The following is a 72,089-nucleotide window of genomic DNA, read 5'->3' on the forward strand; positions in this document are numbered from 1 at the left end:
CCCTCCCCCAGAAGATCAACAAGAAATCCATCCGAGACCAAGTTCACCTACCAAGGAGTGCGGTTTCAATACCAAGGAGAGCAGCAGAATTCCAGAGGAGGAGAAAGCCAAGCACGGAACTCATGGCTTTTTCCCTGTGATTTTTTTTTTAGTCTTGCAGTTAATTTAATTTTTTTCTTTTTCATTTTTTTTTTTTTTCTCGCCTTCGGGTAAAATTTTTTTTTTTTTAACTGTTACCTTTTTCTTTTTTAACAATTTTTTACTAGTTTATCTAATATATATATTTTTTCTTTTTTACATTTTTCTTAGGTGTTTTCCTTTTTTTTAATTCTTTTCTTTTCTTTTTTCTTTTTTTTTTTTTCTTTTTTTTTCTTTCTTCCTTTTTGAACCTCTTTTTATCCCCTTTCTCCCCCCTCAGGATTTTGGATCTCTTCTAATTTGGTTAAAGCTTTTTTTCCTGGGGTTGTTGCCACCCTTTTAGTATTTTACTTGCCCCTTCATATACTCTTATCTGGACAAAATGACAAGACGGAAAAATTCAACACAAAAAAAAGAACAAGAGGCAGTACCGAAGGCTAGGGACCTAATCAATACAGACATTGGTAATATGTCAGATCTAGAGTTCAGAATGACAATTCTCAAGGTTCTAGCCGGGCTCGAAAAAGGCATGGAAGATATTAGAGAAACCCTCTCGAGAGATATAAAAGCCCTTTCTGGAGAAATAAAAGAACTAAAATCTAACCAAGTGGAAATAAAAAAAGCTATTAATGAAGTGCAATCAAAAATTGAGGCTCTCACTGCTAGGATAAATGAGGCAGAAGAAAGAATTAGTGATATAGAAGACCAAATGACAGAGAATAAAGAAGCTGAGCAAAAGAGGGACAAACAGCTACTGGACCACGAGGGGAGAATTCGAGAGATAAGTGACACCATAAGACGAAACAACATTAGAATAATTGGGATTCCAGAAGAAGAAGAAAGAGAGAGGGGAGCAGAAGGTATACTGGAGAGAATTATTGGGGAGAATTTCCCCAATATGGCAAAGGGAACGAGCATCAAAATTCAGGAGGTTCAGAGAATGCCCCTCAAAATCAACAGGAATAGGCCCACACCCCGTCACCTAATAGTAAAATTTACAAGTCTCAGTGACAAAGAGAAAATCCTGAAAGCAGCCCGGGAAAAGAAGTCTGTAACATACAATGGTAAAAATATTAGATTGGCAGCTGACTTATCCACAGAGACCTGGCAGGCTAGAAAGAGCTGGCATGATATTTTCAGAGCACTAAACGAGAAAAACATGCAGCCAAGAATACTATATCCAGCTAGGCTATCATTGAAAATAGAAGGAGAGATTAAAAGCTTCCAGGACAAACAAAAACTGAAAGAATTTGCAAATACCAAACCAGCTCTACAGGAAATATTGAAAGGGGTCCTCTAAGCAAAGAGAGAGCCTACAAGTGGTAGATCAGAAAGGAACAGAGACCATATACAGTAACAGTCAACTTACAGGCAATACAATGGCACTAAATTCATATCTCTCAATAGTTACCCTGAATGTTAATGGGCTAAATGCCCCTGTCAAAAGACACAGGGTATCAGAATGGATAAAAAAACAAAACCCATCTATATGTTGCGTCCAAGAAACTCATTTTAAGCCCGAAGACACCTCCAGATTTAAAGTGAGGGGGTGGAAAAGAATTTACCATGCTAATGGACATCAGAAGAAAGCAGGAGTGGCAATCCTTATATCAGATCAATTAGATTTTAAGCCAAAGACTATAATAAGAGATGAGGAAGGACACTATATCATACTCAAAGGGTCTGTCCAACAAGAAGATTTAACAATTTTAAATATCTATGCCCCCAACGTGGGAGCAGCCAACTATATAAACCAATTAATAACAAAATCAAAGAAACACATCAACAATAATACAATAATAGTAGGGGACTTTAACACGCCCCTCACTGAAATGGACAGATCATCCAAGCAAAAGATCAGCAAGGAAATAAAGGCCTTAAACGACACACTGGACCAGATGGACATCACAGATATATTCAGAATATTTCATCCCAAAGCAACAGAATACACATTCTTCTCTAGTGCACACGGAACATTCTCCAGAATAGATCACATCCTCGGTCCTAAATCAGGACTCAACCGGTATCAAAAGATTGGGATCATTCCCTGCATATTTTCAGACCACAATGCTCTAAAGCTAGAACTCAACCACAAAAGGAACTTTGGAAAGAACCCAAATACATGGAGACTAAACAGCATCCTTCTAAAGAATGAATGGGTCAACCAGGAAATTAAAGAAGAATTGAAAAAAATCATGGAAACAAATGATAATGAAAATACAACGGTTCAAAATCTGTGGGACACAACAAAGGCAATCCTGAGAGGAAAATATATAGCGGTACAAGCCTTTCTCAAGAAACAAGAAAGGTCTCAGGTACACAACCTAACCCTACACCTAAAGGAGCTGGAGAAAGAACAAGAAAGAAACCCTAAGCCCAGCAGGAGAAGAGAAATCATAAAGATCAGAGCAGAAATCAATGAAATAGAAACCAAAAAAACAATAGAACAAATCAACGAAACTAGGAGCTGGTTCTTTGAAAGAATTAATAAAATTGATAAACCCCTGGCCCGACTTATCAAAAAGAAAAGAGAAAGGACCCAAATAAATAAAATCATGAATGAAAGAGGAGAGATCACAACTAACACCAAAGAAATACAAACTATTATAAGAACATACTATGAGCAACTCTACGCCAACAAATTTGACAATCTGGAAGAAATGGATGCATTCCTAGAAACATATAAACTACCACAACTGAACCAGGAAGAAATAGAAAGCCTGAACAGACCCATAACCAGTAAGGAGATTGAAACAGTCATTAAAAATCTCCAAACAAACAAAAGCCCAGGGCCAGACGGCTTCCCGGGGGAATTCTACCAAACATTTAAAGAAGAACTAATTCCTATTCTCCTGAAACTGTTCCAAAAAATAGAAATGGAAGGAAAACTTCCAAACTCATTTTATGAGGCCAGCATCACCTTGATCCTAAAACCAGACAAGGATCCCACCAAAAAAGAGAGCTATAGACCGATATCCTTGATGAACACAGATGCGAAAATACTCAACAAAATACTAGCCAATAGGATTCAACAGTACATTAAAAAGATTATTCACCACGACCAAGTGGGATTTATTCCAGGGCTGCAAGGTTGGTTCAACATCCGCAAATCAGTCAATGTGATACAACACATCAATAAAAGAAAGAACAAGAACCATATGATACTCTCAATAGATGCTGAAAAAGCATTTGACAAAGTACAGCATCCCATCCTGATCAAAACTCTTCAAAGTGTAGGGATAGAGGGCACATACCTCAATATCATCAAAGCCATCTATGAAAAACCCACCGCAAATATCATTCTCAATGGAGAAAAACTGAAAGCTTTTCCGCTAAGGTCAGGAACACGGCAGGGATGTCCATTATCACCACTGCTATTCAACATAGTACTAGAGGTCCTAGCCTCAGCAATCAGACAACAAAAGGAAATTAAAGGCATCCAAATCGGCAAAGAAGAAGTCAAATTATCACTCTTCGCAGATGATATGATACTATATGTGGAAAACCCAAAAGACTCCACTCCAAAACTGCTAGAACTTATACAGGAATTCAGTAAAGTGTCAGGATATAAAATCAATGCACAGAAATCAGTTGCATTTCTCTACACCAATAGCAAGACAGAAGAAAGAGAAATTAAGGAGTCAATCCCATTTACAGTTGCACCCAAAACCATAAGATACCTAGGAATAAACCTAACCAAAGAGACACAGAATCTATACTCAGAAAACTATAAAGTACTCATGAAAGAAATTGAGGAAGACACAAAGAAATGGAAAAATGTTCCATGCTCCTGGATTGGAAGAATAAATATTGTGAAAATGTCTATGCTACCTAAAGCAATCTACACATTTAATGCAATTCCTATCAAAGTACCATCCATCTTTTTCAAAGAAATGGAACAAATAATGCTAAAATTTATATGGAACCAGAAAAGACCTCGAATAGCCAAAGGGATATTGAAAAAGAAAGCCAACGTTGGTGGCATCACAATTCCGGACTTCAAGCTCTATTACAAAGCTGTCGTCATCAAGACAGCATGGTACTGGCACAAAAACAGACACATAGATCAATGGAACAGAATAGAGAGCCCAGAAATAGACCCTCAACTCTATGGTCAACTAATCTTCGACAAAGCAGGAAGGAATGTCCAATGGCAAAAAGACAGCCTCTTCAATAAATGGTGCTGGGAAAATTGGACAGCCACATGCAGAAAAATGAAATTGGACATTTCCTTACACCACACACAAAAATAGACTCAAAATGGATGAAGGACCTCAATGTGCGAAAGGAATCCATCAAAATCCTTGAGGAGAACACAGGCAGCAACCTCTTTGACCTCAACCGCAGCAACATCTTCCTAGGAACAACACAAAAGGCAAGGGAAGCAAGGGCAAAAATGAACTATTGGGATTTCATCAAGATCAAAAGCTTTTGCACAGCAAAGGAAACAGTTAACAAAATCAAAAGACAACTGACAGAATGGGAGAAGATATTTGCAAATGACATATCAGATAAAGGACTAGTATCCAGAATCTATAAAGAACTTAGCAAACTCAACACCCAAAGAACAAATAATCCAATCAAGAAATGGGCAGAGGACATGAACAGACATTTCTGCAAAGAAGACATCCAGATGGCTAACAGACACATGAAAAAGTGCTCCATATCACTCGGCATCAGGGAAATACAAATCAAAACCACAATGAGATATCACCTCACACCAGTCAGAATGGCTAAAATAAACAAGTCAGGAAATGACAGATGCTGGCGAGGATGCGGAGAAAGGGGAACCCTCCTACACTGTTGGTGGGAATGCAAGCTGGTGCAGCCACTCTGGAAAACAGCATGGAGGTTCCTCAAAATGTTGAAAATAGAACTGCCCTATGACCCAGCAATTGCACTATTGGGTATTTACCCTAAGGATACAAACGTAGTGATCCAAAGGGGCACATGCACCCGAATGTTTATAGCAGCAATGTCCACAATAGCCAAACTATGGAAAGAACCTAGATGTCCATCAACAGATGAATGGATCAAGAAGATGTGGTATATATACACAATGGAATACTATGCAGCCATCAAAAGAAATGAAATCTTGCCATTTGCGACAACATGGATGGAACTAGAGCGTATCATGCTTAGCGAAATAAGTCAAGCAGAGAAAGACAACTATCATATGATCTCCCTGATATGAGGAAGTGGTGATGCAACATGGGGGCTTAAGTGGGTAGGAGAAGAATAAATGAAACAAGATGGGATTGGGAGGGAGACAAACCATAAGTGACTTTTAATCTCACAAAACAAACTGAGGGTTGCTGGGGGGAGGGGGTTTGGGAGAAGGGGGTGGGATTATGGACATTGGGGAGGGTATGTGCTTTGGTGAGTGCTGTGAAGTGTGTAAACCTGGTGATTCACAGACCTGTACCCCTGGGGATAGAGTATTATGCCTCCATCAGAAAGGATGAATACCCAACTTTTGTAGCAACATGGACGGGACTGGAAGAGATTATGCTGAGTGAAATAAGTCAAGCAGAGAGAGTCAATTATCATATGGTTTCACTTATTTGTGGAGCATAACAAATAGCATGGAGGACATGGGGACTTAGAGTGGAGAAGGGAGTTGGGGGGAATTGGAAGGGGAGGTGAACCATGAGAGACTATGGACTCTGAAAAACAATCTGAGGGTTTTGAAGGGACGGGGGGTGGGAGGTTGGGGTACCAGGTGGTGGGTATTATAGAGGGCACGGATTGCGTGGAGCACGGGGTGTGGTGCAAAAATAATGAATACTGTTATGCTGGAAATAAAAAAAAATAAATAAATTTAAATTTTTAAAAAAAAAACATAGAAAGAATGTTGAGTTTGGTCACAATGAAAACAAACAAGGAATTCAAGAATAATCTCTTGGGTTTCACAATATCATGCTCACAACTTCACAGCAAATGTCTGAGATTAAATTGTGACATTTCCAGACTGAGAATCCAGAGCCCTGAACACTCCTCCTGTTTTATTTCCATAATGTTTGAAGAATGCTGGTGGTCTTGTAAGAGAACCTGAATAAGGAGAGGAAATAGCCAACATTGGGGAATGGTGGAGGAAAAGAAAAGCACAGCTACCCTCCTTCTACAAGAAAATACAGCTGCTCAGCCAAGAGTAGTCTTTTCCTGTGCCAGAGCATTTACTGGGGTGCAAAAAGAGAATAGTAAAATGTTATTTTTATTTCATTAAAAATGATATCTTCTGTGTATATCTGATATATTATTACAGTAGCATATGTACATAATTCATAAATGTGTAAATATATGTTTATTGTGGTTAACTAAAATTTTGTGTATATTTACACACAAAGTATAAGATTTGTATTTATTTTTAAGTTTTTTTGAAATACCTTTTTCATGATAGGAGCACACAAGCAAAACATTCGGCGATCACTGATAATTTTCCCTCAAAATCACTTCTTTGCTGGAGGCTTGGGAGAGATTTTAAGTGGTAGAGAATCATATCACTGACAAATGTGTCGTTTAAGATTGAATGTCTTTTTTTTTTTTTTAAGATTTATTTGAGGGAGAGAGAGAGCAAGAAGGCAGAGGAGGGGCAAAGGGCGAGAGAGAGAGAGAATCTCAAGCACACACACACCCCCGCCCCCAGTGCAGAGCCGACCGGGGACTTGATCTCACGAACCTGAGAGCATGACCTGAGCTGAAATCAAAGGTCAGACACTCAACCGACTAAGCCACCCAGGTGCTCCCATATAGATGTGTTTGATGACTGAACGGATCTGGCTGAGGAAGAGGACCTTCTTCCTTAACACCTTCCCTGTGCTAATTAAGATCAGTGCATTTATTCGCCCAGCATTTACCGCGATGCACTCTGTAGAGCACTGGGCTGAGCAGTGAAGGAGGGGAGGACACGGGTCAGACCGAAGTCTGTCACTCACAGAGAATGAGACTGTGGAGCAAGGATGAGTGAGGCTCTGGGGAGGGGTTCTTCGATCAGACCTGGGGCGTCGGGGAGATGGCTCCGACGGGGAGACTTTCATAGGTTGGGGAGCACGGGGCTGTCCTGGATTAGCAATCAAACAGCCACACTGAATGGAAAGCATTTGGTGTGCTGGAGAAAGCAGTTAGTTCCAAGAGGCCAGATCCCAGGGTCTTCAGCGTACGACTGGAAAGGAGATCATAAATGTTCTTAGATATTATGCAAAAGGGTCTGCGCAACAGCCGGCAAAACCATCACCGCCATCCCCATTTCTAGATATGAAGAGACTGAGCCCCAGAAAACTCAGTAAGAATGTGGACATAGCATAGAGCTGGCTTCTAAGCCAACCTTCTTTATACCTTTCAACCTGTAACTCTTAGAAGTATAAAACCAAAAATGCAGCATAAAACGCTTGCCGGCATTATTGGTTAAATGTCATGCGGGCTTGCCAAAGGTAAGTTGAGGCTCCTAATAAGACTTAGAATTGTATTATCGCTTTTTTTAAATCAGTAGGTTTGAGAACTTAGAGTGCTCACAACTGTGGTCACGAGAGCCGAGTGGCAGACCGAAATCTATGTGGCTCTGTATCTCCAGTGTCTGAATAGCGCCTAAGTCATAGCAGGTGCGCCATAAATGCAAAGGGGGAAGAAAAGATTTATTTTCTTTCTAGAACAAAATAAGTCCATTAAATTTGAATTCAGTCCAGGAAGTTGATTAGAGAAGCATGCACGCAAACACTTTTGAAATAAACTTATGTCCCTTAACGATGGATTTGGCATTTTATTTATGAAAAGGGGCATCTTTGAAGTTCTGGTTGACAACTACCGAATGCTAATATTGAACAGAGCATGGTCATGGAAAGGACGCAGAAGTTAGGAGTTCAGACAAATGTAGATTGGTTCTACTCTTTATCTGACCATGGATAAGACCTTATGGAACCTTGGGTAACTTCTAGGAGTTTCAGTTTCCTCATCTGTAACATGGGAATATTAATACTCCTTTGCTAGCATTGTTGGAAGGGCTAGAAATATAAATGACATGTAAAGTCCCTGTCACGTAGTAGGTGTACAGTAAATCACAGTTTTTGTTTTCTGTTTTCATGTTTTGAAAACTGTGGTGCACTTCCCCAACAAATGGTGATTTTTGTTGGATGGGATTCTGAGCTCATACGATCTGTGAACATGTTCTATAGCTGTATAACTTTCTCAACATTTGTACGGTACAATTAAACACAGAATAATCCTATAGGAACAGATAACTAGCTCAGGGGTTTCGTATCTGTGAAAATATCATTCGTCTAATAACTAAAGTCAGAATAGGGTTAAAGCAACACAGAGAACAGTAGTGAAATTGGTTTAAACAAATCTGTCTGTTTATATTAATTCCCTCCACTTTCTATAGAATGAATAGTTTTATTAGAAAATAATCTGTGTGGGGATCTCTTTTTTTCTACACGTTCTATCCACTTTCCCTACGTAGACTCTCTTACTCTCAGTGCTTCTTGTTGAGTTGGGTTCTTCACAGATAACAGTGAATTTTAAGCATAGTATTTACAGCATTCTTCATTCTGTGGGGAAATTGATTTGATGGGAACAGTAGATTTGGAGTTCTAGCCTGGGGCCCTGTGGAGAGTTTATAGAAAAAAACAGATAACTGGGCAAAGTAAACAATATCTATACAGAACTTATCATCTCCCCTCCAGAGAAGGCCAGCGGAGTCATTCATTTGCTGGGTATCTTATTTTGTTAGAAACATATATCTCAGTTATAAAATCAGTTGCAGACTCCACTACATGACTTTATAAAACACACGCTTGTAAGCCTCACGAAGGTTCCGCGCACTCGAAGCATCCTCCTCATCCCCTCGAGAATCTTCCATTAGAGGCTTGGGACATAGGAGTTAATAGGGTTCGTGATCCCCATTCTGTTTTCTTCCAAGCAGATTTCCTAAGAGTATTAATTTACACATTCTATTCCAATAGAGACTTTAATGCTAAAAATGTCAAATTATTACCCACATAATTTTTGTCACTTATTAAAGTCTCAGTTGTCAGAAGTCCCCCTTCACCTGAGATATTTGCACGAGAGGCACTCCAGCCTCTTTGCTGTTACCCCTGCTTTAGTCCAGCACTCTGGAAATTCTGTGTGCAAATCTCCATCTTTAGGGGAACAGGACCCTTTGACCTCCAACTCTTCTTCAGTAAAGACAGGGTTCATCCTGCTTAGTAGTAGACGCTAGTCAAGTTCTAACAGTCCAGTCTTCTTTGCCTTTGCATCAGCCGCACATTGTCCCCATGTTGTTTGCTCTTCTAGTGGCAAGGAATTTTAAGAAAAGGAAATATCCCATATTGTAATGGGCTCTTGTTTTGTGGCAAGAGTTGGAAGGTCTCAACAGAGGGCCCTTGACAGTTTGCTGGGCACTAGTTAGTCTCTGTGGTTAAAAAGCAGAATGAGAGGACGAGGGGTCCTCCCGTAGACCTCCTGCCTTCTTTCTGGCTGCAGTGGAGCTGGCAGCCCAAGGTCAAGGTGTGGGCCCTATAGAGCTCTACCTTAGAACCCTGGAGAATAAATCCATTGATTTACAAGAGGTTCTCCCTGATCTCAAAGGGTGATGGAAAGTAGGTTCAGAAAGTAGAATGGTGCCTGCCAGGGGCTGGCTGGAGGGGAGATGGGGAACGCTTCTCTAGCGGGTATGGAGTTCTAGTGTTAGGAGATGAGAAGAATTCGGGGGATGGATGGTGATGATAGCTGAGCTGTGTTCTTGAGCCTGGTGACTTAGTGGCTTCAAGTTCCCACTGCTTCTCCTTGGGCTCTTGTTGACTAGATCAGCTTGATTCCTCTCCACCTGTTAACACCATTTGGAAACTGCTTTATCTTTGGGGAAATCTGATTTTAGAAGACTCTGCTGTACCATGACTTTGTCCTAATGAGCCTCTCCTTGGAAAGATTCCCGTGAAATATGTAGCTCTGGTACAAAGTGCAAATTCTCTCCTTCCCAATAAGAAAGTCTTCCCCAGATTAAATCGTTCACTCCCCTGCTCCACACTTTCTCAAGGTTTCACATCTTGGTAAAATGCATAGTGATCAATATGGCCGCAGGTCTCTGTGTGATCTGGTCTTTGTCCCCTCTTAAACCTCATGCTTTCTCCATCTTTCTTACTCTATTCCAGCCCCTGTGGCCTCTTTCCTGTCCCTCTAAGCCGGCACAAATGCTCCCCCGTCAAGTGCTTTGTCCTTGTTCTTGTCATAGCCTTCTCAGATGCCAGCTACGGTTTTTCAGCCTGACGTCAGTGAGTCAAGATGAGTAATAATATTAAAAATGTGCGTGGTCTGGGAAACCTTGGGGGGCTCAGTCCGTTGAGCATCCGCTCTTGGTTTCATCTCAGGTCATGATCTCAGGGTCGTGGGATCAAGCCCTGTGTTGGGCCCCACACTCAGCCAGGGTCTGCTTGAAGATTCTCCCTCCCTCTGCCCCTCCCCACAACTTGCACATGCACGCGCACGTCCGCTCTCTAAGTCAGTCTTTAAAGAAGAAGTGCATTCATCATGGTGAGCCCCGAGTAATGCATAGAATTGTTGAATCGCTGTATTGTTCACTTGAAACTGACACGGTTAAATATACTGGAACTGAGATTAAATAAATTCCTACCTTCTCCCCCTCACCCTTCTCGGCTTCATTCTCATCCTTACAACTCATCACTGTCTCGTGTACTGTTTAGTTTGAAAATGTATCCTATCATCTGCTTTTAGAAGCATGAGCCACCCGATGGCAAGATCTTCCATTCATGGTGCTCATTCCTGTATCTCCAGCCCCTACAATAGTGCATGGTACATACTAGGTGCTCAACGAACATTTGTTGAATAAATGAATGCGTGAATGAAGGACAGACTGAAGGATGGGCTCAGGGCCACTTACTGCCATTCCTGATGGTCCTTGCCCAAGAGCAGCCAGCTCATCCTCCCCCAGCTCAGAGATGCTCTATACACTCTGATTGTGCTCCCGAAAGCCTAATGTCTGATGGATCCTTTTTTCATCCGTCATTGACCTAGCGGGGGGTAGGCGGGTGGATGCAGTAGGTATTCTGCGGCTCTTTGCATACACAAACTGATTCTCTCCAGCCTCACCCTCCTGTGGATACAAATGAGATTGTATTTAACTGAAACTTACATCGTAGGGGCTCTCAGCTTTTACCCCTGTAACTGCAGGACCTCAACCCATCTCCCCCAGTTTATTTCTTCCATGTTCTTCCGTGCCAACTTTGCCAAGGCACCTGCCCATATCTCTGCTGCCAGCGCCCTCTCCAGAAAGATCGCCAGCATGCCTGGCACCTGAACTACTTAAGGGTCTTCTCTACTCGGTGGTGGGGCTTCTCTGTGGGCTCTGGAGGGGTGAGGGGAGGAAGGCAAGCATCTCTGTTTCCACTCAAGACTTCAGTGACCACAGCTGCCTTGAGGCGGCCTGGGTCTATACGTTCCAGCGACACAGTTATGGAGAAACACTCAGGCTAGCGGGAAGCAGAGAACTCGCGTCCTCTCCTTGATCCCCGCCTCCCCCTCCCCTTCCAGGTGCTCATGTGAAGTAACACCCCGTCCCTCCTGCCCGCGACACATGACAGAGAGGTCTCTGTGCAAGCTGGAGGCTGGGCTTCTGAAGTTGTCACCCGTGGGCTAGACGTTTCCAGTCTCCGACGGAACAGGCTGTCAAAGAACTCATCGGCATCCAATGCAGAGAGTCCCTCTGTGCAGCCCTCTTCCTGTGACCCTCCAGGTCACTCAGAGGGGACCCGGAGGCAACATTTACTCCTGCTGGGAGCACAGTGCCCGTTCTCTCAGGCTTCTGGCCAATCTACAGCCTTCTCTGCACAAACCCGCTTCTTTCCTTCTTTATACATAATCGCGGAGGAAAAAGCAGAGCCCAGCATAGCTCTGATGGACCTACGGCCGCTTGCCCTGAACTCAAAAATTCATATTCTCACTCAGGACAATGAAGAGATGTCTAGAGAAAAAAATACCACCCTAAGGTGTCATCTTCCCATAGTGTCTTCCTTTACTTTTGAGATCCAAGACGATGCCCTTTCCATACTCCTCCTGGGAATTTAGACCCCTCTCTCCCAACCCTTCGAAGCCTCGGTCATTTTGTGATACCCTGCAGAGCCTCAGGCATGGAAAAATATTGGATCTTAACAAAATAGTGCAAATACTTCCAAAGGGAATCAGCTTTTTGTTCCTGCCTCTTTTAATGATTTGGCAGTAGCGGAAAGAGGCCGGTGTGATACAAACAGTAGAGCTGGGAGATGTGGCTGTCCAAAGCAGTCAGTGCTTGGTGCGACCTCTGAACTGTGAAAGACAGCAGCCCTGGAGTTAGGAGTCCGCAGCAGTGAGCTCCTGAGCCCGTGCGGGGGACCCCAGTTCCATCTGCCCATGTCACCATGTCACCCCGCGCTGTGTCCGCTGACTCTCCCGTTCCTCTGCTCTGCACGTACCCTCCTTTGCCGTCACGTTAGGACAGCCAAAGCTCCCCATGTGTGCTCCTCTTGGAAGAAGGATCAAAACTGAGAAAACAATGGGAAGCCACTGTCCTCAGAAGAAGAGATGTAGGACTTGTCACTGTCCGGGAAAGTGGCCTGCGACGTGCACCCGGAATCCTACACGAGCTCTCCTCTTCTGAAGGTGGTTTAGTGAACACGCGCGCAGCAAACAGATTGGCTGCCCCAGTGGGTCCCCAGAAGCTTCCAAATGTCATAGAGAGGGACCTGCAGGCCACCGGCCAGCTCCCGTGGGAGCTCGGTGGGAGGCGGTGGCCTGCTCTGCTGTCTCTCAGGCACCAGTGTTTCTCGTGGAAAGGGTGTTTGAAAGTTGCTGCTTGGAGAGCAGCAACTTTTTTTTTTTTTCCAGAAAAGGGAAACTGTTTTTCTTATCAAATGTCTTGTAGCCTTGTGACCTGAAACAAAGTATCATGAAGGTTTGAATGCCCTAAACTTCAAAAAACAAAACGATCCCTGCGTGCTCCAGCCTTCAAATAAGAATAAGGCTCCAACTCTCCGTGGCCTAAGTGGCGCACACGGGTTCTACTCAGAATCACTGCTGATCTATTTCTCCTGGAATAAATGCAATGCCATTATGTGTTGGTGACAACAGAAATAAGCTTTGGCCAGGTCTGTGCATAGTTTGGGGATGAAGAAAATAAGTTCTGAAAGGCAATGGGTAGTGCTGATTATAGATTTTTATTAGGAACAGATGTGGGGCTACGGCTGTTCGTGGTGGACAAACTTATCGAAACAAGCAGCTAAGAACCACATTACCTTCTTTTTTCAGGAAAGAGAAATAGTAACAAGTTGAGTTTGTCACCTTTTTCTTCCAGGGACGGCCCGATCATGAAAAACACACTCTGAAAACATTTCTCTGTGCCTCTGTCGAAGAGGGCACAAACGCGGCACTGTGTGTGTTAACATGTCTGCAGGCAGAAGCAGAGGTTTGGAAAGTAATTCTAACAACTTCTTTTACCCCTGTGCTAAAGCTTCAGATCTCTGCACTTTAAGTTTATTTATGGCCGCTGCCTTCTAACTGGTGTGATCCTCTTGGAGTGCCGAGGTGTCGACCCTGCGTTATATTCTGTTAGGATGCTTTGCGAGAATATTCCAGGGATGTTTTGCTCTTCCTACAAGGACAGCCTCACCGTTCTGGATCCCTTCCTGCCCAGTCTGGGGCTAGGTCGGCGAAGGGGCAGGCTTTAGACATCACAGACCATCGCCGTCTCTCTCTGCCATCCTTTTTGGTCACCATGCATGGCGAGTCCTTCACTTAAGGACACTCCCCAGAAATTTCAAAGGACATTTCCAATCATAGACCATTGGCCAGAACTTACTCATACGGCCATGCCTTGCTTCCAAGGAGTCAGGAAAGGGAAAGTTAATCTGAGCGTCCAGGTAACTCGTTACAATCAGGAGTCAACTCTGTGGTTGAATGGGAAACGCATAGCGAGACTGACCATAGGCTTGTACCAACCTACCCTCCTATCAGCAAATGAGAGCTCTGTGTTCTCCATGTTTTCAAAAAGACCTGGTTATTGTCAGACACTTTGATTTTTGTCCATCTGATAGATACTCCTCTATTTTTTCAAAAAACCAATTTATAGCCCTGAGTGACTCCATTCCATCCCCCACAATAGATAGACAACCAATCTAATGTATTTGATATAGATCCGTGTTTTCTATGAGGCATAGTGGGTATTATTTGGTGTTTATATATTTATAAAATATTTATATAATATCTATAAATATATTTATATTACATACATTGATGAAATATATAAATATATTTTATTTCTTTGATTCATAAAATAGTTGCTGCCCAGGTCTTTTTTCACGAGGCACTGTATTTCTAAGGACCGTTAGCGTCACTGTGTACTCGCCTGTTCTGTTCCTTCAGACGGCTGCGCAATACTCTGTGATTCCCACCGACCCTTCTTATTTGTCCATCTTTCCATCAGTGGACACTCAGGCCGCCTCTGATTCCCTGATGTCACCTAATGCCTGACGAGGAGTCTGTGTGATGAGTATTATCATTCCGACTTTACAGATAAGACCATGGAGGTTCAGAGAAGTGAAAAGAGTTTGCCCCAAGTCCTCTAGCTAATGTACTCTCCTGCCTGAGGATAACAGCCTGTAGAAGGAAGAACGCCTGTGAAAACCCACTTGTGGGTACGAAAAGGGAAGGGTCTCTCTGGTGTGATTTCAGGGGTTCCAGGAAAGCTTTCCTGCTCTCAAACATCTCCCCCATTCAGCTCCAACGCAGCCTCCAAGTTGAAAGCAGAGATACTTTTCTTTGCATTGATGATTCCTCTTTGATCAGAGTGCACATTGACTGCCAGCCCCATTGGTTTCTATGCCTGGTGGTTTAGTGAGTTTTCAGCCCCTTTCTGGAGGGGAGGGATCAGGCGAGCTATTGTGGCTACTGAGGGGTCAGAGGTCAGTGCATCAGCTGGGACTGAATTCTGCTACGAATACAAGAAGCCAGAGGCTTCAACAGAGGGCAGCTCAGTCCTCTAGTGGTTCTCTAGCCTGGGCTCCAACCAGTAGAATCAGCTTTAGCTGGGAACCTATTTCAGGCCTCACCCCAGACCTTCTGAATCAGACGCTCTGGAGGAAGTTCCCAGAAGCCCATGCTTTTAGGAGCCCTCCAGGTGATTCAGAGGCCCACTGGAGTTCAGGAGCCACAGGGCCATCCTTCGTATCAGGAAGGCCAGAGTGGGCAGCCGGGGCTTGTACAGTGGCACAGCCATGCCACTGAGACCGCAGGCTCCTTTTCTCTCCCTGCCCTGACACCTTCCATCTATGGCTCCCATCTCTGCGGGAGGAGGGTGTCGTGCGGACGCCACACCTGCGTTCCAGGTAGGAAGAAGGGGCAAATTCAGAATGGGGGGGGAGCCGGTATGGGGAAAACAAACGTCTTTCACCAACATCTTCTGCTCCCGTCTCCATGACCCCAGATGTCACACAGCCAGGCCCGGACGCTGCAGAGTCTGGCTCCCAGGAGGTCAGTCATATGGGCTGCACCTGCTTCATAATTGTTCTGGAGGCTGGCCTGGGATGGAGAGGAGATATCACTCCTCGCAAGCCCAGGCACCTGACAGAGGGTGCCCTTTTCACTGACCTCGGAGAGCCAGAGGCGTTCCCTCCTTCACAGTTGACAGAATCCGAAACACTAGCCTCCCCGAGAAGGTAACCCATCCTGCAAAACCCACCACTGTCCTGCGATTAGCAGCAGGACAGAGATTAAGAAAGGCTTGTTGGGATGAGCCTGTTTACACGAGCTCCCCACAGCCCCGGGAGAAAGGATCATCATTTATTTTTGCCTCTTGGCCTTGAGCCTGTTTTGATCCCTGAGTATCTCTGCCTGTTGACTTACTTGCCTGCTCTGGGGGTTTTTCACGGACTCTCCAGGTGAACTCGGGGATGGGCTCCGGATGGAAAGACTGTCCAGAGCTTTATCTTGGTCCTCCAAAGACTACTGTTTTGTTTTGTTTTGTTTTAAAGAGTTTATTTATTTATTTGATGGAGAGACAGCGAGAGAGGGAACAGAGGTGGGGGAGTGGGAGAAGGAGAAGCAGGCTTCCCGCTGAGCAGGGACCCCCATGCGGGGCTCGATCCCAGGGCTCTGGGATCACGACCTAAGCCCTGCCAGGTGCCCCCAAAGGCTGCCTGTTGAGAAAGAAAAGCCAGACCTGCCCTGACTTAAGCATTTGGAGGTTATGGAGCATGAGGGAGATCCTGCCTTTGCCTGGCCGCTCCCCGGCAGCCTTGCTCCCTGCCTTCCTCCCGGGCCGGGCGGGGTGCGGTAGCTACGGGAGACCTTTCATGTTTCCCCGCTCCTCGGAGTGGGTTGTGCCCCTCAACACGACAGGTGGGTCCGAAGCAAGTGCCAAACAGGCAGCTGCACAGCCCAGGGACTTTGAGCTGTTCGCAGCCCTCCTCTCTTTGTACCCCTGCCAACTCACACACACCTGGGATTTCACCAGCTGCCTGCCCACCGCAGCCCCCTTCCCACCATGTGACCTAATCCGCATTACACCTGCTTCTCTTCGGGGCGGCCAGCCCCATCCCCACCTCCCCGAAATACGGCCCGGGGAGGTTTGAACAGGACCCACGCTATTCATGCCTCAAAGAGCCAACTCCCACTAATTTCATGGCAAATTACGGGGGATTAAGGTTTCCTTCGAAGAAAGGCTGGAGCTGACAATTAATCAGCTTGGTCATTTGGGGATCAAATTAAATTGGACCTGAGACCTCGGCTCCAAAATGGAATCCGATTCTCTCTTTGGCATGGTGTGTGTATTGGACTGAGACTACAAACACAGACTGTCCCCATCTTGCTTCTTTGCATATAGATGTTGGTGGGTAATTTTGAAACGCAGCAAGGGGCAAAGTAAGTGAATGCAGGGCGTCTGTTGAATTCAGCAAAGACTTCTTTTGTCCTGCTTCTATCTGAGGAGCCTCTCCGTTTAGGTGCCGGGACGATCAGGCAAGAGCTGAATAATTCCAGAGCCGTGTCTTCAGGGAGATCAAAAATCCCATGATTTCTGGAAATGATATTAACATGAATTTGACCATCTAGCACGAGAAAGTATAATAAAAGCTCTAGAAATGACGAATTGCGATCGGGGATTAGCAATGATTTTGCAGGGGACGTGACATTGGGGCTGAGTTTTGAAAGCTGAGTTGTAGTTCCGTGCCTTCTGTCTTTGGGCGGACACCGGAGGTCCCCTGCCGTCAGGATCTTTTCTTTGGTTGTGCCTGACCTTGTTCTGCACAATTATTGTTCCTAACCTTCTGTGCACGGCTATAGTCCAAGGCTAAAAGCGGTAATCACCTTTGGAAACTGCCAACAAACATGAATAACTGTTCTGGGGCCAGCTTTTCTCAAGGAAGTAATAAACGTCCTCTCGTGGCTGATGGCAGCAGGCGTGGAAGCCCGCTACTCCCTCCCTCCCTGCCTTGTGACTTTGGACGTGAAACGTATCAATTCATCGCCTTTGGAAGCGTGGTTTCTTCCCGATGGCGATCACGAGCAGACGAGTTGTAAGCTCTTACTGTGCACTTGGTACTGTCTATCGCCACTTCTCTGCGTCACAAAAGTGCAGAAAAGATGAAAAACAGGGAACAGAAAGCACACTAATAGCAACTTAAAAACAGCCTTGTTATTTTAAAACAGTACCATTTTCAGAAATGACTGGAATGGCCACGGTGGGGGAGGGGGATTTTTTAAAGTGCTTTGCAAAGTTTAGAATTCAAAGGGCTTTTCTGGTTACTTGGAGAAGGCACACAGACCCGCGCCCGCCCCGCCGTGCCCCTGCGCTGCCCTGTCTGCTCACTGTGGACCGGCCTATCTCCAGTTCTCATTCGGGGACCACAGCGGATGGCATTTCTTACAGTTCCTTGAGTTCGGGCATGGCCACGTGTCTTGTTTTTGCCAGTGAACAGTGAGTGTCAGTGGCTTCATACCTGAGCCAAGGCGTCTGGTCACCCGCCGTGAGCCACACCGTCCTCACACCTCAGGAGCGATTTCCATAGGAAGGGTCTTGCCAGGCCGTCTGGAGGAGGGTAGTTTCCCTCCAGAGTCACACAGGCTTGCAGTGGCCTCTGCTTAAGGAAAACAAAGCAAACAAACAAACAAAAAAACCTTTTGAGAGTCTTCAAAAAGCCCTGAGAATTAGGGACAGCTTGTTAGCACGGTATAACCCAGTCTGGCCTGACTAACGCAACAGCTGATTAGATGTCATTGAGTGTGTCCCGTGTAAGAGATTGGACGTGATTAGAACACATACACCTGGGGCGCCTGCGTGGCTCAGCCTCTGCCTTCAGCTCAGGTCATGATCTCAGGGTCCTGGGATCAAGCCCTGCATCAGGCTCCCTGCTCAGTGGGAAACCTGTTTCCACCTCTCTCTCTCTGCCTGCCTCGATCTCTTTCTATCAAATAAATAAATAAAATCTTAAGAAAAGAAAAAAGAACCCATACACCTGAGGTAGGACTGACACACAGGGCTCATCTCAAGGTAGGTCCGTGCATGCTCAGGCCTGTTATGTACATGATCTTATCTGAATTCTCACAGGAGCACCATCTGATAGGTGAAGTCCCACCTACATTCCACAGATGAGAGAATCCCAGAATTTAAGTAACCTGCCCACGATCACACCAACGTGGCCGGTGTGGTGCCAAAGGCCACATTCTTTCCTCGCTGCCTCCCAGAACACTTACCTGGAGTGTTCCCTCCTGATCATTTTATGTCAGACACCTTCCCATCAATCCAAAATCCCCATGGGGCAGGTAATTAGCTTCCCTTTTTTTCCAAAGGTCGCTCACCTCCATCTCACCTGATTTCTGAATCTAGCGTCTGATGGGTGTCAATGTTAAGGAAACCCAGTGGGTGGGGTGCCTGGCTGACTCAGTGGAACGTGTGACTGTTGATCTCAGGGTTGTGTGCTTGAGACCCATGTTGGGTGTGGAGATTAGTTTCAAAAAAATCTTTAAGAGGGGAAAAAAAAACGGGCACCTGGCTGGCGTAGTTGGTGAAGCATCTGCTTTTGGCTCAGGTCATGATCCTGGGGACCCGGGAACGAGCCCCATGTCAGGCTCTGTGCTCAGCGGGGAGTCTGGTGCTCCCCCTGCTTGTGCTCTCTCTCTCTGTCTCAAATAAATAAATAAAATCTTTAAAAAATAAAAAAAATATTTAGAAAAGAAGGAAAGAAAGAAACCAACCTGGTGGGAGGATGTGGAAGGCAGGAGGCAAATGTATCCCAACTTCTAGAAAAAGCAAACCAGATAATTGGCTAACGGAGTTCTCATTCTGTATGAAAACCAAGCAAGATTTCCAGGGACTAGGTAGATCAAACAAAAACAAAGAAGTTGTCTATTCTCTGTTTTTCTAGAAAACATGGTTGCAGCCCAGCCAAGGTCAGTGTTGCTCAGGCACGTCCTTCAGTGAGGTCCAGGACGGTTTTCATCATTTCAGGTAGTCCTTCGTTTTGCTCGTACCCCTGCCTGTGGATAAACACCCAAGTTCCCCCATCTCTGCATGTGACCCTCCAGTCCAGCATCAGGCTATTCACAGGACAAGGTGAAGCTCTCGGGGGGCACGAACCGTGACCGGTTTGTGAATTCGTGGATCTCTATGCCTAGTTTGAAGTCTGGAAGGCAGGAAGCTTCTCAGCATATCGGTTAGACGGTGAAGTTAAAGAACCCATGACCACTGATCAAAGTAGCAAAATAAGGACACCTGGGTGGCTCAGTGGTCTAGGCCTCTGCCTTCGGCTCAGGTTGTGATCCCAGGGTCCCAGGATGGAGCCCCGCATTGGGCTCTCTGCTCAGTGGGGAGCCCGCTTCCACCTCCCCCTCTGCTGCTGTACCTGCTGCTGCTCTCTTGTGCTCTCTCCAATAAATCTTTTTAGAAAAATAACAAACACAGAAACAAGAGTGTAGTTTTACCAAAATGAAAGGAAGACCTGGTTGAGCCGATCACATGAAGGTTTATCCCCCCAAGATCCGGCTGTACAACCTCTACAAAGTGGCATAGAGCTAGCCCAGGTCTAAATGCAAAATAGTGCTTCCCTGTATATTTAAGCTGAAAACATCAGGTTTTCCTTTTCCGCGCACACTGTTTTAACATCAGCAAGAATCTCATTACCGCTCCTAATACGACCTTTTGGTGAAGGAAGAAATTTAAATTGGGGGGCTTTGGAGACTTTTGTTTGGGGAGATGCCAGCATCTGGACTTGGGTTTACAAGTGGAAACCAAAGCAGGCAGCGAGCGGTGGACATGAACTTCAAAGGCCGCTGCCTAAGGAACCAGAGGCGCGTGTTCCTCTTTGAGGTGTAATCACCCACCCGGCATCGGGACTTGTAAGAAGCATTCATTGCTTCGAAAAATAAATAGTTCCTTATTCGGCAAGGTTAATTTCAACACGTGTGTCATCGATTCCACAGCGAAGACGAGAGAAAAAAGTCACGGGACAGATTTCATCAAGTGTAGATACGGACGTGTGCGGTGGCGCTGCGCTGACGGGAGCTGCACCCCACGTAGACCAGTGCCTGCCTTGAGGGTCCATCACGAAGAATCCACAATTTGCTAGGATTTTGCACTGCTTTCCTTTGTGTTGTTACGTCTGGGCTCTTAGCTCCGTTTCCTCTCCTTTCTGCAGTTAGTTGTTGACACGTGTGTCGTTTCGGGGGGAGGTTTAAGTAAACGTTTGATTAGCTAGACTCACACAGGACGGAATTGCGGTCAGGGGCGTGCGCTGGTAATTAGCTGGTTTAAGCTCCTTGCAGGCAGAGGGCACACTGGACTGGATTTTTTAAAAACCCTTGTAGCCTTTAGCTTTGCATTAAACAGGTGTCTCGTAAGTGCCTGTCAGGTAGGCTAAGTAGAGACTTGGGTTTGCACCAAGTGTATATGGTGCAAACTCTACAACAAATAAGTTGCTTTCTACGTTTTTTTTAATTAAAGACATTTTTTTTTTTGCAGATTTATGTTTTTTTAATTTTTTTTTATTTTTTATAAACATATATTTTTATCCCCAGGGGTACAGGTCTGTGAATCGCCAGGTTTACACACTTCACAGCACTTACCATAGCACATACCCTCCCCAATGTCCATAACCCCACCCCCCTTCGCCCAACCCCCCTCCCCCCAGCAACCCTCAGTTTGTTTTGTGAGATTAAGAGTCACTTATGGTTTGTCTCCCTCCCAATCCCATCTTGTTTCATTCATTCTTCTCCTACCCCCTTAACCCCCCCATTGCATCACCACTTCCTCATATCAGGGGAATCATATGATAGTTGTCTTTCTCTGCTTGACTTATTTCGCTAAGCATGATACGCTCTAGTTCCATCCACGTTGTCGCAAATGGCAAGATTTCATTTCTTTTGATGGCTGCATAGTATTCCATTGTGTATATATACCACATCTTCTTGATCCATTCATCTGTTGATGGACATCTAGGTTCTTTCCACAGTTTGGCTATTGTGGACATTGCTGCTATAAACATTCGGGTGCACGTGCCCCTTTGGATCACAACATTTGTATCTTTAGGGTAAATACCCAGTAGTGCAATTGCTGGGTCGTAGGGTAGTTCTATTTTCAACATTTTGAGGAACCTCCATGCTGTTTTCCAGAGTGGTTTCACCAGCTTGCTTTCCCACCAACAGTGTGGAGGGTTCCCTTTTCTCCGCATCCTCACCAGCATCTGTCATTTCCTGACTTGTTAATTTTAGCCATTCTGACTGGTGTGAGGTGATATCTCATGGTGGTTTTGATTTGTATTTCCCTGATGCCGAGTGATATGGAGCACTTTTTCATGTGTCTGTTGGCCATCTGGATGTCTTCTTTGCAGAAATGTCTGTTCATGTCTTCTGCCCGTTTCTTGATTGGATTATTTGTTCTTTGGGTGTTGAGTTTGCTAAATTCTTTATAGATTTTGGATACTAGCCCTTTATCTGATATGTCGTTTGCAAATATCTTCTCCCATTCTGTCAGTTGTCTTTTGGTTTTGTTAACTGTCTCCTTTGCTGTGCAAAAGTTTCTGATCTTGATAAAATCCCAATAGTTCATTTTTGCCCTTGCTTCTCTTGCCTTTGGCAATGTTCCTAGGAAGATGTTGCTGCGGCTGAGGTCGAAGAGGTTGCTGCCTGTGTTCTCCTCAAGGATTTTGATGGATTCCTTTCTCACATTGAGATCCTTCATCCATTTTGAGTCTATTTTCGTGTGTGGTGTAAGGAAATGTCCAATTTCATTTTTCTGCATGTGGCTGTCCAATTTTCCCAACACCTTTTATTGAAGAGGCTGTCTTTTTTCCATTGGACTTTCTTTCCTGCTTTGTCGAAGATTAGTTGACCATAGAGTTGAGGGTCTATTTCTGGGCTTTCTATTCTGTTCTATTGATCTATGTGTCTGTTTTTGTGCCAGTACCACACTGTCTTGATGATGACAGCTTTGTAATAGAGCTTGAAGTCCGGAATTGTGATGCCACCAACTTTGGCTTTCTTTTTCAATATTCCTTTGGCTATTCGAGGTCTTTTCTGGTTCCATAGAAATTTTAGGATTATTTGTTCCATTTCTTTGAAAAAGATGGATGGTACTTTGATAGGAATTGCATTTAATGTGTATATTGCTTTAGGTAGCATAGACATTTTCACAATATTTGTTCTTCCAATCCAGAAGCATGGAACATTTTTCCATTTCTTTGTGTCTTCCTCAATTTCTTTCATGAGTACTTTATAGTTTTCTGAGTATAGAATCTTTGCCCCTTTGGTTAGGTTTATTCCTAGGTATGTTATGGTTTTAGGTGCAATTATAAAAGGGATTGACTCCTTAATTTCTCTTTCTCTGTCTTGTTGTTGGTGTAGAGAAATGCAACTGATTTCTGTGCATTGATTTTATATCCTGACACTTTACTGAATTTCGGTACAAGTTGTAGCAGTTTTGGAGTGGCGTCTTTTGGGTTTTCCACATATAGTATCATATCATCTGCAAAGAGTGATAGTTTGACTTCTTCTTTGCTGATTTGGATGCCTTTAATTTCCTTTTGTTGTCTGATTGCTGAGGCTAGGACTTCTAGTACTATGTTGAATAGCAGTGGTGATAATGGATATCCCTGCCGTGTTCCTGACCTTAGTGGAAAAACTTTCAATTTTTCTCCATTGAGAATGATAATTGTGGTGGGTTTTTCATAGATGGCTTTGATAATATTGAGGTATGTGCCCTCTATCCCTAGACTTTGAAGAGTTTGATCAGGAAGGGATGCTGTACTTTGTCAAATGCTTTTTCAGCATCTATTGAGAGTATCATATGGTTGTTGTTCTTTCTTTTATTAACGTATTGTGTCACATTGATTGATTTGTGGATGTTGAACCAAACTTGCAGCCCTGGAATAAATCCCACTTGGTCGTGGTGAATAATCCTTTTAATGTACTGTTGGATCCTATTGGCTAGTATTTTGGTGAGAATTTTCGCATCTGTGTTCATCAAGGATATGGGTCTGTGGTTCTCATTTTTGATGGGATCCTTGTCTGGTTTTGGGATCAAGGTGATGCTGGCCTCATAAAATGAGTTTGGAAGTTTTCCTTCCATTTTTATTTTTTTGAACAGTTTCAGGAGAATAGGAATTAGTTCTTCTTTAAATGTTTGGTAGAATTCCCCCGTAAATTAAAGACATTTTTAAAGATTTTATATATTTATTAGAGCTTGAGCAGAGGCAGAAGCAGACTCCGGGCAAATCGGGGACCCTGATATGGGGCTCGATCCCAGGACCTTTAACTGACTGAGCCACCCAGGCAGTCTCCTAGACTTTTTTAGAGCATTGCTAGCCTCATTGCAACATTGAGAAGAAAGCACAGAGATTTCCTGTAGCCTTCTTGCCCCCGACACATGCATGGTCTCCCCCAGTGTTAACAGCCCCCACCAGGGTGATGCATTGGTCACAGCTGATGAGCCGATGTGGACGAGCTGTAATCACCCCACATCCATAATTTACGTTAGCATTCCCTCTGGGTGTGGTACCTTCTAGGGGTTCCGGCTGGCAGCTTTTTGATAATGAGACCTCAACTCATTTAAACTCATTAACTCCTACATCTGACTTTTAAGATGTATTGGGTTTCATTTTAGACTCCTAAAAACCTTCATTTTTTTAAATTTCAAAATCACAAATTTACAGAAGAATCGCAGCTACAGCACAAGACTCCTTTCCTGTGCCATTTGAGGGTAAGTGCACCCTGATGCCCCATCACCCCAAATACATTAGTGTGGCTTTTTTCCTAGATCATAGACATTCTCCTACAGGAGAATGTACAACACAACCATCACAATCAGGAAGTTAACAATGATACACCACCCCCTCTCATCTTGAGGGTCTATACAAGAAAATCCAGTTGTGGTTTTCGGTCCTCTCTGCCCCCAGCATGGGGCTTGAACTCATGACCCTAAGATCAAGAGTAGCACACTCTACTGACCGAGCCAGCCAGGTGCCCCTCCAGTTGTTTTCACATCTCAACTCTACAGCACAAGGATCCAGTCCAGAATCGCATTTCTTCTATCAGAAGCAGTCCCTCGATCTTTGGTTTTTGTGAGCCTGACCTACTTCGGAAGCATGCAGGACTGTTCTAGAGCACATCTCAATTTGGATGTATGGGTTGCTCGCCCAGAAGTGGTGCTCTGTTCTCTCTGTGTCCCATTTGGTGGCGGGATTTCACTTTGCCCCTTACAGGTGCTTTTCAGCTCAGCTGCTTAAGATAAACTTCTCCAGGCATCTTCACCTGCCAACCTACTCCTTTCTCCCCTTTCTGATGAATTCAGGTTGTTGTAGGTAGTCTTTTGAAACCGTGAAAATATTCCATGTGTCATCAAATGTTTATTTAGTAAGATGCGAGTGTTCCTAGTTTGCTATTTTATTGGAGGGGTGAAGTCTGCTTTGGTTCAAATTATCCTACATTTGGTCAGTAGGAGTCCCTTCAAGGTAGCTTCTGTGCTTTTCTACATCACCCTGTCATTCCTTGAGCATGTCCTTTGTTTCTGGCACAAAATTACCGTATTTCGCTTGCACCTACCCTAGAATTAGCCATTTTGTCAAGGAGCTCCGGTTCCATTTAGGCGAGAGGCCAAGACCGGAACCCTAAGGATACTCCTTCTGCTGGCGGTACTGCTTCCGTCAGTGGACAGAGCTAAGGAAAATATATGCAGATACACGTGTTCACACATATATTTGTGTCTGTATTTCTGTATCTGCCACTCCCAAGAAAACAGAGGGGCTCCTGGGTTGCCCGGTCGGTGAAATGTCTGCCCTCAGCTCAGGTCATGATCCTCGGGTTCTGGGATCGAGCCCCACATCAGGCTCCTTGCTCAGTGGGGAGTCTACTTCTCCCTTTCCCCATGCCCTTCCCCCTGTTTGTGCTCTCTCAAAAAAAAAATAAAATAAAATTTAAAAAATACAGACAGAAAACTATAAGTTTGTAGCAGTTTGGAGCCCTTCACTCCGACAGGTTTATTCTAGTTTTCACTAGTATTTGTAATTCATACCTCCCTTCTCTGGTAGTGAAAAACATGGTGTTAGGGACTGGACTGTGTCCCTTCCCTGCCCCCACACCCCCACCGACCAAATTCCTATGTTTAAGCCCTAACACCCAATGTGATGGTATTTGGAGATGGGGCCTTTGGGAAGTAATTAGATTTAGATGGAGTCATGATGGTGATACCTTCATGATTGATCTAGTGGCCTTACAAGAAAAGGAAGAGACAGCAAAGCTATCTGTCGTGTAAGGAAAAGGCAAAAAGGCAGGAGTATGAGCACTGCACAGAGCTCCCGACCATGCTGGCACCCGACCTCAGAATTCCAGCATCTGGAAGTGTAAGAAAATAGCATTCTGTTGGTTAAGCCACTCGGAGTATCGTACTCGTTAGGGCAGCCCAAGCAGATTAATATACATGGTTCCCGTTACTCTTAATATATTTACTGACTTGATCAGTGTCTGTCACGGGGACCTCCGGACCCCACATTAGGCTACTTCTTCACAGGGATGCCGTCCTCAACCTCCCTGGGCTCTGATTTCCCATTCTGGGCTGTCATGTCCACCTCATTTCTCCACTGTTAACTTCTACTCTCCTCTGCTTCATCTAATGGTTTTGGCGCTGACCTCTTCAGGAGGAGAAGGAAATGGATTTTGCTTAGTTTCCTAAAATATCATTTGATCATTCGGGGGAGATGTGTTTTATCAAGCAAACGTCTTAAAAGTTCATTATAATAATAAATTGGAAGCCAGAAGGAGCCTTAAATATCATCTATGATCATCTTATTTTATTTTGTAACTATTTGATTCCTAGGGATCATTTTTCTTGCTTTATTTGTTAAAAAATTGTCTTTATTTCCTTTGAAGATTTTATTTATTTGACAGTGAGAGGCAGAGCACAAGCAGGTAGAGGCAGAGGGAGAAGCAAACTCCCTGCCGAGCAAGGAGCCCAACGTGGGGCTCGATCCCCAGACCCTGGGATCACGACCTGAGCCGAAGGCAGATGCCCAACCAACTGAGCCACTCAGGCACTGCGGAAATTTGTCTTACTTATAAAAGAAATTGAGTCTCATAAAAACTATCATGCATGAACAGAGCAGTCAGTATAAAGAAACTTCTGGAGTTAGAAGCACTGCTGTACAGAAGCTACTTGTTGACAGAAGCTCTGTGGTTACAGGCACGCTAGGAGAAGTAGCGCTAGCATTGTCTGCGTCACACGGCCCCCCACAGAGTCGTTCATCCCGCTCTATGTGCTTCTCCTGCCCGTGCTTTGTGCTTCCAGCAGACGGACTTGGCGACGCAGATGGACTGGACCGTAGCTAGAAAATTTGTCTTGTGAAAAAGCTAACCTGGGAAGGTGCCGTGACCTTCGTCTTCCAACTGTTATATTGAACTAAGAGAAACTGTGTTATGGTCTTCCCGCCACACACACACACACACACCCCCCACTGGTTTCACAAGTATGAAGACATTTACAGAGACAGTGTTACCACAGCTGAGACTGCAGAGGAAAGGGTAGACAGCAGCAACAGTAAGTGTCTTGCTAGGAAATGATGTAGGGCTCAGTCTGTAGGAAAGACTACGGACAAGGATGTGCCTTTAGAGATGCAGATTTAGGGATGAGGAGCAGAGAGGGAAGTAGGCCCAGGATCAACAGAGAAAAGCAACCAAGGAACCAGTGCCTTCCTGCATCTGATTGGACTGGGGAAGGAGGGCACTCACAGAAGCAATGCGAGAACAGAGAAGTGGGATGAACCCATGTCTGTCGGGCCATAGGAAGTCTTTTTTAGGTGAAGCATTTCAGATAGGACTGAGATCAACTGAAAATAATAGAAAACCCAATCAAAGTGGCTTAAAGGAACCAGGATGGATTTATCTATTTTTTTCTTTTTCTTTTATTTGAGTATTTAAATTCTAGGTGGTTGACATATATTCAGTGTTGGTTTCAGAAGAAGAGTTCAGTGGTTTTGCACTGACATATAACACCCAGTGCTCATCATAACAAGTGCCCTCCTTAATGTCCATCGCCCAGTCATCCCGTCTCGCACCCCTCTCCCCCCCATCAACCTTCACACTTTTTCTCTGTCACTGAGTCTCTTATGGTTTGGTTCCCTCTCTCTTTTTTTCCCCTTCCCGTATGTTCATCTGTTTTGTTTCCTAAATTCTACATATGAGTAAGATCACATGGTGTTTGTTTTTCTTGGACTTACAGCTCCATCCATGTCATTGCAAAGGGTAGGATTTCATTCTTTTTGATGGCTGAGTAATATTCCATCACACACACACACACACACACACACACACACACACACATTTCTTTATCCATTCATCAGTTGATGGGCATTTGGGCTTTTCCCATAGTTTGGCTATTATTGATAACGCTGCTGTAAGTATCAGATAAACACACCTTTGAGTGTGTAGTTTTGTATCCTTTGGGCAAACACCTAGTAGTGTTTAATCCAAACACTATGTTGGTTCATAGGGTGATTCTACTTTTAGCTTTTTGAGGAACCTCCATACTGTTCTCCAGAGTGGCCGCACCAGCTTGCATTCCCACGGACAGTGCAAGAGGGTTCCCCTTTCTCCACATATCGCCAACACTGTTGTTTCCTGAGTGACTGATTTTTAGCCTTTTTTTTTTTTTTTTTTTTTAGCCATTCTGACAGGTGTGAGTTAGTATCTCCTCAGAGTTTTGATTTGTCTTTCAAAGAGGGTTGGATTTATCCTAGTAGAAATCTGAAGGTTAGTGGTTGCTGGCAATGGTTCAATAGCTCAAAAATGTAGGGCAGTTATCCATGCGATTCTCCTGGCCTTTCCCTCATGGCCCCAAGATGGCAGTTTTAATTGCAGGTGCCATATATGCATGTAAGAGAGGGAAAACAAAGCTTATCCAGAGCCTTACTCCATCACCACCCCCAACAGATACTCATCCCCTGAACATTAGCCTGCATTTTCACATCATCACCTCTACCTCCAAAGAAAGCTAGAAAAGTGAGTAGTTAACTTCCCCAGCTTTTATAATGGAGACAAGAAGGAAAAAAGTGATTAGGAATGGGTATTTGGCCTACCGATCTATTTGTCTGACACAAGAAGACTGATGCATTATTTTCCATTTATCATTTAGGAAATGCAATAGGTTTCAGTTGGACATAGGAAAAATGTTTTTAACTCTCTGGTTAAAAGTCTACTGAGACAGACAGCAATCCCTCTATCCTTGGAGATCTTCACATTGAGAAATCACTATTATGTGTCTTAGAAGATTTAGACATTCAGTTGCCTAAAGCCTGGAAACTGGACCAGATGATTTCATGAGGTCTATGATTATTTGACTCACTGTTTCCAAGCTACACGTTCCTACCTCTCAAAGCCACTGTGAAATACCAAAAAATACAAGATGGCCACCCCTCCTCGTCAATCCCCCGACCCCCATCTACTTCACTGGAAAATTTCCAACAGCACTTTGCTATTACAGCCTCTAAGGCTAATGCTGTTTCTCTTAATCAAAACTAGTTTCAGATATGCCAAGAAAAAAAAAAAGAATTTGATAAATGAGGTCTAAGTAAAAGATCAAAACATCAAGATTTATTGAGTATACTGAGATGCATTTAGATAAAACTGAGAATTAGTCTAAGATCCTATTAGGTAGATGTGAAGCAATTACTTGAATTTTATAGTAGCTTCACAAAACTTCCCCAGATATAATATTATATCAGATGATGTGTTATGCTTACTTTGTAAGTAAACACATTTGTAAATCACTTGGCAAATGTGTTGAGAGCCCATGGTTTATTTCTGCTTCACGTTACACTGGAGTCTTGGCTACACCAGGCTCCCTAATGGCAAAAACAAACCTTTTCCAGACAACCCTTCACACCCTGGGGCAGAGAAGACAATGCCCCATTGTGAACTTACACAAGATTTGCAGACATGGCGCAATTTTGGTGTACCAATGGCCTGAACTTCACAAACCCACCAAAGATTCCAGCTAGCCTGTACTTGTCAGCCAGAAAGCATGAGGAAGACTAGGGTAAAGTCCCTCTTTCTTTAATGTGTTTAAATACCATCTAAAAACCATATTCTTCCCCTTGTCTTTTAAATGGCCAGAGCGAGAATTGGGATTGGTTTCACAATAATCCAACAAATCATCTCTTTCATACACATTTATTTTGATTCCATTGCTGGACTAGTTTAAGGAAACACTAGGCCCCCAAGGCTTCCACAAGTTTTGCCGGCTGAAAGTTCATTTCCCCCCACGTACCAGGCTCCAAGCGATGAGCCACATATGTTACCTCAGCCTCATTTCATCTGCTCAGCAGATTTTTACTGAGCACCTACTGTGCTCACCTAGTATAGCCTTCCTGCTCTTGACTGGCCTTGTCAGGATGGGCCATCATCAGAAATGTACGACCTCTTTCTCTTTGAGACTACAGCTCATGAACATTTATAGTTCTTCTGCTCAAAGGGTTCATGCTCATGAGAATTAAAAGGGGGGTCTGCCTCTGTTGACCCTGGTATAAAAGTCCACTCCTTTTCTTTCCAAACTGCTCATCTCCAAAATTTGATTTCAGAAGGCTTTTGCTGTCAGGCATGCCAACCAGTCCTCCTGGCGGCCAGCTCAGATTGGGAGTTATGTGAGTCCTGGTTAGGGTATCCTCAGAGGAGCGAGGAAAGAGCCCTGAATCTGCCATCAGGAGCCCCCAAGTTTCTAATCTACTTGCTCCCCTTCTGGACAACTTCCTGTTGCTTCCAATTCTGTATGTTTCAACTTCAGGGTTGTGAGAAACAAGTGAGGGGACATTCGGCAGGGCCATGAAGAATTGGAGCAATCATCTGTCAAGAATGGTCACCCTCCTGGCTTGCCCCCAGAAGGGGCTGACCGCCAGGGGCGGCCTGACACAACACTTCAGCTCAACGTTACACAACTTCGAATAAAATATCATTTAATCAGGAGACTCCGAGGAGGGTCATGAGATCACATGCTCTCACGGCCCCTGGCGTCCTGGTGCCTGGGGAAGGAGATTCTGAAAAGGAAGAGCCTTCCAACTTCTTGGACACAAATGCAGTGGTTCGAGGGCGGACCTGTCCTGCCCCAGAGATCTTCTCAAGCCCCGTCTGATGGTTTAGCAGAGGCAGAGAACTAGTGGGGTCTCGATCACAGCTTGAGTGGAAAGTTCACAGCGTGTCAGAGGAGCACAGAAGGCACGAGGCTATTTCCATGTGGTTCGTGAAGCAGAATCACCTCCGTGTGGCCTTGGGCAGGACTCAGAGAGGCAGGTTTGAAGGGTCCTGAGGCCTAACAGGGAAGGCAGGGAGGAGAGAAGACCCGCATGGTTTTGTGGGCCCAGCACCCTCTGTGGAAGTGGTAACAGGGCCCTCCCTTCCACCTCTCCAACCCAGAGGCAGGGCCTGTCGCCCAGCCCATTGCTTCCCCTTCCCAAAGCACCTCCCCAAACGGGCGCCTTCTGCATTCCTTTCCTCCATCGGCCCACTCCGCGTCTCCAGCCAGCTCCTTTGTCTCCAGGACTTACGCCACCCTTCCCAACTTTCTTCTAACTCGTCCTTGGAGAGTTCAGCCCTTGGTCGGAAGCATATTCTGTGTCTTCTAGAGAAAGCTTTAGTGGGGCAGGGCCATGGAATGCCCAGAACATGCTGCCAGGAGGGGTAAAGAGCAACCAGGCTCCCGTTCCAGTGCCCAGGGCCTCAGTTTCCACATCAGTAAAGGCGGGGGTTATCTCTGCTTGTTTGTTCCATGCAAATCAAACAAGACGTCTGTGGAACTCTTCAAAAACACTGTAAGTATAAAGCAGCCCCGTTTTCCCTGCAGTGACCCTATGACAAGTGCAGTCATCTAGCCAGTGACTACTGAGTGTCGGTGATGGGCCACACTGGGCTGGGCCCTGAAGCTATGACAATAAATATTGCATGTCCCCTGGGTGCACGGGGCTCAGCGGAGGGTGGGGTACAGCAGGGCAACAGGCAGTTAAAATATACTCTGCTAAATCTCCTAACATAAGACGGGAGCCTGGCTGACACAGAAGGGGTTCTGCAGGGGAAGGGGTAACCCAGGAGCTAAATCTGGAAGAATGATCAGAGCACCTGCTGGGAAAAGAAGGGGGTAGTGGTCCTTCCGGGTGGAAAAGCAGCATTCACAGAGGTGAGAAAAAAATGACAGCATGGGAGGGTCAGAGTACGGCAAGTATTTCAGGCAAGCTAGGGCCAAAGGTGAGGGAGACATGACCCTGGGGCATCGGGACGGAGGTCCTTCTTGGTTAGCGAGCTGCGTGCTTTCAACAGGCAAGGCGCTTTTCTAGTCCATCGTACGTGTTAACTCTCCCAGCCTCCCGCACCCTCCATGAGGCCCGTCCTGGCTGCTTTTTGCTTAGGGAAGAAGCAGGTGATGCCCAGAGAAGTCAAGTAATCTGCCCAAGGTCATGCAACTGGAGTGTCCGCCAAGGAGCTGGGATTTGTCCTAAGACCACGGAGAAGAAACCGAGATTTTAAGCGTTGTTTGGGGGCTGGTTCAGATTTGCTTCTGTTTATTCTAGGATCTGTTTCCAGTCTTTTAGATAGTTTCCTGACGGCATACATAACCAGTAAATTACATGTCACCTTCTCTTCTGGAAATGTGTGTTGTTTGCTTAAATACTTAATGCTTATCTCCTGGGCTTATCAATAATGTAATGCAGTAAATCGAAATTTTCTGGGAGGGGGTGAATTACAAATGGAAATTTACACTTAAAGGAGGTCGATTATACTTAATGATCAATTAGCTTGGCTAATTTTGCTCTTCCTCCTTTCCTTCACAGTCTTTTGCGGGGGGGAGGAGAGGTATAAAAAGGATCAGTGGATTTCAAAAATACAGAAACTTGTAAATAAGACAATATATACAAAAAATTTCAAACTCTTCAGATTTTTTTTCAGTCATCTCCCTTCAAGGAATCATTAAACAAATTAAATCTGGTCTATCACCACCAGCCAGGACTGGTGGGATGCTCTGTCAGTCATTGTTCCAAGTTCTTGTTTCTTCTGTTGTCCTTTGGGTTGGGGGACAAAGATTTAGGTAGCGCAGGAATTTAGGAGAAGGGATGGTACCTGGGAGTTTATGATCTAAGCTTGCATGGACCTCCCAACCCTCTGGACCTAACTCAGCCCCAGGAATGTAGAACAGTCCCCAGGTTTCCTCAAAGGCCCCCGTCCACAGTTCTGGCACTTCCATGATGCCCCCCACCAGCGTCCTGAGGATTCCTTCCCTCCCGAGGAATCCACCCCTCCTCATTACCAATCTTGGAACAGCCTGTCTTGCTGCTTCCAGTCTGGCCCTTCTCCCTCTGGACTGAGCTCAAAACCTTCAACCCTTCTCTCTCTAAGACTCCGGGTTACTGGACTTCAGTTGACTTTCCTGCCTGAACACATACTTTTGCAAGCAAAGACTTATTAACTTGCTCCTGAGACCAAGGAAAGGCCAGATGGTGCCAACTCGAAACCCAGCATGGGTCCTCTGGAAGAGAAGGGAAGACCTCTGTTGCTTTGTAATGACCCCACAGCCTCGAAAACAGGCTTAGTTTATGCTCAATGCATCCTACCACATTCAAACTTCAATGTCATCCAGTTACATCTATACCAGGAAAAATCTGGAAAAGGTTAAGTGTCCCACTGAAAGAATTGTATTCTGGAATAATACACAGGGCTCTGTTTTTAGAAACTGTTTCAGTGATTTGGAAAAATACTCTTGATATGTTACTCATTTTTTAAAAGTAGGTTATAGAGCAGAGTCTGCAACTTATGTCCAATCTTTAGACTTTATTTCCACACACACATGCAATAATAGGGCTTATCTCAAAAGTAGTAGGATTGTAGTTGAGGGTCATTTTCCCTTTTATGTTTCTGTACATTCCTCCAATTCCTTTCATCTATTTATATTATTTTTCCAATGACATGGCACAGTACAATGGGGTGTGTATGTGTGTGTGTGTATGTGTGTGGCACTGGCCCTTTTTCTGGAGTAGTTAATCCAAGTGAGGCAATGAGCCATCTTGACTTATTGATTGGGAATAAGAAGTTAACTTGCCAAGGGCACAATAACGTGAAAGCAAAATACAAAATATACAAAATACAGAAGAGGTAGGACAAAAAATAAATTTTTACCAGTGTGACTGTACTGTAGTATTTTTTTTAAGTTGTTAAATCTCTCCTTTAGAAATGTAAGTGACACAAATCTTTTTTTTTTTTTTTTTTTTTTTTTTTTTTACTTTGGCCAACATCCTCTCTTGGGCGAGGCACAACTTTCAGAAACAGGCCTGATGTCCGAATGCCTGTGTTCGATGGTGGGTCTTAAAGTCACCGTGTGATCGGAAACAAGCCAACCATCTCTTCAGACTTTATTACTTCATCTTTCATTTTTACTGTTAATCAACAAATACTTCTGTTCTTTTCGTTTCCATAGGTTCCACATCCACTGTGGAGCCCAACGTGTGGCTTGAACTCACAACCCTGCGGTCAAGACCTGAGCTGAGGTCAGGAGTCAGGCGCTCAACCAGCTGAGCCGCCCAGGCACCCCTCAGCAAATACGTCTCCAGCACCTGCACCCGCCCGCCGCTCTTCTACGTGTTTCTGCAGATGTTAACTAAGGTAATCCTCATTCCTACCCCATGAGGAGGGAGGGCACTGTTATCCCTACGTCGTGTAGGAGGAGACTGAGAAACAGAGAGGTTTGAAACTCCTCAGGGATCACAGGATCGTAAGCTACAAAACCAGAGCTCAAATCCTCGCCTTGTGGCTGCAGACTAGACTGTTAGCTCCTCCGTTTTTGCCTCGCTGGACTGACATCGTCTGCCATTTACTGTGTGTGACTCCCTGCTGGGTCCCAGGCACAGTCCCTGACCCTGCTCGCTAAGGCTCTGGCTTGCTGGAAAACCAAGTGAGAAAGTGGTCATACTCACACCAGGTTTTATTTTATGAAACAGTGACTCTCCTTCCAATGCAAATTAGTTTCTTAATTTCTAAGTCACCTATTCAGTATTAAATATTAAATGTGAAATTCAGGGCAGTGAAACGGAGATCCGTCAAGCCAATGTGTCATGAAATAAAATAGATCCTGCTCTCTTACCTTGACAAATGCAAAGTGGGAATTGAACTTGGGACTCTCCCCAGCTTTTCTGGATGCTTGCAGATTTTCATAATAAAATGTTAGAGAGATTCTCTTTCTAGAGAGAATAGGCTCTCTAAAAAGATAGTACACAGAAGATTTTCAACTGTGTTTCTGATGGTGTCATTTTTTTTTAAAGATTTTATTTATTTATTTGACAGATCACACGTAGGCTGAGAATCAGGGCCAAGCAGAGAGCCCAATGCAGGGCTTGATCCCAGGAGCCTGAGATCATGACCTGAGCTGAAGGCAGAGGCTTAACCCACTGAGCCACTCAGGCACCCTTGATGGTGTCATTTAAAAGAAAGCCTCACTGAGTACCTAGGTATACCTATCTCTTTTGTCCCACCTGCGTTCTTCTCTTGGGCAGTCCTAGTGTATAGCACAAATACTGGTACTTGGTAAAAGCACATTTCATTACTACACACTCAAAACTTAGGGGGAAATACAGTATGTCATTGTTCTCGGAACTTATTAATTAGAGAAATCCCATATCAACTAGGAATATTCTATTTGATTATACATGAAATGCATCTATTCACTACAAATACGAAGTAGAGATTAATATATATGGTCCCTGAAGAGTTTTTTGGTTTCATTTATCTCTAAGCCAGACAATAAAAATGAGTTGAAATCTAAAATGCTGTAGTGTCCAGAAAAGACCCGTTACTAAGTAATAAAATTTATACATTTTTTTATTAGTGGGATATAGTTGGGATTTTTTAATTAAGGCAAAATTGGTACATAACATCATGTAAGTTGCAGGTGTACAACACTGTAATCCGGCATCTGTGTGAACTACAAAGTGATCACCACTAGAAACCTAATTCCCGTCCGTCAGCATGTCCCGGACTGCCTGCGCCCATTTTACCCACGCCCCCATGCCCCCTTCCCTTCCAGGAACCATCGGTCTGTTTTCTGTATCTATGATACACATTCTGCCTCCAAGCATGAGGCATTTTGGCAGATTCCAGGAGTGTGCTTGTGGGTGTTTAAATTTTAAATCACCCCTCCGTTACTGCGTTTGATTCTCTGCAGTGATTGGGCGAGGGAGTAAGGAGGGAGGGGCTAACTTTGTAGCGTCTTTCTCATGCCCACCAGAAAACAAACAACCAAACAACAACAACAACGACAAAAATCAAAAGCTAGAACACTACAAAATAATGTTAAGCCGTGATTGCCTGAGATTCACCCAAATTAACCCCTAATAATATACCTCCACAGTTTATTCTTTATTTTTCAAGTTACCTGCAATTGTAGTTATTCTTGTAGTAGCTGTTTGCCTGTGTTATGCTTAGCTAGAGCATTCTAAGTAAGATACATCCATAAGTAGTGAATAAGTTGGCAATAGGAGATTAAAAGTTATCGAATGAACTTATTTTTTGTACATTCTGTATATTTACATTCAATTATTTCAGTAACGTTTGAAAGAAAATGTAATTTCAGGGAAAGACTGGGATTGAAGGTTATTAGTTAGTGAGCAGCTCTCTTTGACTCTACCTGTTTCTTGTGACAAAACAATGACATTTCAGTATCATCAAGCACTAAACAAGATAGTGTTAACACATGCACCTGCATCCTAAAAAAAAAACAAACCCCTCATTTTCCAAGAATATAAAGTATAAATATTTGCATCCTAAAACTGCAAAGCTTCAAAGTGGCTGTCTTTATCAAGTGAATAGATTTAGTTTCTGAATCCCCAAAAAGGTAACTAAAGTCTGATTTCCAATTATTCTAGGATAATTTTAGTATACTTATATCACTTAAATATCAGACACATAAGCTAGCGCATTCAAGTCCTGCTCAAACTATGACCGTTGAAGAGCTTTAAAATACCAGAAATGAAAAATCATTTGCAGAGTGTTAAGACCATGTGTTAATAAAAGAAACACTGGCCCATAGACAATGTAGGTTTGTGAAAAGCCCTTTGTCACTAGCAGCCAAGCCTCTTTCTTAAAAGATAAGAATAATGGGTTCAGAACCAGAAATGTGAGCTATCTAAAGAAAACAGTATGGTAACATAATTAGCATCAGTGAATCGCTTACTATTTTTTTAAAAAATTATTTAGTAAGTAAGACTGTTACCCCCTTCCTTTGAATAGCATTAGAACCTTGAATGTATTTAGATAAAGGGAACAGACATTATATTTAAATCACTTCTTAAAATACTATCTTTGCATTTATATTTAGAAAAAAAAACACAGAGGGGCGCCTGGGTGGCTCAGTCGTTAAGCCTCTGCTTTTGGCTCAGGACATGATCCCAGGGTCCTGGGATCGAGCCCCGTATTGGGCTCTCTGCTTGGCAGGAAGCCTGCTTCTCCTTCTCCTACCACTCCCCGCCCCTGGCTTGTGTTTCCTCTCTCACTGTCTCTCTCTCTCTCTCTGTCAAATAAATGAAATCTTTAAACACACACACACAGAGAGAGAGAGAGAGAGAAAAAAGTTGTTAGTTATGCTGAGGGTGGTGAGAGTCACAATAAGTGGAAACAATACAGCATAAAACACATACACCCACCAAAACCAGACAAGAACACAATCAGTTATCCTAATGATTAGAAATACGACTTACCTCCTTCTGACAAAGGTATTTGGAGGTGTATGGAAGGGCAAAAGCCACAATAATGGATTAAGCACATCAGAGCTGAGGGTCTCAAGCAAAACATTCACAATATTAGACAGGTATGTTTCAGACCTACCTTCCTCCCCAAGAACTGGCATCCCTCGGAAACCCTGCCTTAGAAAATCAAACTTGAGTCAGTTGACTAGCAGGAACCCACACACTGTCTTCATGCTACTGGGAAGTAAATGAAGGCACAGGGTCTGTTCTCCAGCAAGGCTTCGTGAGCCACTTTTTGGCGGGGGATGGGAGGAGGCAGAGTTACCCTGAAAGGGACCACACAGGCTGTCCGAAAAAGTCTTCAGTTTCGACTGCACTAGAGAGCCAGCAGACATGCCCACAACCGAAGTCCCAGCAAAGCTGCCTTTAATCACTCCATCAGAAATACATGCTTTTAATAAAAGCTGCACAGAGTTATTACTGCAGGTGTCTCCTGAGCTCCTTTTGAATCATACCAGGATTAGAATGTCCGGAAGGAATCTCTAACCTGAAAAGGGGTTTCAAAGGAGAAACAAAGACACAGGCTTTGTCTTGACTGCATTTTTTAAACTACTCTCCCAGAACAGAATCTTTCCTCCCTTCTAGTAAACACATGCTTGTAAACATGAAAATAAAGGGGACATAAATGAACAAGCCCGTGCTCTCCTATATCAAGGCATCAACCCCAAATCCACGACAGGCTCACCATTTCTCCCAAACAGGCATTTGGGGTTGTAAGCATTGGAAAACAAAAACAAAACAAAACAAAAAAAATACAAAAAGTGCAAAAACACCCACCAAACGAAGGAGGCACTGCAGCCTAGGAGAATGAGCTCTGCTAGGCTTTCAGAGTTCAGGTATTTATTTCACACACCGCCTCACTTTTGTTCCGGAGCGAGACAGATCCGCGAGTGCCAGGCATGGTGATGGACAATGGGCACTAAAACCACACAGTCAGTCTTAGCAAATTAGGGGAACGAGAGATGGTTTGGTGGCATTCTATTGTCACTACTGCAATCACCGTCCTTTTCCCTGGTAATGGTGCTTTGTGATGAAGTGCGGTTCTCGCAGGATAATTGGGAAAGATACCGCAAGATTCAGGGAGGCAGCATCTGGTTTTAAAAGCTCTTCAGACTCAAACTGGCATTTTACTTTATCTTGGAAAATTTATTAGAGATTCAGATCATGCCGGTTTAAATGGAAAGGTGAAAGCAGGGTAATTTCGATCTATGAATTATTCAACCTCAGCCTGGCGAAATTGCCATCCCTGAGCTGGTCTCTGACAGTCGTCTCCCAGAGCCTCCATTACGCTTGTCACTTTTATTTCTTTATCTACGATCTCTTTCTCCGTTACCGAGCGTTGTCCCTTAGGGCTCAGCTTCACAAACCGAAGTATCTCAAACTGGCAAAAACCTAAACGTGCTGCTGCCTCCACAGGCTGCCTTTCTCCCACCCCCGCCCACCCCAAATCATTAAAAACCACATCCGTGATGCTATCTGTTAGGCTCCCGGAGTAGATAAATTACAGGGCGCGCGCGCGCACACGGGCACATGCAGGAGCGCATCCCTGCGAAGGAGAGTTACGTTCCGCTAACATCGCAAGAGAAGATAAAGTGAGGCTTCCTGCTTCTTTCTTTGTTGTCAGTGTGACCCATCCCAGTTACGTAGCATCACGCAGAGAGGAACCAGTGCGAAAGCAGGCTTGCCTGGCACCCTGATTTCCAGCCAGAGCAGAGGAAGACTGCACCGAAGGCAGGCTCACTGCAGACAGCTGCACACCTAGCAGCACGATTATGTAGGAAAATAAGAAGAAGCCATCAGATGACCGGAGTCAGACTGTCATTCTCTCTCTGGAATGCACTGAGCAATCATCCACTGATGGCTGGTGTCCCTGCTAGTCGGCAGCTGTCCCCGCATCCAGAGAGGACTGGCATTGAATTAGGTCAGTGAGTCTGGTTTCTCCTTTACACCGTGTTCTAACTGAGGAGCAGGGACCCGCGCCAGCCCCTGTGACCAGGCTGAACTGGGAGCGGGAGAGTCCCATGGCTTCAGTTTGCTGGTGTCGCCTGCGCAGGCCCCGGCCAGCCGCGCCAGCCACGGGCAGCCTCGTCTCCTCGGTCCTAGCCTCTATTCCTGCAGGGCGAGCCGCGTGGCATGAGGCGCCCGCAGGCGTGGGGCACAGGTGGCAGGGGTGACCCGCTGCGCCCCGCCCGAGGCAGTGCAGCTGCGAGGCTCCAGCACTACCTGCTCTGCGGCGAACTCCGCGGCCAACGTGCGCACTCAGACTGCGTCTCTGCTCCTGGCTAACCCAAGGTAAATACTCCTCACGTAAGGGATGCTGAGTGGCGGCAGGAGGAGGTCACTCTCAAACTCTGCCGCTGTGCGCCCAGCTGTCCGCCCCGGCTTTGCTGCACTGCGGCTGGCAAGCGGCAGGAGCCCGGGCTCTGGCAGCCGTGACCGTGATGGTGCAGCAGGCGGCGGCGGTGACGAAGCCGTCAGCTGATCGCAGGGCGCTCCCGGGCCGTGGCCTCCGCAGCACAGGCCGGTTTCCAGGGTGGCACCGGGCAGGTGACCTTGAAGACGTCTGCAGCCTCGCTGCTGCGGGAGGGCAGCCTGCCTCGCTCCGCACCTGGCAGCGATCCCCCACACCTGGCAGGGACGGCTCCCCGTTCCTTGCTTTTCTCTGGGGCACAGTTTGTGTGCATGTGCATGTGCGTGTGTGTGTGCTTTAACTCGCAGCCTGCAGGACTTAACTATTTCTGCCCTGCTTGCTAAAGGCGGCAGGTCATCCTTGGAGTGACCATTGCGACGCGAACACAGGCTGCAGTCATCTCTGCCACCTGTCGTTTTCATTAGCTTCAGCGTCCGAAGAAGAAACGTGGGGGGAATTCCTGCCAGTGTTCTGATTTTAAAAGCACATTAAAAAAAAAAAAAAAAAAATAGGTAAAAATTGCCTCAAGCCACTTGTAGGCTGTAACGGACTAGTAAATGGTACCCTAACGCGATGGCAGAAGCAACAGGGAAAAACCCCGGGGGTAAAGGAGTCCAGCAATAGCTTTAAATCGTGGTGCGGCCGCTGGAAAGCAGTGCGCACGCTCCGTGACGGAGCGCAGGTTGCGCATCCCAATTAATCTGACAATGGAGCAAAAGCCTTATATGGTATTACCCTAGTGGTTTGAGGAATGTCGAAATAAGAAAGCAGTCATTACCAGGCATTTGTTTAATGACTGTAATCATACTGAATTAATTTAACTTGCTGCAATGTTTAACAGAAAGTCAATTATGAATTTGTGCTGGAAGCATAACAATACTAGTATTTGCATACACCTTGCTCGGAGGAGACGTCCTCTGAAGATAACCTCATCTCGCCAGCACTGACAGAGCACTCAGGATGTGCCAGGTGCCTTACAGGACAATCCAGGGCCAGCCTCTCTGAGGACAGGTGCTCCTGATTTGGAGCCCAAATGACACAGACATCCGGTGTGAGGGGCGAACAGAGGATTGCTCCCCTGGCCTATGCCAGGCACTTCGTAAGAATTCATCGGAACTTTTGTGTTTTTTTCCTGTTTATGTCCTACAAATTTTAGTTTTCTATTTGATGCTTTTCAGGTTGTCTTGACATGAATCCTAGTCAAAACTAAGAGGTCCAAACTAGAGGACATAAATCTTCCATGCCATCATCGAATTACTGTATTAGGGATACTCTGAATATTAAGATTAGAATGACTAGGAGTATGTAAATGAAGGACTGATTCTATTTGGAGGCAGTGGGCGGGTAGGAGGGAGCCAGAGGCCCATGGGGAAGGCTGCTGCCTGCAGGGAACCCAACAGAGGTCTGTCTTTCCTATTCTCTCGTGCTCTCATTAGAGAGTCCAAGTCTCTTAAGTTCCCCCTGCCATCTTCTTTCAAAATCTGTTACCAGGAAATGAGTGCCCAAATGACACAAATAACCAATAAGTTTTAGCATCATTCCTTACATTTTTTGAGGCAAATAAAGCTTCCAGAAAAGGTATGGCTATCTGCTGGGGCATTTTGAGCACTAATTCATTTCTGAGGGGCAAGGAGGCCTTCTTCTTCATCATATGGCAGATCTGTGCCTGTGGTGCTGACTGCATGCCCCCTCCCCCACCCTGGGTGTAGGTAAGACTCAGTCTGGAACTTGCTAAAGCCAGCCAGCTTGTACCATGAATGAGGGTGATCAGCGTGGGTCACTGGGGCAGGCCAGAGACACTCTCCCTCCCTCTAGGACATCCCGTCTTTGCTTCTGATTTCTCTCAGGTGCTTGGCCACCAAGAAAAAATGGCTCTAGCACTGGTATTTTTAGAAAGCATGCCCAGAGATGCCCAGGTTTCCCGTAGGCAGAGAGCAAGCTTTCCTTTCATTGCAGACTACCCTGAAATAGCATGCTTCCCAATGACTTTAAAAAAATGCTAATTCACAACCATTAAGTACAGACTTGAAACCTCTGTAGCAAAGGATGGAGAAGGGGGTGTGCGAGTGGGTAGAAAAATGGGTGATCTGCTTTATGAAAGTCAGTCAAACCCCCATATGTTAATGACATACATTTCTCTTAATTTTAGGTATTCAGAAATAGAAGGCACACATTTCCTTTTCCTTTGCATTTTGCAGAATGAGGCCAGTGAGGTGGTGGCTGTCCAGGCCTTTGTTAGATAAGGGGAAAAAAAAAATCTGTTCCTAAGCTCTCTGGAAATCTTCATTTTGACACGTGCACCTTTGGGGGTCGGAGTGGGGACACAGTCTCTGGCAGTCTTCAGAAGTTTGTGGATTGCTTCTCAGTGATATGCATACACAGTATAATAAACAGGATTATTGAGGAAACTAATTGTATTAAATATTGTAGCTTAAGAACTCTTGCCTTGGAAAATCCAAATACTTCCAAGGTGAAATTGCCAAGTGATTGTGATGGTCTCTGTTCCAACTCTTATCCAATAAGAAAATAAGTTCAAGAAGAGCCTAGGGGTTCAGTGGTTCAGTGGTTAGGTGTCTGCCTTCAGCTCAGATCATGGTCCCGGGTCCTGGGATTGACTCCCGCATTGGGCTCCCTGCTCAGTGTGCAGCCTGCTTCTCCCTCTCCCTCTGCTGCTCTCCCTGCTTGTGAGGCCTAGACAAGATAAAAGGGTGGGAAGGAGACTAGATGACTGTATTTATTGAACTTCATTAAAATTGAAAGCATGTTTCTTCTCGAAAGTGACCTTTTTAATGACTAGCAGATTTCCCATTTTCACATTTAAAAGAACACCCTAGACTTCCCAGACCGTCACCTCGCATCATATGGATCCTTCCTAAGGCTGTGGATGCAATTTATTCTTTCATCTTTTGTTTTACAGATGAGGGAGACAACTGAAGCTCAGAAAGGCTGAGTTCTGCTTACAGCAGCATGTGAGTAAAAGGGCAGTAGAGCCCGGAGCCCAAATCCTACACCTGCACCAAGACCCACTCCTTGCACATACTCGATCACTCTACCAAACCACGGGCAGCTTGCAGTCAAGCACAGTGGGAATATTTACACCACAGAAATGGGCAAACGCTAAAATCAGAGTGGTGGTTTTCCCTCCAGAGAGCTGATGGACGTGGTGTGATATCTTTAATTATGCCAGCTTCTAATCATGCATTCTTTCATTTCAACCCCAGAATCCAGAATGCTTAGGAATGTCGAACATAATGGTTCATTCATCATAAAGCTCGCAGGTCAAAGGGTCTTTTTTTTTTTTTTTTTCCTCACCATAGCACATACCCTCTCCAGTGTCCATCACTCAGCCACCCCATCCCTCCCACACCCCCTTCCCTCCAGCAACCCTGAGTTTGTTTCCTGAGATTGAGTCTCTTACGGTTTGTCTCCCTCTCTGGTTTCATCTTGTTTCATTGTTCCCTCCCTTCCCCTATAATCCTCTGTTTTATTTCTCAAATTCCTCCTATCAGAGATCATATGATATTTGTCTTTCTCTGATTGACTTATTTCACTCAGCATAATATCCTCTAGTTCCATCCACGTCCTTGCAAATGGCAGGATTTGGGGGTTTGGATGGCTGCATAGTATTCCGTTGTATATATATATACCACATCTTCTTTACCCATTCATCTGTTGATGGACATCTGGGTTTTTCCCATAGTTTGGCTATTGTGGACATTACTGCTATAAACATTCAGGTGCACGTGCCCCTTCGGATCACTACATTTGTATCTTTAGGGTAAATACCTAGTAGTTCGATTGCTGGGTCGTAGGGCAGCTCTATTTTCAACTTTTTGAGGAACCTCCATACTGTTTTCTAGAGTGGCCGTACCAACTTGCATTCCCACCAACAGTGTAGGAGGGTTCCCCTTTCTCCGCATCCTCGCCAGCATCTGTCATTTCCTGACTTAATTTTAGCCATTCTGACTGGTGTGAGGTGGTAGCTCATGGTGGTTTTGATTTGTATTTCCCTGATGCCGAGTGATATGGAGCACTTTTTCATGTGTCTGTTGGCCATCTGGATGTCTTCTTTGTAGAAATGTCTATTCATGTCTTCTGCCCATTTCTTGATTGGATTATTTGTTCTTTGGGTGTTGAGTTTGATCAGTTCTTTATGGATTTTGGCTACTAGCCCTTTATCTGCTATGTCATTTGCAAATATCTTCTCCCATTCAGGTAAGAGGGTCTTTAATCCTAGGCCACTGGTTATATGTGTGACCTTGGGCAGGTTCATTCCCCTGTCTGGGATTCAGCTTCCTCTGTCGAACAAAGATAAAAATACCATGCATACCAGTTGTGTACATTCGTGATGCTATGCTCACACGTGCTAAGCGACCAATGGCTGTTAGCTGGGATTATGTTCCTCCTCTTCTTCCTTCTCCTTTCCTGGTTCAGTTGGTCATCATAGCAGACTGAGGTTATTTGCACTGAGATAGGTAAGGATATTTTTTAAAAGATTTTATTTATTTATTCATAAGAGAAAGAGAGGCAGAGGGAGAACCAGGCTCCCCAAGGAGCAGGGAGCCTGCTGCAGGGCTTGATCCCAGGACCCCAAGATCATGACCTGAGCCGAAGGCCGATGCTTAACCATCTGAGCCACCCAGGTACCCAGGTAAGGATATTTTTAGGAGATCATAGCACAAACAAGCCCCCTCCCAAAAAAAGCCTATACAAAGAACTTGGGATTCTGGAGAGTGTAGGATTAGCCTCTGTTTCCTGACTTTTGCGGGTAACAGATTGGAAAGGCCAGTATTATTTCTGCATACCTTCTGTAACCTCAGTTCAACAGAGAAATTACTGAGGGGCATGACTTCAGCATGGTTTTAGAGATCTTAGAGTAGACAGAGTAGAAGTATACACTGGATTTGAGGTATTCAGGCAAAGACAAAGTTGCCAGTTCTGTGCAGAATGTGCAATCCTGGGGCCTCTGGCCCGTGTAGTCATGGAGCTCCCTATGTGAATATGTCTTCACTTGTGGTGTCTAGCGGCCAATCCGCACACCTGCCGAGGTGTGCTGTATGTTTCAGAGCTCAGAATCCCTCCTTCAAGGAGCCGGAGCTTCAGGGGAAGATGCTTTGCCTGCAGGCTCTAGGGGACTTAGTCCACAGGAGCAAGGGCTTGGAATGTCAAGTTGGCTGCATCTGGAGGGCTACAAGCCAGGGAGATGCCCCCTCCCCTGTTCAGTGGCTTTGGCACGCCCCTGGAATAGGTCCCCCAGGTTCGGTCCCATCTTTTGGGCTTCTCTGCAGCCAGAGTGCTACTGAACACAGGACTGCCGTGACAGTAAGAGGATAGAGAAGCAGCTTGGAAAAGGTGGGGCAGCATGCACCCTACTTCTGCTCATCCCAGCCCGACCAAGGAAGGGCAGCGGGGGACAGTGTTATCGCCATGGTACCCTAGGTTCACACCGAATCCCAAGGGACGACAGAATGACGTCACCCCATCCTTACAGACTAAGCATTACAGGCAGTAAGTTCTAGCAGTTTAAAGGAAGGACAGGTCACCTGGCTCTCCTTGCCCTGACTCCCCCGCAGGCTCCACGTGGCGCCCCCCCTTACTTTGGGTTCGCTCCTTTTCAGAGCTGAAGGTGCACTCGCAGAAAGTGGAATCAGCTGGGACAACAGGAGCCCTCAAAAGAGCCAGGCTGTGGCCCAGGAGACATCAGGCTTCCAGTCCCTGAAGGTAAAGATGTTTTAACCCAAATACCAACGTATAATAACAACTGCAAGAAAGAAAAACAGACACAGTTTCTATTTAATGAGTGTCGGCGTGTGCCAGGCACACAGGCTAATCTTCCCAACCACGAATGCAGTAATAATCACATGCATAGGGCCTCCCGTGGCCAGAGTTCCAAACGCTTTACATCCATAACTTACATCATTCCCACGACCACCCTCCGAGGAAGGGATTCCCATTCAACCTCCGTGAGGTCCCTTCCACAAATGAGAAAAGGGAGGCATGAAGAGAGGAGTATTGTTCAGATCACACTCTTGGTAAATATGAGGCTGCGCATTCAAACCCTCAGTGTCTAATCTGCGTTCAAGTTCAGATCCTGTGCCCTTGAACACCAGTATTCAAACATGGGATTCGTGCGGTGAGTGTTCAGTTGTAACAGTCTTTGAGTGGCTTGGAAGAGCCTAAGAGAAAGGAGGGAAAAACAGAAACTAAGCTTACAGTCACTCAGGGAAGGGTTAAAATCTAAGAGTCGGTGACAAGGGAGACCCCATCCCATAAGAAGTATTAGCGAAACGGGCTTTTCAGCCAAGTGTTCCTTTAAAGATTGAACTCTGCGGTATGCTAGTAAGTTGGCTCTCGGAGGAAGAAAAGAATGGCTTGTAGCGTTTGCCCATTTCTGTGGTGTAAATACCCCCACTACGGCCAAGTTCAAGAGTCCAACAGTTTAACAACCTATTTGTAAGATTCCTGAGTATTTAACAACTGGTTCTCCAAAAGCCTGGAGGAGCCGCTTCAGCACACGGCAGTGTGGGCTCCACGGCGGCCTGATCCACTCCTTCCTGGAACCCTATCATTTTATAATGTCTACACATTCAGGGCGGGTTTCATACTAAACTCACAGCTCTGTGATGTCCCACGACCTTAGGTAGTCTCTCTCCTACTGTCCCTCCTAAGCAATGTCTTTAACTTCTCGTATTTCATAAAAGACGTTTTTACTTTTGATCTTGATTTTAAAAGGAAGGTGCGACATTTATAGTTCTCTTCCTTTGACCTTCTAATAAATCTAACAAATCGGTGTGGCTTTGGGAGTGGGAATGATTCCTGGTTGGGTAAAACATTCCTCCGTGAATTGGTGGGCCTTTGGGAGACCTGAGAAACTCACGGATGTCGTGCTTACATGTGCATGGGAATCCGCACGCGTACACACACACACACACACTCACCACTATTGACCGTGAGCCCTCCACAGCCTGGAGCACGTCTGAACCCGCCGCACTCACCAGTTTGCATCGGCACCTGTTCCCAACCACTACCTCAAACCAGAGCTGCACACAACCTTTCAAGACCCGGTCAGCCAGGCAAGTCACTTTGTAAGTACATGATTGCCATGAGGTCATGATGTGAATTCAGACCCTAGCAAATGAAATGGCAGTTACCCTTTGAGAAACGATGTAACTCTAGGGATAATCACCACGTTCTGTGTAATTTTTTTTTTTTTTTTAGATCTTTGGGGGGTGCTAATTTGTAAAGCACATATAACCAAATGAATAATTATATAGCAAGGAACCGAAGGCAATTACAAAATAATTGCATGCTATCTGATCCCTCCATGAAAACAGGCTTCACAGAATGTTCTCCTAAACTATTTCTTGTACCTGTGGAAGGCTTTAAGGTCATTCTTTTTCTTTAACTCTTTTGAGTTCTGTTGTTTGGTAAAATATACTCAAGTGTTGGCCCTCCTTGTAGGTTAGAAACCCAGCATAAAGCTTGATTTTTGCCCGTATGTTCTATAAAGTAAATTTATGGGAAACTCAACACTTTGTTATAAAATAGGCTTCGCGTTAAATGGCTTTGCTCAGCCGCAGGGTCATGTAAGTGTTCGGAGCAGACAGGCCAGCCTGAGCTATGATGTCCAGTATTGCTGACCTCGGATACTTTCAAGTTATGATGGTTTATCAGGATGTAAGTCGAGGAAAACCTGTACTAGAATTACTCAAAAATTTTACGAATACCATCTGTCTTTGGGTCTGAAACAGCACCTGAGACCTCTGAAAGCATGTTCCTGTGCATTATGCCTTTGTGCACGCCCCTCACAACGTTTCCATTCTCAGCTGAAAATGAGTAAGACTGGGAGAGAAGGGGTAAGGGATTTGCCCAGTGACTTCTATCTCCTGGCTCCAAGATTCCCCCTGCCTACCCCATGCCACATGCATGCACTTTCTTTGTCCTAATCTTTATTGTTTCTATTCCTGAAGTTAGAAGAGAAAGAGACAGAGGGAGAAGGGCAGCCACACTGGTTACTAGAAAGAAATGGAGTGAGGAGTTGGGGATCCATGGGGTGCATTTTGCAAGCCCGTCCAGAAGCTAGAAAGAACCCCCTGCCAATAAACACACACAAAACTTGCCCCACTGTGTATCCTTCTAAAACGGACTGCATTGACGATCAGCTTTAAAAGCCAATAAACGATAGTGTTGGATATCTCATGTAATTTGCTGAAGCCTGTACCAAAAGTGGAAAAACGGAATGTGTGTACAGAGGGATGGTTAAGCATATTGGCTGCTTACCGTCCTGATTGCGGGGCTGACCGGGAGGGGGCGAAAGCTTGTCGCCGCGGCCGGGCATCACAAGGTGACATCCTACCCCGTGTATCGCCAGCCTGGGAAAAGATGAGAATTCCATGTACAGTTTCTCCTGATTTAGTATTTAATCTGGAATGATCCACGTATGTGCCCGTGCTCACCCTCCACCCCCGCCCCCTGCCCCCGGACCCTGCCTCTCATTCTATTCCCGCCCTTGGCAATTTCTTGTGCTAATCATGCTTTGCAGATGGTCCAGAATGAGAAACGATAAAAAGTCAAGGAACTAATCTGGAAGAAAAATCATTTCTTGTATTTTAGTAAGAGATTAATTGCAGTTGACCTTTGAACAAGATGGGTTTGAACTGCGTGGGTTCACTTAGATGTGGATTTTTTACTGTCTCGTACGGTAAAGTTATTTTCCTTATTTTTTAAATAACATCCTCTTTTCTCTAGCTTACTTTATTGGAAGAATATAGTATATAACACACATAGCATACAAAATGTGTGTTAACAGACTGTAATCATTAAGGCTTCTGGTCAACAGTGGGCCATTTAGTAGTGAGATTTTCAGGGAGTCAAAAGTTACATGCAACTTTCTCACCACACCGGGGGTTGGCCTCCATGTTGTTCAAGGGTCAACTGTACTGTTTTACTTCTACTTTTAGGAAATTTTAGAATTTTTCCTTGAAGGGTATTGTTTGCTCCAATCCACTGGATACAGAAGGGGCCTGAGAGCTCAAAATTGGCCGGCGGTGAAACTTTCCAAAACCACCGGCGTTCCTAACAATCTCGAGGTGGTGGTGTTGAGAAATGTAGTTATATCATACTTGCAGTTGAAACCTGTGGTTTTCCAAGCCTTTGTGAAAGGGTCTACTTCCAAACTGTTGCCGAAGTGACTCAGGGCTCTTCCATATTCCCAGGGGATGTGGAGCTGGGGAATGATGAGTTCAGGGGCAGAGGCAAACGGACAGTCGGTGGTCTCTTCCCAGATTCTTCATGTCACTGATGCTTAGTCCACTGATAATCAAAAATGGAACAGTCAGTTTCCATTTACTTTAAATACGGTCACAGGCACTAAAATTATTCAAGTATAAAAGAACAGAAAAAGTCTGCTTTCTTCTGTAATGAGAAAGTGAACAGCAAGCCCACGAAATCATTGCCGAGTTTAGGTTCACTGTTTCAGAGTGAATTAAACGTCCTATTGATTTAGTAGGAGAACACATTTGTGAAAACTAGACTTTTTAACAGGTTTAGGAATGTTTTCAAGATATCAGATAAATGAGCAGCCCTTAAAATACTGCCTCCACCAAGCCTCCAACTGTCAGCTCCTTTACCTTATAAAGAGGCCGGCCACAAGGGACAGACTTGTGATTGTAAATTGCTGGGGATGTCCGACGTAGTTGGAAATTGAAAAGGGTATAAATGGAAGGCAAGGAGGTAGAGACTGCATATATTACATATTCTTTGTTGTTATTTTTTAAAGATTTTATTTATTTATTTGGCAGGCAGAGACGGAGGAAGCAGGCTCCCTGCCAAGCAGAGAGCCCGATGCGGGGCTCGATCCCAGGACCCTGAGATCATGACCTGAGCTGAAGGCAGAGGCTTTAACCCACTGAGCCACCCAGACACCCCGTTACATATTCTTTTAAGAAGTGTGGTTATCAAAGACTCATTAGAAGTCACAGTTTAAAAGGTATGTACTTCTACCAAGGAGGTTTTGGAGGGCTATTTATTTAGGATGGACAGTTTTAAACTTATTGGCTGAGGAAAAAAGAATTGGTAGAAAGTGACAAGTTGGGGGTATAGGAGACAGAAGAGTCCACTGTTGGAGCTCCAGGGCCAAGAGCAAGGTGGAGGTGTGGCCCGAGAGCATCCTCCTTACCTGCTGAGACTGTTGAAGGTGGCGTGAGTACAGGAGGATTTCGTGATTCTCATCATCTGAACCCGGCTTGCAGAATTAAGAGCAGTGCCACAAATACATTTTGATCACAGACTGTTCTCTCCCCAGACGTAGCTACTGTGATACTCTGAATGCAGTCCAAGTCTGAATTAGCTTTGGGGGCATCCGGCTGACTCAGTCGGTGGAGCATTTGGGTCTTGATCTCAGGGTTGTGAGTTCGAGCCAAAAGCTGGGTGCAGAGATTACATAAAAATAATAAAATCTTTTTATTTTATTTTATTTATTCGTCAGAGTGAGAAGCAGACTCCCCACTGATCAGGGAGCCTAACGTGGAGCTTGATCCCAGGATCCCGGGATCATGACCTGAACTGAAGGCGGAGGCTTAACCCACTGAGCCACACAGGCAACCCCAAATAAAATCTTTTTAAGAAAGATTGAATTAGCTTTTTGAGACAATAAATCCGTTTCCCTTGAGAAATAGTATAATATAAAGGAAAATAAGGGTTATAAGTGTTCTGGCATTACGTTCAAATCCTGGCCCACCTACTTACTAGCTATAGGATTTTGGTCAAGTTACTTATAATTCTCAATTAAAAAAAAAAGTAATAAAATAATAAATCTCCCTCTGAGAATTACTCTGAGAATCACATGGGCAATAACTAATAGTAAACATTCCGGAAACGTATTAGTTTGATTGCTATTACTGCTCTTGTGCTAAAGGAAAATTAGTAGATATTGTTATAGGGTTAAGAAACATTTCCCCCATTCTATTTACAGTTGATTTTTTTAGACTCAGGGGTAAGACTTTAAGTCTCCTGAATTGTGCGCATGTTAGGTTCATTATACTGTTCCCCTCTCCTAAGACCCTTCTGCGTTCTGACTCCCATCAGTCCCTGCATTTCCTGCCCTGTCCAGCCTGCAGGATCTGTGAACCTCAGCAGAGTCCTGGCCCCGCCACTGCCATCGTATACCCTGTATCCCCGTCCGCCTTCTTCCCTGCTGGCAGATGCTCGGTCTGCTTCAACCCAAGCAACGGGCTCAATTTCAGCACGCCGTCTCCCAGACTCCCTTGCAGGTAGGGTGGTCATGTGACACACTTGTAGCCAATGAGGAAAAGCAGAGGCCACGGGGTGGGTGTCCAGGAATGTTTATTAAGGAGGCGTGAGAATGAGAGTCCGATCCCAAGAAGGATGGAGGAGGAGGAGGAGCCTGGGGTGTGATGCCTTCGCACAGGCCCTTCGCTGTGCCACACCGCAGCCCTTGCCGTGTGACGAAAACAACCCCTATTTCCTTCGGCCTCTCCGTTCCTTTTAGCAAACGCAATTCCTGCCTGCTCCAGACGCCATCCGTGCTGTCATCTAAATATCTGGGGCCAGGGAAGTTACCCGCACAGAACGGAGCGGAAGCTAGAACACTACCCCTGTCTTTACAAACCGTCCTCCACTTTGATTCCAAATTCACTGAGACACGCCTGACATCTGCCGCTGTGTAATTTAAGGCGTACAAACGTGACGCGTTATGGACACACACAGTTCTTACGCTGATGTCTTACTTTGCAACACTTGTCCACAGGTGAGTCCTGCCGCCGCGCTGGCCCGGTCTCCGGGACGAGATGGCTGAGGCGCTGTCTGCCGGGCCCGGGGCATGCATTCCGTGTAGATCTGTAAAACCGAAGGGCGTCGTGCGGTGATCAACTCCTTGTGGCACAGACAAGGGAACTGGGGCTCAGACGCCTTGTCCCAGCTCAGGATCCCAGGAGGTCATAGGGCCCGCGCCCATCCGGTAGACTGTTGCACACCCCGTTTGAGTAAGTCGTGCAAACATTCCTTCTGTCTTACACTCTGGCTTCAGGATCTCGTTTTACTTTACCCCCAATGACATTAACTTTTAAAATACCCTCAGGCACTGACGCCAGACTAAAGACCGTGTCTGTTTTTCAGGTGAACACACTTTGATTCGCAGTACCCTGGGGTCCTGTCCGCAGTCACAAAGAGCCGGTGGTAGTAAGACACAAGGCTGAAGACGGCTTCTGCAGCTACAGGAAGGAGACGGATAAAGAGCCTCCAATTCCCCCTTGAACTTGGAGTGGGTCACTCTGCCCTCTCCCCCATGGTTGGGATCTCAGTAAAAATGGCTTTTCCCCAGTCATACCTGTCATGCGTCGAAGTGGAAAACAGCCTGCGGATTTCTTGTGCCACCCCGAAATGGGACAATACCGGCGCGGACATTTCCCTGATATCTGATAGCCGAGAACTCCCTCCAACCGCTGCAGCTGCTGCCCCGCAGACACCGGGGAGATTAGATACGGCGTTTGCACCTGGCCGGCCATAAACGGCCTCTGGGTCGCACATGAAGGTTAACAGGCCCCGTTCCCTTCCCTCCTTAGACCTAGAGTGAGAAAACATGAAAGAGCTGTAATTATTGATCAACAATAAAAACTTCTGTGGCGTGTGTAACATGAATGGATTTATTTGCCTGCCCGGAGTGGAGGTGGACCTGTTCCTGGGGGTTGACAAGGACGTGCCTCCTCTTCCTGGGTCCTGTACTGATTTATCTTTTTTTAAGATTTTATTTCTTTAAGTAACCTTTACACCCAACTTGGGGCTCGAACTCCCAGGCCCGAGATTAAGAGCCCCGCTTCATTCTGTCCCTTACATTCGAATGTTAGACTGTGGGTCTGGTTTCTGTCAGAGGGACGGGAGGGAACTTACTGACTGTGTGCTTGGTCAGCTAGTGACAGATGCCACCCTTCACAAAGCAGGAAGTTGGGGCGCCTGGGTGGCTCAGTGGGTTAAGCCTCTGCCTTTGGCCCAGATCATGATCTCAGGGTCCTGGGATTGAGCCCCGCATCGGACTCTCTGCTCAGCGGGGAGCCTGCTTCCCCCTCTCTCTCTGCCTCTCTGCCTACTTGTGATCCCTCTTACTGTGTCAAATAATTAAATAAAATCTTAAAAAAAAAAAAAAAAGGCAGGAACTTTTCTCTCCAGAACTTTGCGTGGTCCTTTCTGGTGCATCTGCCCCCCACCCCCTTTGAGCTAGGCTTTGTTCTCACAACCCCCTTTTTTGTGACCCAGCATTGATCCTGAGGCCGGACAAGTGGGGCTCGGCTTGGGAAGCAGGGCAGAGCTCTGTGCGTTTCCTGGAGTCCTCTCCGTGATTATGATTCAGGGGATCCTGGCTGGCTGAAAGCATGATTAAAATGAGTTTATAGACTTCTGCGGCCAGCTGTCATCTACTTAGCCACAATGTGGTAATTCGAGAGCATTAAAAAAAAAAATTAGCAGATCATTTGAATGTGCCCCCCTCTTTTTCCTCCACAAATCCTAATGCTCCACACTTTTGTTCCCAGTATGTTATATAAGCATGAATCATTCTGAGACTTGAATAACTCCTTTGACCGTGGGGAGTTCGGAGGCCTACAAGGAACTTTAGCTGAAACGGAAACTTGCCACATGGGTGATACTCTCCACTCCTATTTTCTACTAGTTCCTAAACTTTTCAAGTACGAGAGCCGATTTTTCACTCAATACTGGGCATTTTGTTTTAGTCTCTGTTGACTGAGATTACCAAAAGCTGTCAAGAAAGCAGCGTATTTTGTACTGATTAATCATCGCAACAACCACTTACACATGAAAAATAACAGTACATCTATACCAGTACATTCTTCATTCTGTCCTCGACAATACTCAGTATAAATATAGATTTCTGGACTCCTTAACGAATCTTCAGGGACTCCCAGGGGTTCAAGGGCCAAATTACACAGTCACTCTTCGAAAGAGTAAATGACTCTTGCAGAAGGAATTTAGAAAGAGGGCTGTTAAAAGAATCTTGCGAAAACTTGCAGAATAAGATCTTCGGTACACCATGTTCCACAGGACGAAGAGGGCGTGAGGAAGCTAGCTCTCGAATTTCCAGCAATAACTTGGGTGCTGTGCTCCTGCAGTTTAACCAACCTATGGGGCACTGTTGTTGTTGTTGTTTTTTAATGCACCAATATAATTAGATAAAATTCATAATCAACTCAAATATTTTTTATCTTCTTGGGGCTCCTGGCTAAGACAGTAAAGTGTGCGACTCCTGATCCCGAGGTTGGGGTGTTGAGCCCGATGTGGGGTGTAGACCTTACTTCAAAAAAAAATTTTTTTGTATCTTTTATCATCTTATAGTACAGCCCCCTGAACCAGTATAATCGCTGTATGTTAACAAGAATGACTACACTTGAAAATCCCTATTCAGTAAAACTAAATTAAGTAAAATCCAGAGTACATAATTCACAATCTGATTTAATTTTTACATGAGATTATTAACAAACTACTGAGCCATCACAGACCCTCTAAATCATGTTCTCACCCTTTATTCAGACCTATAAAATAATATTCAGGTCACTGGATGTGTTTTAAAAGTTATTTCTAACTTCATTTTCCCTTTTGATTTGAGGCAAGCAATGGTTTCCCCCAAGAGTCTCCAATGCACATCTTCAAACACAGAGCAGAGTTCTAGTGTAAATTATAGTCCTTTCTCTAAGAAAAAAAAAAGGCCAAGAAAAAAAACCACTGTATTCCATTTTTCAATGATCCTCAACTGTTGATCTTTCCTGCCAGGAGCCCACTCTTCCTGATGGAATTACACTGGGTTTGTAATCTAAAGAACCCGTTTTCCCTGGGTCAGAAGGAATGAAAGGCTCAGCCTCACACCCAAGCCAAACTACTCCCTGGGGAATCCTCTCCAGATAGCAAACATTAGAAAAAGCAAAGATAAACCTCCCGGGAGCAGCTCCAAGGCTGCCCAGCCTCAGGAGGAATCCTTCGAGACTTCCTTGGACGCCTAGTTACAAGAATGATCTGGTCGGTGGTGACGAAAGATACACATTCCCATAAAGCTTTTATAACAGCTAAACACTGACCCCCACCAGGCAGGGCAGGGGCAGAGCTGATAACCTCTCCCAGTCAGGCTGCCCCGAGAGATCTTTGAAAGCCAAAGGGCAAACTCACATCAACTCAGCTGCCCTGATGATACACAGTGGACCTGCCAACATCTCACGGCTTCGCACCGATGCAGACCTTCCAGAAGGGCAAAAATCAAAGGCTTCGCTCCCAGTCCTGTTCTGTAGCGCAGGGTTGTCCTTCACAGAATGCAATACCTTCCGTCACCCCAAAGACGCCACCTCCCTCTCCCCAAGTCCACCGCACAGCCCCGCAGAGCCCACTCTCCCTGGATTTGCATCCAGGTGCAAATTCCTACTTGCAGTGGGAATCCTTCATCCAAATGCAAATCATTTTGCAAGATCAAAATTCTTTGGCTATGATCAGTAGGGACCAGCCTCTAAGAAAATTTGCATTTTAACTGGTAACGTAGGTACAGCCACGGGTCAGAGAAATGAAGGGACAAAGAGATCATTGCAAAACCAAATTAACAAACAAATGAGATATGAATACACTCTATTAACTGTCTACATTTTTGAAACAGGAAGAGACGAGAATTTAGAACGCTGAAACGCATCCAACTGAAAAGGGGCAAAAGGAATTTTAATGAATTACAACCCAACTTGAGATGAAACCTGGATAATTAGAGTCTCCATGATTATAACTCAGTGGAAAACTGGCTTGATGTAGCCCCCCTTTAAATGATTGCTTGTAGTTGAAGACAGCTAGGTTATAAAGCAAGGCAAGCTAGTATTAGAAAAAGTTAAAAACCTTTCCAGCCAAATATTTTTAAATGACTTGCTAGCATTTTAGGACACTGTTTTCTATATTATTAAAAAAAAGAAAGAAAGAAAGAAACCAGAAAATTTTCCCAAATTCAGTTCCAGAAAGCTCCTGTGTCTGTTGGTTCATGATATCATAATCCAAATACACTGGCATTGAGGAACCAAGATATCTGGTCAGTGATCTGGATAAGCGTAAGATCAATAAAAATGACTGATAGGAGAAGCACCACCCCCAGTTTCTGAGGCAGAGCTGTAGGTACCTTGAGCACTGGCGAGAGCCACCTGTGAGGGCACTAACTTGGTCAATGACCCACCTCACATACCCTTGTCCATCCCTCCGGGACATGGAGATTCACATCCCCAGGAGTGCTGGGGTTAGACTCTGGCCCTCTGAAGACCCGAGCCCCCTCTACACACAGGCTAGAAGTGGTTGAAGGCTTACCTAGAGATGGATTCCCCGAATGCGATACGCAGGACACAGTAAGATCCGTCCTAGCAACCACGGGGGACCCCAAGAGCATTTTCTCAGTCCTAGGCCTGCCTGGGATGTGGTTAAAATCGGTCTCAGACAGGAATGACGTAGACTACAAGTTTCTTGGAGTAAGTCAACTCTCCCTGCCCCAGTTTTTTCCTGCCAGGTCCCTACCCCAAGCTCGATGCCTGACGTTTGACGTTTAAACCGTTGACAACAGGAGGGACCTTGGGCTAGATGAGCGGACACCCTCCACCCGGAGCCACTTCCTGTGACTGCTGGCCCGTGACACATACGCGTCTCTCTCCTCTTTCGTTCCCACCGTCCCTTCCTGCCCTTCTGGGACCAGAGCAGAAGGGCGTGCGGATGCACACTGGCGTGGAGGTCCTATTCTGGTGAGACTGGAACTGTAAAACTCTGCCTTATCACTAAATACACCGAAGGCTTATCTTTATGAAAAGAGAGAAAAAGCTTAGCTCACCCTTACCTGCTTAATCCTTCTCCAGTCTAGCCCTAACACTTCCACTCGGTGGGAGCCGGTGGGAGTCGATTTTGTAGCTTCCCCGGGGGGGGGGGGGGGGGGAAGGGGGGTGTTGCACAGGGAGTCAACGGTTTGGCTTCTAGAAACTGTGCCTTATTAGTGCTTGCTTTAAAACCCACAGCACTTTCGGGCACCTGGTTGGCTCAGTAGGTTAAAGCCTCTGCCTTTGGCTCGGGTCGTGATCCCAGGGCCCTGGGATCAAGCCCCGCATCAGGCTCTCTGCTCAGCGGGGAGCCTGCTTCCCCTTCTCTCTCTGCCTGCCTCTCTGCCTACTTGTGATCTCTGTGAAATAAATAAATACAATCTTAAAAAACAAAAACAAAAAACCACAGCACTTTCTATTTTTCCATCCAGCCCTCTTCTGAGGTCAATACCGGACTCAAAATTCAATTTTATTCCAAGCTCTGTTACCACTGTAGTAGGAGGTGGTTTGTTTAGGAAGCACTAAACTCCAGGTCAGGTGTATATTAAACAGAAATTCTTTACCTTCCCACTCCTTATACTTTTTTTTTTTTTTAAAGATGCTATTTATTTACTTGAGAGAAAGAGCTAGCACAAGCTGGGGCAGGGGGAGGGGGAAAGCAGATGCCTCCTCCCCCAGGTAGGGGCTCGATCCCAGGACCCTGAGAACATGACCTGAACCGAAGAAAGACACTTCACTGACTAAACCACCCAGGCGCCTTCCCCCGCCCCCCAACTCCTTATATTTAAAGCTAACTGGAGACTGGGCGTAGCCTGCACTCTATGCTCTCCACTTCGCTGAGAAAGCTCCAACCCTCTGAATGCTAAGCCACTTTATTTTCTGCATGATTTTAACCTTATTCATAGTTTCTGATATATCTAATACTATTGCTCATTTGACGGTTCATGCAACAGTTTGCAACGCCCATTAGGAGGAAGTCTATGAAGCCCACTGGAGTGAGGCCAGGAGGCAGTGCCAGTGAGGGGAACAGGGTCAGGGATCATCGTGAGCAGGTTACTTCTGTGCTGTTCCTCCTTTTCCTCCTCTTTAAACTGGGGCTCCTCCGAGGATCTACCTCATAGGGCTGCGGTAAGTAATACATGGGGGCACCCTGTGAAGTGCGCAGAACGATGTCGGACGCCTAGTAAGCACAGGTTAAGTGCTCACTATTTTGATGTCCCCGAGAGCTAGTGCAGCACTTCTTAACCAGGGGTCCGTGGACTTCTAAAGTCCACAGGTGGATTTAGAGGATCCCAGACCACCCTGAAATTATCTGCAAAATTCAGAGTTGTTCATCTAGAGACCGAGGTTATGGTTATCTTCAGTTTCTCAAAAGGGTGAAGCAAAAATGGGTCAGATCCCCTGAACTACGGGCTGTAGAGGTACAAGACGGGAATTTTGCCCTCAGAGACCTCACAGTCTAAAAGAGGAGACAGACATTCAGTGGCGATAAACTAGGATGGCAGTTACGTAGTAATGGCCCAGGACACAGTGAGATGCAGAGAAGAGCCCCCAAGGTGGGGTGAGGCAACAAAGCTTTCCCCGGAAGGAGTACTTTTAAAAGGAGTACTGAGTATGAGGTAGCCAGATGAAATGGGGTGGGGGGCAGTAAGAGCATTCCAGGGATGGTGAGAGTCATGTGCAAAGGCAGGAGCTGCTGTGCTCTAGTTAGGAAAGAGCAAATCATTGAGCATGTATGGGCCAGCAGGAAACACCAGAGGTCAGGATGCTAGAGGCAATTGGGAGCCTTGTGCATAAGCCACAAAGAGAAGCAGTCAATGGCCCAACAAAGGCGTTGGTCTCAGGTGGGTAATGAGAGGTAAGCCCCGGTTCTTCCTTATGTATCCATCAGGAGCTCATGAATCTCAACTAATAATTGCAAATATGCCCTGAGAGATATTCCCTAGCATATACCTAAAAACATCTTATTCCTACCATCCATGATTGTCAGCTGTGGTTAGTGATTTTCATGTCAAAATTAGGAAACTCTACTGAGAAAAGGGGAAAAAAAGCAAATGTGAAAGCTAACTTACTTATGAAAAGGTATTTCCAATTCAATTTCAATTTGTTCCTGAAATCCAGTTGGAATGACCGAAGTATTCCTTGTGCGTGCAACTCAAAGGGTATCTCGGATCGTTTCAGTGGAGGTGATGAGTTTTACATATCCTGTAGCTAAACATATTCGATTTTGTAGCTTCCTAATGATCTGCCCTGAGGAGTTATTACTCCTGATGGCAATTAATCAAAATTAAAACCGACTGCATAGAATGAAGCAAATTCAAACATCCAGCCTTGGTTAGGAACACCTGCACATTAAGATCAATCATGGGCCCTGCTTGAATGTGACAGGTGTATCAATATTCCAGAGAAAAGAGAAAGCGAACATTTTCCAGCAGAGTTCCAAGCCTATTTCCAAGGCGCAAAGGCTCTGAACCTGAGTCTATGTTGAATCCAAACCACACAAAATCCAGAGTTACCCATTCCATTGGAATTAGATATATTTTCTTCCAAAAAGCTTGGATATTTGTGGCACTCTGTGTTGCTAAACATGCAATGCAGGGAGAGGCGACAGTGAAATCGAGGAACACAAGTTGTCCTCTGTCTTACCCCACCCAAGAAAACACACCAATTCTGAGCATCACCCACAAATGAAAGTGCTCTGTGGTTGCCCAAGAGTCCAACAGAGAAGTCCCAACACGCTGCTGGAGCAGAATCCAAGACTGGACACAATGAAAAGGATAAGAACAGGTTCACTCTCCCGCCACCCTCCCCCAATAGTGGGACAGCTCAGCACTGAGGAAGAGCTTGTTTGCCGGTGACTTCTTCACAAGGAACGTGGGGGCATGTGATTGTGTGTCTAGCCTCCCCAGCTGCCAAAGAGGCCCCATACCTTCTTGCCTCATCCTTAACACTGAGATGGTACATGCTGAAGCATCAGGAGGAGCTAGGAGATCAGCAGCTAGGGTGCTTGGAGAGCAGAAGTGCTGCAGATCCCATTATGTGGGCCCCACCAAGAAGCCCCACCAGCAAACACTGGGGATGCCTCACCTGTGCATCTCCCCAACCAGCCCACAGGCACCCTCAACGCTCTGCACAGCCTACCCTCAGCCACCCCCATTCCCTTGCCGCAACTGCCACCACCACGTGGCCAGCTCCTTGTTCACACTGCCATGGTCAGTGAGTACAAGTCTTTGCAGAGAGCTAGTGAGCATGTGCAGAAAGCCAGTCCAAATCTGCAGGACTGGGAAAAAGCACAAAAACTTCAGCATTCAGCATTGCCCTAGGGAAGGCAAATGGGAGTCTGACAGCACTCAGCTGGGCTTTGCAGGGTCAGGAGAAAGAATACAATCTTAAGAATCATCACCCACCCACCCAACCACCAGGAGAGAACGAGAAGTATGGAACACATGTATGCATAGAAAATGTCTGAGACAGTCTTAGAATGCTTAGCAGGGTGGGCAGAAGGGATTTCTCTCCCAGAGACAGTAGAGACTGCAGAAAGGGAGTCCTTCTTTAAATGTGAAGATGGCAACACAAGGACATGATTCAAGGAACATGAAAAGTCAAGGAAACATGACACAACCCAATGAACGTAGTAATTTCCCAGTAACCAACCCTAAAGAAATGGAGATCTGCAATTTGCCCAATAAACAATTCAACTAGTTGTTTTAAGGAAGTTCAGTGAGCCACAAGAAAACACAGAAAGACAAGTCAGTGAATTCAAGAAAACAGTATATAAGCAAAATGAGACATTTAACAGAGATACAGAAATCAAAAAAAAAAAGAAAGAAAGAAAGAAAGAAAGAGAAAGAAAAAAAGAGAGAGAGAAAAAGTCTGGAGCTGAGGAATGCAATGAACACAAAGATGCAATGGAGAACACCAACAGCAGACTTGGTCAAGAAGAAGAAAGAAGCTGTGAAGTCAAAGACAGATTATTTGAAATTATCAAGTCAGGGGAGAACAAAGAAAAAAGAATGAAAAAGAGTGAAGAGAGGGGCACCTGAGCAGCTCAGTCGGTTAAGTGTCTGCCTTCGGCTCAGGTCATGATCCCAGGGTCCTGGGTTCAAGCCCTGTGTCAGGCTCCCTGCTCAGCGGGGAGTCTGCTTCTCTCTCTACCCCTCCCCCTCTCCACTCATTCTCTCTCTCTTTCTCTCTCCCAAATAAATAAAAAATTTTAAAAAGAGTTTATGTGAATCATAGAACACCATCAAAACAATAAACTATGCTTCACTGGAGTACCAGAAAAAGAAGGTAGGAAAAGGGGCAGAAAAATTATTTAAAGAAATACTGGTTGACAAATTCCTAAATGGCAAGAAACTTGGACAGCCAAATTTATGAATCTCATAGGTCCCCAAAGAGATTCAACTCAAAAAGATTTTCTCCAAGACAGATTATAATAAAACTTTCTAAATCAAAGAGAATTTTAAAACCAGCAAAGACAAACACACAAACATCATATACAAGGGAACCCCCATGACGTTGTCAGAAGCCTTGTAGGTCAGGAGAGAAGGAGATGATATATTCAAAGCACTGAAAGAAAAAAGGGAAGAGCAGGAGACCTAAATATCCTAGGGTCCCAGGAATTCAGCTAGATATTTATCAAACTATTCTGAACACCTACAAACACATCAGGAAATCGAAGAGCAGAGCAGCAATTCTAGGAACAGAAAAGTAATCACCTTCTGGAAGGTAGGACAAGCAGAGAAGTGAATTCGAGGCAACATATGGGAAGAAGGATGGAGGTGGGAGGGGTCGGCTCCCAACAAGTGGTGGAGCAGCAGAGCACAAAATTGGGATCTTAAGAAGTTTGCTCCACTGAGGGACATCACTCCAGAGGCTAAGTGGGGGTGAAGCCCTCGTGGGGACAGTGTGGTCTCAGGACCCACGGGGTCACAGAAAGACTGAGGGTGTCTGAGAGCAGAAGAACCCCCAGGTATCGGAGTGGGGGAGCCTGTGGCAGAGACAGAGCTGAGGACTCGCTCTCAGCTCAAGGTTACCTTAAACTATGATCCAAGGCACAATCGGGCCACTGCTCCTCAAGAAAGGACCCCACGAGTGGCAGATTTGGGGAGACTCACCTGCCTCCTCTGGGACAAGTGGCAAGGGAGCACACTGCAGGAATCTGCTGGGTTTGGAGACTCCAAATGGGGCTGTGCAAAATGCTCAGTCACGGGTCTGGTGAGGTTGGAGCGCAGCTGGAGACCAGGGAGATGGGAGGGATTGACTGCTTTTCTCTGAGGGTGTACTGAGGAATGAGGTCCCAAGCTCTTGGCTCCTCTGGGCTGGAGATTGGGAGGCCGCCATTTTCATTTCCGTCCTCCAGAGTTCTACGGAAAGCACTCAGGGACAAAAAGCTACCGAGTGTGAACCCAAGCAGGGGCACTTCCACCTTGGGCAAAAATAATTTGAGAATCACAGCAACAGGCCCCTTCCCTCAGAAGATCAGCAAGAACATCCAGCCAAGACCAAGTTCACCAATCAATGACAACTGCAGAACATCATAGCTAGGGGAAAGCCACACATGAGATTACTGTCTTGTTTCCACGATCCTTTAGTCTTTCCAAAGTTAAATATTTTAAATTTTATTTCTTTCATGTTCTATTTTTTAGTTTTTCTTCTTTCCTATTTTAACCTTTTATAACTATTTTATCTTATCAATACCTTTTAAAAATCTTTTTAAATTTTCATTCTTATAGTCATATTCTATCCCTTCATTGTTTTAAGCTTATTTTTTTGTACACATGTAAGTTTTTCCCTCTTTAAAATTTTGGGATATAGTTTCTTCTAACAGATCAAAATATACCCTAAATCTGTGTATAGCTTTGTTCTAGTCTCCAGCCTGATCACATTCTTTTTTTTTTTTAACCAACTGATCAATTCCTTTTTTAGACTCTTCTTTAATTTTCATCTCTGCCTACTTGTGATTTCTCTCTGTCAAATAAATAAACAAAATCTTTAATTTTCATCTTTGCAGTCATATTCCATCCCCTCATAGTGTTTACCCTTATTTTTTTGTATATATATATATGTATGTATATATATATATATATATATATATATATATATATATATATATGTTTTTCTTTCTTTAAAATTTTGGGAGGCAGTTTCTTCTAACAAATCAAAATACACCCAAAATCGAGTGTGTGGCTCTGTTCTATTCATCAGTCTAATTGTATATATTCCCCCCCACCTTTCTTCTCCCCCAGCTTTGGGTTTCTTCTGATTTGGCTAGGGTATATTTTTCTGGGGTTGTTGTTACCCTTTTAGTATTTTGTTCTCTCATTCATCTGTTCTTATCTGGATAAAATGACAAGGCAGAAAAACTCACCCCCCAAAAAAGAACAAGAGGCAGTACTGAAAGCTAGGGACCTAATCAATACAGACATTAGTAAGATGTCAGAACTAGAGTTCAGAATGACGATGATCAAGGTGCTAGCTGGGCTTGAAAAAGGCATGGAAAATATTAAAAAATCCCTTTCTTGAGAAATAAAAGAACTAAAAGCAAACCAAGTTGAAATTTTAAAAAAAGCTTTTAATGAGGTACAATAAAAAATGGAGGCTCTTACTGCTAGGATAAATGAGACAGAAGAGAGAATTAGGGATATAGAAGAGCAAATGACAGAGAATAAAGAAGCTGAGAAAAAGAAACAAACAACTACTGGACCATGAGGAAAGAAGACGAGAGAAAAGTGATACCATCAGACAAGACCATATTAGAATAACTGGTATCCCAGAAGAAGACGAAAGAGAGAGAGAGAGAAGGGCAGAAGGCATTTTGGAGCAAATTATAGCAAAGAATATCCCAAATTTGACCAAGGGAACATCAAAATCCAGGATGCACACAATACCCCCCTCAAAATCAATAAAAATAGGTCAACATCCTGTGATCTAATAGTAAAACTTATAAGTCTCAGTGACAAAAAGAAAATCCTGAAAGCAGCTTGGGACAAGAGGTCTTTGAGAATTACTGCAGCAGAAATATTAGATTGACAGCAGACCTATCTACAGAGACCTGGCAGGCCAGAAAGGACTGACATGATATATTCAGAGCACTAAATGAGAAAAATATGCCCCCAAGAATACTATATCCAGCTAGGCTGTCACTGAAAATAGAAGGAGAGAGAAAAAGCTTCCAGGACAAAACAAAAACTAAAAGCCCTGTAGGAAATATTGAAAGGGGTCCTCTGAGCAAAGAGATAGCCTAAAAGTAATAGACCAGAAAGGAACAGAGACAATATACAGTAATAGTCACCTTACAGGCAATACAATGGCACGAAATTCATCTCTCAATAGTTACCCTGAATGTAAATGGGCTAAATGCCCCAATCAAAAGACACAGGGTATCAGAATGGATAAAAAAACAAAACCCATCAATATGCTCTCTACAAGAAACTCATTTTAGACCCAAAGACACCTCCAGATTTAAAGTGAGGGGGTGGAAAACAATTTACTATGCGAATGGACATCAAAAGAAAACTGGAGTGGCAATCCTTAAATCAGATCAATTAGATTTTAAGCCAAAGACTATAATAAGAGATCAGGAAGGACACTATATTATACTTAAAAGGTCTGTCCAACAAGAAGATCTAACAATTATAAATATCTATGCTGCTAACATGGGAACAGTCAATTATATAAACCAATTAATAACAAAATCAAAGAAACACATTGACAATAATACAATAATAGAAGGGGACTTTAACACTCCCCTCACTGAAATGGACAGGTCATCTAAGAAAAAGATCAACAAGGAAATAAAGGCCTTAAATGATACACTGGACTGGATGGACATCACAGATATATTCAGAACATTCCATCCCAAAGCAACAGAATACACATTCTTTGCTAGTGTACATGGAACATTCTCCAGAATAGATCACATCCTGCGTCACAAATCAGACCTCAACCAGTACCAAAAGATTGGGATCATTCCCTGCATATTTTCAGACCACAATGCTTTGAACTAGAACTCAACCACAAGAGGAAAGTTGGAAAGAACCCAAATACATGGAGACTAAAGAGCATCCTACTAGAGAATGAATGGGTCAACCAGAAAATTAAAGAAAAATTTTTAAAAATTCATGGAAACAAATGAAAATAAACACAGCTGTTCAAAACCTTTGGGATAGAGCAAAGGTGGTTCTGAAAGGAAAGTATATAACAATACAAGCCTTTCTCAAGAAACAAGAAAGGTCTCAAATACACAACCTAACCCTACACCTGAAGAAGTTGGAGAAAGAATAGCAAAGAAAGCCTAAATCCAGCAGGAGAAGAGAACTCATAAAGATCAAAGAAAACAATGAAAAACAGAAACCAAAAGAACAGTACAACAGATCAACAAAACTAGTAGCTGGTTCTTTGAAAGAATTAATAAGATTGATAACCCACTGGCCAGACTTACCAAAAAGACAAGAGAAAGGACTTAAATTAATAAAATCATGAAAGAAAGAGGAGAGATCACAACCAACAACAAAGAAATACAAACAATTACAAGAATATATCATGAGCAACTATATGCCAGCAAACTTGACAATCTGAGGAAATGGATGCATTCCTAGAGATGTATAAACTACCAAAACTGAACCAGGAAGAAATAGAAAACCTGAACAGACAGACCCACAACCAGTAAGGAGATTGAAGTAGTCATCAAAAATCTCCCAGAAAACAAGAGTTCAGGGCCAGACAACTTCCCATGTTTAAAGAAGAATTAATACCTATTCTCCTGAAGCTGTTCCAAAAAATAGAGATGGAAAGAAAACTTCCAAACTCATTTTATGAGGCCAGCATGACCTTGATCCCCAAACCAGAGACCCCATCAAAAAGGAGAATTACAGAGCAACATTCCTGGTGAACATGGATACAAAAAAAAAAAAACCTCACCAAAATACTAGCCAATAGGATCCAACAGAACATTAAAAGGATTATTCATCACAACCAAGTGGGATTTATTCCTGGGCTGTAAGCTTGGTTCAACATCCGCAAATCAATCAATGTGATACAGTACACTAATAAAAGAACAAGAAGCATATGATCCTCTCAATAGATGCTGAAAAAGCATTTGACAAAGTACAGCATCCTTTCTTGATCAAAACTTTTCACACTATAGGGATAGACAGTACATACCTCAATATCATAAAAGCCACCTATGAAAAACCCACAGTGAATATCATTCTCAATTGGGAAAAACTGAGAACTTTTCCCCTAAGGTCAGGAACATGGCAGGGATGTCCACTATCACCACTGTTATTCAACATAGTACTAGAAGTCCTAACCTCAGCAATCAGACAACAAAAAGAAATACAAGGCATCCGAATCGGCAAAGAAGAAGTCAAACTCTCACTCTTTGCAGATGATATGCTTTATGTGGAAAACCTAAAAGACTCCACTCCAAAACTGCTAGCACTCATACAGGAATTCAGTAAAGTGTCAGGATATAAAATCAATGCACAGAAATCAGTTGCATTTCTATACACCAACAACAAGACAGAAGAAAGAGAACTTAAAGAGTTGATCCCATTTACAATTGCACCCTAAGGTATTAGATACCTAGGAATAAACCTAACCAAAGAGGCAAAGAATCTGTACTCAGAAAACTATAAAGTACTCATGAAAGAAATTGAGGAAGACACAAAGAAATGGAAAAACATTCTATGCTTATGGATTGAAAGGATAAATATTGTGAAAATATCTATGATACCTAGAGCAATCTATACATTGAATGCAATCCCTATCAAAATACCATCAACTTTTTTCAAAGAAATGGAACAAGTAATCCTAAAATTTATATGGAACCAGAAAAGACCCTGAATAGCCAGAGGAATGTTGAAAAAGAAAACCAAAGTTGGTGGCATCACAATTCCAGACTTCAAGCTCTGCTACAAAGCTGTAATCATCAAGACAGTATGGTACTGGCACAAAAACAAACACATAGATCAGTGGAACACAATAGAGAGCCCAGAAATAGACCCTCAACTCTATGGTCAACTAATCTTCGCCAAGGAAAGAATGTTCAATGGGAAAAAGACAGTCTCTTCAACAAACGGTATTGGGAAAATTGGACGGCTACATGCAGAAGAATGAAACTGGACCATTTCCTTACACCACACCCAAAAACAGACTCAAAATGAATGAAAGACCCCAACATAACACAGGAGTCCATCAAAATCCTCTTTGACCTGAGCCGCAGCAACTTCCTAGAAACATCACCAGAGGCAAGGGAGGCAAGGGCAAAAATGAACTATTGGGATTTCATCAAGATCAAAGCTTTTGCACAATAAAGGAAACAATCAACCAACAATCAAACCAAAAGACAACCAACAGAATGGGAGAAGATATTTGCAAATGACATATCAGATAAAGGGCTAGTAGCCAAAATCCATAAAGAACTTATAAAACTCTACACCCAAAGAACAAATAATCCAATCAAGAAATGGGTAGAGGAAATGAACAGACATTTCTTCAAGAAGACATCCAAAGAGCCAAGAGACACATGAAAAAGTGCTCAACATCACTCGGCATCAGGGAAATACAAATCAAAACCACAGTGAGATACCACCTTACACCAGTCAGAATGACTAAAATTAACCAGTCAGGAAATGACAGATGTTGGCGAGGATGGGGAGAAAGGGTACCCTCCTACACCATGGTAGGCATAGTAGGCATGCAAGCTGGAGCAACCACTCTGGAAAACAGTATGGAGGTTCTTCAAAAAGTTTGAAAATAGAGCTATCCTATGACCTAGCAATCACTCTACTGGGTATTTACCCTAAGTATACAAATGTAGTGATCCGAAGGGGCATGTGCACCCCAATGTTTACAGCAGCAATGTTCACAATAGCCAAACTATGGAAAGAGCTTAGATGTCCATCAACAGATGAAAGAATAAAGAAGATGTGAGATACACACACACATCAAAAAAAAAAAAAAAAAAAACCATGAAATCTTGCCATTTGCAATGATGTGGATGGAACTAGAGTGTATTATGCTAAGTGAAATAAGTCAATGAGAGAAAGACAATTATATGATCTCTCTGATATGAGAAATTTGAGAGGCAGGGCAGAGGGTCATGGAGGAAAGGGAGGGAAAAAATGAAGTAAGGTGGGACCAGGGAGGGAGACAAACCATAAGAAACTCTTAATTTCAGGAGACAAACTGAGGGCTTCTGGGGAGGGGAAAGGGATAGGGTGGCTGGGTGAAGGACACTGGGGAGGGTGTGTGCTATGGTGAGTGCTGTGAATTGTGTAAGACTGATGTTTCACAGACCTGTACCCCTGAAACAAATAATACATTATATATTAATAATAAATAAATAATAAAATTACCAACCCAGAATTCTTTACTCAGAAAAGCTATCCTTCAGATACAAAGGATCTGAGATAAAGACTTTCCCAGACAAACAAAAGCTAAGGCAGTTCATCACCACTACATCTACCTTTTAAGACATACTGAGAGGATATCTTCAAGCTGAAATGAAAGGACACTAATTAATAAGCTAAAAACATGTGAAAATATACACTGGTAAAGGTAAAGGTGACTACATAGTCTAAATCGATAATGTGATAGTGTGTTAATCACTTAATTCCAATATAAAGGCTAAAGGACAAAAGTATCAAAGCTTATGTCCATTAAAGCACAAAAATATTGAAGTTAATAACTGTTGTAGCTTATAGCTACAATTATTTGCTAATGGAAACACAATATAAAAACTATGTAAACTGTGACATCAAAACCATAAAATGAGGAGGTGGTGAAAGAGTAGTTTTTGTATGCAACCAAATTTTTTTAAAGATTTATTTATTTGAGGGCTTCTGGGTGGCTCAGTGGGTTAAAGCCTCTGCCTTCAGCTCAGGTCATGATCCTAGGGTCCTGGGATCAAGCCCCACATTGGGCTCTCTACTCAGCAAGGAGGCTGCTTCTCCCTCTCTCTCTCTCTGCCTCCCTGCCTACTGTGATCTCTGTCTGTCGAATAAATAAATAAAATCTTTTTTAAAAAGATTTATTTATTTGAGAGAGAGAGACAGCATGAGTAGGGGGGAGGGTTTGAGGGAGAGGGAGAAGCAGTTTCCCCATTGAGCAGGGAGCCCAACTTGGGACTTGATCCCAGGATCATGACCTGAGCTGAAGGTGGACACCTAACCAACTGAACCACCCAGGCGCCCCACAATCTAATTTAAATTTCTATCTTTCTTTCCTCTCCAATCTGGGCCCAACAGAATGGCTCCTACTAAAAAGGGTGGCAAGAAGAAGGGCCATTCTGAGGTAGTGACCAGAGAATTCACCATCACTATCCACAAGCACGTCCACAGAGTGGGCTTCAAGAAGCATGCCCTATCTAGCACTCAAAGAGATGGGGCACTTTTCCATGAGGGAGGTGGGAACTCCAGAAGTGCACACTGACACCAGGCTCAACAAAGCTGTCTGGGCCAAAGGCATAAGGAAAGTTCTATACCGTATCCATGTCCAAAAAATGTAACAAGGATAAAGATTCACCAAAAAAACACTATACATTAGTTACCTATGTACCTGTAACCATTTTCAAAAATCTACAGACAGTTAGTGTGGATGAAAACTAATCACTGACCATCAAATAAAGATATAAAACTGCAAAAAACAAACAAACAAACAAAAACAACTAAGTTGTATCAGCTTAAAACAGACTATTACAATGATAAGATGTTATGTAAGCCTCATAGTAACCAGAAAGCAAAAACCTGTAATAGATATATAAATATAAACAGAAGGGAATCAAAGCATGCCACTATGGAAAATCATTAATTCACAATGACGGCAAGAAAGAAAGGTTCAAAAGAATTACAAAAACAGCCAAAAAAACAGTCAATAAGATGGCATTAGTAATCCCTTACTTACACTATATATACACTAATATACACTAAATATAAATGGATTCAATTCTCTATCAAAAGACATACAGTGGCTGAACAGGTTTAAAAAGAAAAAAAAGAAAAAGAAAAAAAGAGGAAGAAAAAAGACCCCAACTATCTGCTGCCTACAAGATACTCACTTCAGCTTTAAGGAAACACACAGGTTCAAAGTGAAGTAAAGGGTTGGAAATATACATTCCATGCAAATGAAAACCTAAAGAGACCAGAAATAGCTCTATGTGTATCAGATAAAATAGACTTTAAGTCAAAACTGTAATAAGACAAAAGTAAGTCATTATATAATATTAAAGGGGTGGATTGAAGAGGCTATTATGATTGTAAATATATGGGTGTGCAACATGGGAGCAGCTAAATATATGAAGCAAATACTAATATAATTAAAGAGAGATACAGAAAACAATACAATACTAGTAGGGGAATTCATACACAACTTCCAATACTGGACAGGTCATCCAGGCAGAAAATCTAAGGAAACACTGGGTCAAATAAGAAATCAAAAGGGAAATTAAAAATACCTTGAAATACATGAAAATGGAAACACAAATTACCAAAATTGTTGAGATAGAATAAAACAGTTCTAAGAGGGAAATAAATGTCTACATTAAGAAAAAGAAAGGTCTCAAATAAACAACCTAACTTTATACCTCAAAGAACTAGGAAAAAAAAAAAAAAAACAAAGTTAGCAGAAAGAAGAAAATACAAAGATGAGAGCAGAAATAAATGCCAGAGACCAGAAAAATCATAGAAATGATCTATAAAATTAAGAGCTAGCTTCTTGTAAAGATAAACAAAACTGACAAACCTTTAGTTAGACTAAGTATAACGTGGAGTTACAATCTAGGAACGCAACAACAACAAAGGTAGGGAGAGAAAAGGAAAAGAAAAGAAGAGAAAGACAAATACTGTGTTCCTCTCCTGAAAGAGGCTACAGTCTGGTGAGGAATTCAGATGAGTGAACAGATAGTTCCTGTTCAGGGTGAGAAGTGCTGTAACAGGGAAATGACAGGGTACTCCTTTTAATAGAGCTCTGGAATTTTCTCAAGGACAGTTTCTCAATTCTAAATTGACACCTGAGAAGTTTACTCCTCGATTTTAGCAGATTTGCATATTGGAAAGATCACTGCTGGAAGGAAGAGGAAGGGTTGGAGGTGGACAATACTGAAGGGAGCAGGTAGGAGGCAGTTGCAGTGATCCAGGCTAGAGAAGACGGCAAGCGAGCATCAGGCTAGTGGCATTGGGGCTGGAGTGACATGAGCTTCTCAAGACAATTGTGAAGCAGAAATAAAAGAATTTGGTAATAGAAAAGAAAGGAGTAGAAAGAAGGATGATGTCTTTCTTTGGTTTCCTCCAGAAACAGACTTAAAGGAAGGATCAAGAACAAGTAGTTCATTTGAAAACAGGGAACATGGGTAGGAAAGAGAGGAAGTGACACGGAGAAGGGAAGGTAGCCAAGAAAGAGTGGTTTATCAAGCCAACTGTACCATGAATTCGTGAACAAATCCTAGGAAATGATATACAATAGGGGCGCCTGGATGGCTCAGTTAGATGTCTGCCTTTGGCTCAGGTCCTGATCCCAGGGCCCTAGGATTGAGTCCCACATTGGGCTCCTTGCTCAGCAGGGAGCTTGTTTCTCCCTCTGTCTGCTGCTCCCCCTACTTATCCTCTCCCTCTGACAAATAAATAAATAAAATCTTAAAAAGAAATGATATAAAACAAATGCCAAGAGATCTCACCCAAGAGATTGAGGAGTTGGGGAATTTATAAGCCAATTCCCATGAGTCATTGACCCAACGTTTCCAGTCTGTTCTGCTCAAGGCAGAACAGTTTCCATCGCTTCCTAAAAGGTTTGCTTTCCTCACACAAAACTAAACAACAACAAAAAAACCCCACACAGACACAGGCCACTGGAAACAAGGAGGAGCACCTCGAGTGGTAAGGACAAAAGGATATGAGCTACAGATGACACCCAGTCTCTGGTGTGGGTAAATGGGGTCAGAGTTCGATGAGATGGGACACCCAGGGGTTAAGGCAAGATAGAGGGGTGCTGATGAGTAGAGAGTATGAGTTGAATTTTTGACATGGTACATTTGAGGTGTCCATAGGACGTCTAAGTGAAGTTGTCAGGTAGACAGTTGGCTATGTGAATAGGAGTCTGTAGGAAGCAGTCTGATCTAGACTTACAGATCCAAAACTGTCATCACGTGAATTCACGAGTGCAGCAGAAATCTCATGGGAATCCCATGGAGTGAGGAACAAAGATGGCCAAGGGCAGACGCTAAACACCATATTTATGGGGCAGTGAGAGAAAGAGAAACAGAGAAGAATGAGAAAACACATCAGCGAGTTACAAGGAAAACCACAAGTTCTAGGTGTCTGGAAGCCATCAAATAGAAAGCAAAAAATGTGTCACATGCTACTGAGAAAGCAAGAGAAACTGAAGGTAAGTACCTGTAAAAGATCATATAAATAAAGC

At 44.2% G+C, this 72,089-nt stretch overlaps 1 long non-coding RNA gene and 1 pseudogene across 3 annotated transcripts; one reads left to right on the forward strand and one right to left on the reverse strand.

Moving 5' to 3' along the window:
* Positions 1–16,306: 16,306 nt before the first annotated feature.
* LOC116589223 lies at positions 16,307–38,834 on the reverse strand. 3 transcript variants are annotated; one of them, XR_004285248.1, is made up of 4 exons: positions 38,202–38,834; positions 37,504–37,911; positions 18,114–18,251; positions 16,307–17,733 (listed from the first exon to the last, which is right to left on the reverse strand). It is a non-coding gene; the product is annotated as an uncharacterized LOC116589223 (long non-coding RNA). The 3 variants fall into 3 exon arrangements; XR_004285246.1 differs by having other exon boundaries at positions 37,504–38,834; XR_004285247.1 differs by having other exon boundaries at positions 18,114–18,254; positions 37,504–38,834.
* A 30,093-nt stretch (positions 38,835–68,927) lies between these two features.
* Positions 68,928–69,286, forward strand: LOC116589222 (annotated as a pseudogene).
* The last annotated feature ends 2,803 nt before the right edge of the window (positions 69,287–72,089 follow it).

This window comes from Mustela erminea, chromosome 4 (assembly GCF_009829155.1).
Source record: "Mustela erminea isolate mMusErm1 chromosome 4, mMusErm1.Pri, whole genome shotgun sequence".
In the NCBI taxonomy this organism is placed as follows: Eukaryota; Metazoa; Chordata; class Mammalia; order Carnivora; family Mustelidae; genus Mustela; species Mustela erminea.